Source organism: Phascolarctos cinereus, unplaced genomic scaffold (assembly GCF_003287225.1).
Source record: "Phascolarctos cinereus isolate Bilbo 61053 unplaced genomic scaffold, phaCin_HiC Scaffold_1;HRSCAF=81, whole genome shotgun sequence".
In the NCBI taxonomy this organism is placed as follows: Eukaryota; Metazoa; Chordata; class Mammalia; order Diprotodontia; family Phascolarctidae; genus Phascolarctos; species Phascolarctos cinereus.
Window position 1 is genome coordinate 101,806,940 of NW_027555514.1, and position 72,089 is coordinate 101,879,028.

Here is a 72,089-nt window from a genome sequence, read left to right on the forward strand (position 1 = left end):
AAAATATGTTTAATATGAATATATATATGTAGAGCTTATGTCAGATTTGTATGCCATCTTGGTGAAAAATGGCAGGAGAGTGGGGAAAAAATTTAAAACCCAAAATGTTACGGAAGTGAATGTTGAAAACTAAAATAAATATACGATTTTTTAAAAAAGATATTTATAGCAGCTCTTTTTGTAGTGACAAAGAATTGGAAAGCAATTTCCAATTGCTATGAGAAATGACAAACAGGATGGTTTCAGAAAAACCTGGGAAGATTTATATGAACTCATACAAGGTGAAAGAAAGCAGAACAAGAAGAACATTGTACATAGTAACAGCAACATTGTACAATAATCAACTACTCTGATCAAGACAATGATCCAAGACAATTCCAAAGGACCTGTAATGAAAAATGCTATCCACCTCCAGAGAAAAAACTGATGGAATATGAATGTAGATCAAAGCATGCTCTTCTTTATTCTCTTCAATTTTCTTGGAGTTTTTTGTCTCTTTTCTTTTGCAATATGGCTAATATGGAAATATGTTTTGCATGACTGTACATGTATGATCAATATCAAATTGCTTCTCTTCTCAAGGAGGGCGAGAAGAAAAAAGGAAGACATTTGGAAATCAAAAACTTTTGTGAATGCTAAAAAAATTTACACGTAATTTGGAAATATTTAGCGAAATAAATAAAAAGACACAAGAAAAAATATGCAGAGTGTGTATTTCCCAATTTCTCTAAACTTTAGAGGCAGGTAAGTGGAGCAGTGGATTAATAGAACATTGGGCTGAGATTAAGGAAGATATGAGTTCAGATATGACCTCTGATATTTCCTCGTGGTATGACCCTGAGCAAGTGACTTAACCTCCTTAAGCCTCAGTTTTCTCAGCTAAAATGGCATAATAATAGCACTTGCCTCCTAAGGTTCCTGTGAGAAAATACATGTTAAGTAGTACCAAGGTACAGGAAGCCTAGAGTGCTTGGACAAAGAGATCCCAAGAGAGTCAGTTACCTATGATATAACTTCTTTGAGAATTTTCACTGTGGATGTGAGGCTAGAAGCAGGCAGCATTCTGAACAGAAGATGAACTTGAAGGGCCAAAAATCTATAGCAACCTGACCTGAGACACTTTAGAGGGCTCTGAAGACAACAGCATTCTAAATACAAACAGTACTAGAAGCTTGAAATCTGCCAGCACTCTGAGCACAGACACACAAAGGAGGTAGAATCAGTGACAGGAGCCCTTGTAATGAAGGTCAGGATTAAAAAGGACCTGATGATCCCATCTAACATTGCAAGAAGATTCAGAATCTAGCTCTAGTACAAAGACCCAAATCAGGAACTGATGCGGGAAATATGAGTCAACTGAAGGGAAAGAAAAAAAAAACAAATAAATATTACAAGACAATAGATACTCAATAAATGCACCTAGAAAAAGAGAGAAACCACATAATGATTAGAAGGATGTGCTCAGAAAAAAATGTCTTGGCCACAAACACTAAAAGGGTACATGGAGGGAAAAAAGTAGGAGATTTATGAAAATGAAATTATAAATGAAATAAGATTTCTTGAAAAAATGAATAAAAAGGAGAATAAATACCCTACAACATAAGGCAAGATATCATATCCAAGTAACAGACTCCTTGAAAATTGGGATTGAGCAAATAGAACTCAATGACCCTATGAAATAAAAGGAAATATTAAAACAAATTTAAAAGGTTGAAAAAATAGAAGAAAAGGTAAGGCATTTATGATTTTTAAATGACCTAGAAAACAGGTCAAGGGGAGATACTTGAAATATAAACTATGTGGGTGCGGAGGAAGTAAGAGTTGTCTAAATATATAGGTGTGACTCACAGATGGCATGAATAGACATGATGTGATGCACCATCAGCATTCCATCTGAGGGGAGGGTCAAGAAGATCAAGACTGCCAAGGCTCAGCAATCTCTTCTCCATTCTCCATGCCTCAAATATCTCAGCTTTAGAAGTGTGATAGAGTCACAGCAAAATCCAGGATATCAACAATCATAGGAAAAAAGTGTTCTAAATCACTAATAATAAGAGAAATTCAATTTAAAACAACTCTGAGTTTTCATTTTACTCATATCAGATTGCCAAATTTAGCCAAAAACAGAAAAATGAGAGTTGCTGGCTGAATTGGGGGAGGACAATCATGCTAATACACTGTTAGTGGAGCTATGAATTGATCTGATCATGCTGAAAAGCAAGTCGGAACTATACTCAACGTCATTAAATTATATATAATCTTTATTTGCAAAATGCTTGGCAAACCTTAAAGCCTTCCATAGTCCTAGCTATCATTATTCTATATACACATAGGTATGTGTGTGTGTGTGTGTGTGTGTGTGTGTGTGTATTCATATGTGCATGTCTATGTGTATACTCAAAAAGATAAAAAGAGAGAAAGGCTCCAAAAGTATAGAAATATTCCTAGTAACAACTTTTTTGCAGCACAGAACTGGAAACTAAGGTTAAGCCTATCAGTTGGAAGATGCCTGACCTTATCATGGTATATGAATGTAGTAGAATATTATTGTGCCATAAGAAAGATGAAATATATGGATTCAGAGAAATTTGGAAAAACTTGTATGAGGCAATGCAGAGTGAAAAGAATAATTTTTACAACACTATGAAGACTTAAGAACTCTGACCAATGTAATGACCCCAGTGACTGCAATGAGGAAGCATGCTACCTACCTACTAGAGGTTATGGAATAGAGGAACATAACGAACCATACATTTTGGACATGGCCAGTGTGTGGATTTGTTTTTGTGGACTATTTATATCTGTTACAATAGAAGCTTTTGGTTATGCTTTCTTAAGTTGGAGAATAAGAGATCTAGGGACCAGAGGGGCCAGTGGAAATTCTGCCCAAAACAAGTGTTATTGAAGCATTTGTTTTAAACACAAGAAAGAGAACAGAAGGAAGTAGAGAGGAAGACAGAGAAGACAGCTTTGAAACTAACATGTTGAATTCATTTTATGGTTTTAAAAAATACAAATGCTTTGTTGTAATCAAATTTTCTGTTTCACATACAATCCTGTCTTTTGGTTCTCCTTTGTATGCGGACATGTTTGTTGGTGTTCATCAAGTACAGAATAATAAGGGGAAATATTTTCTGAAGAAAAAAAGCCCACAAGTTTACACACCGAGTTTGTCTTTACGCACTTAGGAGTAGAGAGGAATTCTCTTGTTCAGCCCCACATGTTATCCTAAGTAAAGTATGCCTCTGTTGGGAACCTTTATCTTGTTTGCTTCTCGATGGAAATATATCCCTAGAGGATTTCTAGAAATTGAGCTGACTTCACTTCTCTCAAAAAAAAAATCAGCCTTCTAAACCAAGTATTTTCAATTATTAGGGCAGAAACTATTGCTTACCAGTTGTCTTGAGATCTCAGTTGCCTAAGTCTACAATTATCCAGCTTTACTATATCCCATCCCCAGACTGCAAAGGGTCTTGGCTCATTCATTATCAATAGCAGACAAAGGCTCTGAGTGGCCTTCAACAGAAATAAACTTCATTATTGTAGGAAATCTGCAAAATTTGATCTGAGGATTCAACTGAGTTGTACCCCAACCTGGCCCTAATTTAGTGTATGAGGTGAAGCCTCAATATACAATGCAAAGGGTCAAAACGCACAGAGAGGAACCAGTGTCTAGAAGATGAAGGTATAAACAAGGTGCAACCAATAGGCACGACATAATCAAGTAGCTGTGAAATGGAAGGCTGGCGAGTAAGCATCAGTGTGCTCAGCTTAGGAAATTAAGCAAGGAAGCTGGCTTCTAGAAAGCAAAATGGTATATAATGAAGGTGGCTGAGAGAGATTTGGAGCTTATGGGGACATTCTGTAACTGATTCTATTTTGCTAGCCACATGATGAAGAGAACCTCCTTGACTGACTATGAAGCCAGGACTGTGATGCATTTTAAAAGGCACCAGACTTGGTGAGGGCTCTTTCCCAGACTTGCTAGCATGGCAGAAGGAGGACAATCCACTAAGTGCAGCTGGGTAGGGAAGGGGCACAAAGCTGAGAGCCCCTGGCTCAGCTATGGCTTCTGTCTCCGTTGTGTGCGTTCTTTCTTGCTTCCAAGTAAAAGAGCTTACTTTCTGAGTATTAAGGTTACCTTATAAGCTTCAAAAGGTGAGGAAATAGAGCAATCAAGACACACAGGAGTGGATTCCATGCAAGTTTTTATCTCCAGTCAGTCCAGTATCCAGGCCTTCAAAACCAATTCACTAAAATTGTTCATTGGTGAGTTAGTAGGGATACTGTACAAGGGAAGACTGACCTCAGGAGACTCTAAACAAAAAGAAAAAGAAAGAACACTGGCCAATCACACCAAGACTGCCTAACCTAGAACATGGATCAGAAACAGATTTTTCAAGTGAAGAAGGTTCTGGGTGTTTATTGTACTCCAACATCTATATCAAATAACAGAAGAGTACTAAACTCAAAGGCAATGCCTTTTATGACTACCATTTCTCAGAGCACAGCAGCACTGTTAACCAGCCTGAGATCGCCAACCTATTCAGGTCTAGGGAGGCAAAGCTATAACTCTGAGGAGGATTATGATGAGCCCACTTTCTCTACTAGCACAGAGGCAGATAAGCCAACACGTCGTAGGAGATCTAGGAGCATCCAATCAGTAACTACACTAACTTACATTTTTCCCAGGTGAAACCAGGAAAATGATTGGTTACAAATGTAGTCATAAAATAATGATAATGGTTCCCAAAGAGATGTGGGAAGTGAATATAATTCTGTGGGTCCATTGATGCATGTATTGTAGCTGCATTAATCTGTTGACTATGCATAGTTTTGCTGTTTGTTTCTTGAAGCTAATATTGGTATTTTGCCTATTGTGTTATTCGGTGAACCTACTGAAGTCACTAGTGCTTTAATTTTACTTGCTGTTGAGCATGTTTGCTGTGTTAAATGCATGCTCTGCTATGACATATGTGACATAGATCTTGCATGGCATTTAGATCTGTGAATCCTGAAACAACCAGTCATGTGATGCTTTTCATTATGCTATGTCTATTGTACGTATGGGTGATGGAACGCTAAAGTGATTCCTCGGAATGCTGGGTCACTGATCTTAGTTACTGCTGTTCAGCAGATTTTGTAAGGGACTTCAACATTTTGAATCCTCAGGATAAATATCACAGTCTGAGAAGGTTTGGGCTAGTTGTCAAGAAAGGGGGTCTAAGTTCCTAAAGACCCTGTGGTTTGTATTTTTGGCCAGTATAAGAGAGAAGGCTCTTAATGTGACATCAGGACCAATGATGGAATTGTCCAATATTGCTAGAATTTCTTTAAATCTCTCTGGAGAGAGAGAAATGAGTGAAGAGTGGGAATTAGAATGCAGTGGGAAGACAGCATCAGCAGGGGCAGCTGGGTGGCGCAGTGGATAGAGCACCAGACCTGGAGTCAGGAGGACCTGAGTTCAAATCCAACCTCAGACACGGCACTCACTAGCTGTGTGACCCTGGGCAAGTCACTTAACCCCATTGCCTAGCCAAAAAAAAAAGAAAAGGACAGCATCAGCAGTATAAGGTCAGTGGTAACAGCACCAGTTAGTTTTAGGACACTAACTATAAGCCTTAGAAGAGCTAGAGGCATTTCCTTTCCCTGGCTTGAATTACTGGAAAAAAAAAAAACACTAACAAAGAGTGAATGAATGCTGGCTTCCCAGAGAAGCCACTAGAATAATGGTGAATCTACTCCACTCTCTGCTTTTTCCCACTTTTATTACCATTACAGTGGGTTCAATTTAGCAGTTACTTAATTTAGCTGGCTAGGAGATGACCTTCCAGGCTTGCCTGAAAGCTTGGAGTATCTCATGAATTCCTCTTCAAATTGCTACTTTCAGCTTTACTTTTTAGCATTGCACAGAAAGTAACCACATGGAATCAGTACTTTTGCCCTAGACCGAAATCCTCAGGTACATATCTCGTTATCTCCAAGCAAACTAAAATGGGGGCAAAGGAGGTGGAGTTTTTGAGCCAACCACAGTGACCTCTTCTGGGAAACAGCAGCAAAATGAAGTCCGAGATGGGCTAGAGCTAAATCAGGGTCTGGGTGCTAATAGTCAACAGTGAGGAAGGATGCAAGATGAAAGACTAGAGGTGAAGGATTCCTGATCTCACCAGCCTTGACCAATACAGTTTCTTCTCTGTGATCAGCATAACCCACAGCCGTTCTGCTGAGCTGAAAGATTCACTTCCTAGTTCTGCCTGGCAATTAGGCTTCATGAGCCATAGCTGTTCTAATACAGTGAGGGGAATACACCAGAACACATACCACAAAGGAAAAGGAAAGGAAGTGAATGAAAACCACTCGTTGTGGAACCAAGTGCTGCCTACTGCATATAATAACACTGAACTCAAACTACCCTAATTAACCATTTTCTGAGTGCAATAAATACAGAATTCCTCTTTTCTTCCCAGGATGATTTGCATATTAACAATTCTGTCAATCTTCCTGGAAAAGCAAAATGCAAAGGCCAACCAGAAAACGGAGAAACAAGTAAAATGAGCCTTCCTCTCTTGACAAAGCCAGAGTTTATCACCCTTGAGTTCTTGGTAACTGAAAGGAAAATACAATTAATTCCTTCATAAATGGGCTTAAAAGAATGCCATGGTTTACCCAAATTGTAAACACCAGCTGAGCAAGGGCTCCTGAAGACTCAACTTTTTCTTGTCAAAAGAAAATCCATAAAAAAAAATTATCGCTTGTGGAAATGTGTTGGTCAAGATTCACCAAGAGATTCTGGAAAGTGCGTCAAGAAACCAGGGGAGCATAACTACTGAGAGTTTATCATGACGATCTATTTGGCTGTAGGTGGAACCTTACAAGTGATATTACTAAGAGTGTGATTGGTGTGGGAGGTGTATTGCGAAGGGAAGGAAGTGATGTTTGCCTTATATGGTTGAAGTAACATATATTGTAAGATCCCTGCACATAGGTAAGGCTAGTTTTTTCCTAAATAGTAATGAAACTGTCCTCAAGACTGGGTTGGCCCACACAAAAAGCATGGAATTAGCCTTTGGTATACCAGAAAGTACAATCCACCGGAGAGGTGTGTGAAAATGAAACAGAGAATAGATAGTTCAATAGATAGGTATACACACACACACACACACACACACACACACACACACACACACACACACACACACACATATATGCACACATGCACACATGCACACACATGCATTTTTTTTAGTGGTTTAGGGAGAGTCACTCTTCAAAATAGCCCTTCCATCCAGTCCCTTCATGCTTCACCCCTCCCTTCTCTGTGTGATACTAAATCCTGTAACTATTTGCATCTTAGTGAAGGTCTTTCAACCACTATTGGTTGGGATTTTATCCATGAAATGATGTTTATTACCCAAGTAATTGAGAAAACTCCAAGCCTGGGGTCTGAACTAGAGAATGACGGCAGACTAAATTGGAAGGAGCAATTATAAGACTGACCCTCATGAATTTCTGAGCACTCTGGACAGATACAGGAGCACAAGCAAGTCAGAGAAGGACAAAAGGTATTACTGACAAGGTGAAAAAGCAGGTGCTTACTTACCTCAGATCAGAAAAGCTGTAGAACAGCAGAAAGGCTGGAGATAACAGAGACATTACCAAGGGAGGAAATCCATCCACAGACATGCTGACCTCACTCCAAATCTTTTTTTTGTTCATGGCCTTCAGTCAGTTCGTTCTGGGGATTTTGGGGAATGGCTTTCTTGGGCTCATCAATTGCATCCACTGGATCAAGAGGAGCAAGATTTCCTTACCTGACTTCATCATTATGAATCTAGCCTTCTCCAGGATCTTCCTGCAATGTGTGGTCATTTTTGATGCCACTGTTTTGGTGCTCTATCCTGATTTCTATTATGGAATGACAATAAGTCAAATTCGTGAAACTGGCTGGACTCTTAGTAATTATTTTAGCATCTGGCTGTCCACTTGCCTCAGTGTCTTCTACTGCCTGAAGATTGCCATTTTCTCACATCATGCTTTCCTCCGGCTTAAGAGGAGGATTTCCCAGGTGGTTGCCTGCATTCTGCTGACCTGTGGGCTCTTCTTTTTCTTTAATATAGTGTTACACGTCAGAAAATTCGATATATATTCTGGCCTCCTAAAAATGAGACTCATTACAAACTACACTGAAAATGTCAGAAGAAAGGAAAGAGAATTGTATGTCTTCTACCTTCTCAGTCTCCTGTTGTTACTGATACCTTTCATTATATTCCTGTTCTCCTGTCTCTTACTCATTCTCTCCTTGAGGAGGCATACCAGGATGATGCAGCACCATGTCACTGCTCCCAGAGATGTGAGCACTAAGGCCCATGTGAGAGCCACCATTATAATGTTTTCTTTCCTTTTACTCTTTGTCTTTCATTCTGTAATTCTCTTGATTGGGACAGCAATCACTTTCCTGCAAGATGCCAAGCTGATAATGATTATAGAGTTGGCTATCCCTGTCTATCCCTCTGTGCACACATTTATCCTCATTCTGCAAAACAAAAACCTGAAGCAGGCATTCCTGAGGCTGCTGTGGTTGAAGAAGGGCTGCATGAAAGGTGGGGTCAGAGGATGCTTTACTCACTAGTGCAGGGGGGGAGAAGGCGGGCAGATAGGCTTCCTAAGTCTTTTAAAATTTCACTATTCTAAGTAGTTAGGTGGCAAAGAAGGTAGAGCATTGGACCTAGAGTTAGAGGTCAAATTCTGCCTCAGACACTTACTAGCTGCATAATCCTGGGCAAGTCATTTAACCTCTGTCTGCCTCATTCTCTTCATCTGTAAAATGTAAATGATAATATTTGCACCTAATTCATAGGGTTGTTGTGAGAATAAAATGAGAAAATATGATTAAAGCTCTTTGCAAACTTTAAAGTACTACATAAATGCTGACAACTACTTTTATTATTGTCATTATTTAACATTATATATCAATGCATATATATAATAATATCCATAAGTTTTTCTTTACATAAAGTAACTTTTTAAATGTTTTGAGACATTTAATGAAATCTGAATTTTATTTCAAAACATTGTGCTTGGTATCCAATCATTCAAATGTGTTAAATAATATGTGTGTGTAACATATAGAGACACAGATTAGACATATAGATAAAAGACAAGGGTTTTCCCTTTAAAAGCAGAGTTTATTATGGAGTTCTTATATTTGGACAACACTAGTGAGAGAATAATGTCTTTGCCATAGGCAGATGTCAGTTGTAATCAGTTCTCATATGTCAGATATTTCAAAAGCTGCAGAGGCATAGAGGGAGGTTTGAAGAGTAAGTGGTGTATAGAAAGGGGCAGAGAGCAGGAGAGGGGGGAAAAATAATAATGATTATACTATCTCTTATTTATAAAGTGGCTTTCTCAGATCAATATGCTGGGAGGTAGATAGTACAAGTATGTTTATCCCAAGGTAATAACAGGTGACCAGGAAAGCTGGGGCTAATATAGAACAGATACGATCTTGGAGGCTGACCCCAATAGGATCATTGTTTTTCTCTTTGACTTGTTGCTTCCACATGAAGTGGGAAGAAATTCTCTTTGGCATACTCACCACATAGTGGTTTCTAAATTTCTCCAAAAGTAGTCCCCAGCTTCTGTATAGGTACTCAAGGCAGCAATGCCTTGAACCTTTATTTCACCCCACAGAAAATGCAGAAGATATAAAGCACTCATAGGAGTTCAGAAACAGATTCAAACAGACCTCTCCAAATGCACACAAAAAGCCCTCAAATAACCCATAAGCTCTCTCCAGAGGGGAACTGAACAGGTGGTGACTACTGGGGCAATGCTTTGGAGTTCCAGCCAGACTTTTTCCTTCCACAGTGCTACATAGTAACCCCTCTCCCATAAAAACTTAAAGTACTGCCTGGTAATTTTGCATCCTCCTAGAAAAACACATAGATATGTGTTTGAATATATATATATATATATATACATATATATATATATATATATATACATATATATATGTATACACACACACACACACACACATACATATAGATATAGATTAAATATATAGATAGAAGACAGGCGTTTTCCCTTCGGGAGCAGACACACACATATATACATATACACACGCACACACAGCTACTAAAACTAACAATCTCTTTCCCACTGGACCTGTAATATCTCAATAATTTATTTACTGCTCTCCAAGCAAGATGCTATGCAAAACATTTAGATAATACTCTTCTTTCTCCAAGAGCCGTGCTGTATCAGGAGATCCTCTTCTCCTCAAAAGGTCTGATCTCAGGGACTTCTGGGTCATGTGAACAATAAAATAGAGGACTAGACATTTTCTACAATCCATACTAACTCTCAGGAAGAAAAAAAATTGTGTCAGAGGTACAGCAATTACAGCTGAATTCATGGAAGAAATAAAGCAAGAGGCCCAACAAGGTAACAGACTTCTGAACAACCCTCTGTGGAATACATGGATGTTGCTTCTGCATATCACTCAATCACAGGTTAGGTCCCTGCATGACAGCTTTGGAGTCAGTTTAAATGGGGAAAGAATATAAAAAATAGTTGGGGGGGGTGTTTATTTCCACAAAAGTCAAGTGGAAAGGAATGCAGTCTGGGGGCTAGGTGAAGTTGAACAAAAGGACTTATATCAGAATAAGAAAACACTCTTGGTGGTAAATAGACTAACAGGAGGAAAACCAGTTCTGAGGTTAAGTATAGATTGACATGAAAAGGGGTGTTCCCAAGTAAGGGTCTTGGTCACTGAATTGTGGGAAGTGGGAGATGTAATTAGGGCCAGAGACTCATGTGGGGAATTAGGCGCTTCAGATAGGCTGTAACCTCTATAGTGCCCAGCGAATGGGGAAACAGGGGAAGGAAATTGAAATAGGGAATAGGAAATGAAAAGGTGTGCATCTGTCGACACATGACCTCTCACACATGCAGGACATCTGGCCTTCCCAGGTCGTTAATAAAGCTTCTTCCTGATTCAACAATGGTTTCATTGAATTTGTGATGTTGATATAGATAATACCTCCACCACCAGTCTTCAGTCTATTGTAGGGTGAATAATCCATATCAGCACAAACTGTCCCATGGCTTATGCTTTGCATTCCCCTCTTGCTACAGAGTCTACAGGAACATTTGTGTTCATTCCCTCATTCTTCTCTAAATGTCAATTTTAACTCTCTAGACTTCTTTTTCTACCATAACCCTATAGTCTTCTTACCGTGAAAGATCACTCTTCACCAGACTAGTCATGTTCACTCCATTCTTATATGGAATTCCTCTCTTGACTCTCTAGAATTCTTCTTCCATCATGCCCCAACTTTCCTTCCAACCCCTTGTTTAGCTTTATGTATTGCCTTCCCCCACAAGAATGAAGCTCTTTGAAAGCAATTGCTTGTATCTATATTCTTGGCACTTATCACAGTTCCTGGCATATAGCCAGTACTTAATAAAGGCTTGTTGACCTAACACTGTGTTTCCTCCACTATACTACTGCAATAAGCAGTAGACTTTGACTCTGCCTAACTGTGTGAAGTGAAGAAGGAATAGGAAAAGACAGAGATGAGCTTCCTTCTACCTGGGGCAGATAATAGGTAAAAAAAAAAAACATAAGGCTACAAAAACCACCTCACTCTCCCCTAATCATACAAAAAGCTGAAGATAATCATTAAGGACAATCAGAGAACTAAAGAATGGAAAGAACTGGGGCAAAGAGCCAGATAAATGTCTATGCTAGGCCTGAAGGAAAAGGAACTAGAATTCAGCTGAGAACAGTGTTGACTTCCCAGAAACTTGGAGCACAGTCAGAGGTTGATGAAAAGGGAAGGAGTCAGAAACAGAGTGAGAAAATAATATAAGAAAAAAAAACTAAAAAAAAACTAAAACCACCCAAAAGCTCAAGAAAGAAAATTCAATTAAAAGCCTAGAATAAAAGAAGGGCTTGACCAATAGGAAGTAAGTGGATTGTTCCAAGAAGACACCAAAATCAAGATAGGGGTCGAGCCAGCTCAGACCAGTTAGGGTCAACCTGAGGACACCTGAAAAGCATTGGTGCACCTGACACACCCCGCATAAAATTAGAGCCTCATTAACGAGTCATGGGACATATGACCAAGGGAGGGGGAACATACTTGAGCATATCAAGGGGAAACATGTAAGGAAAGGTGTAATCTGGGAAGGGTTGGACCAATCCCGGCCTGGGAGGTTTCCCGCCCCCTTTTCAACTGCATAAAAGCACACTTTCCCTTGCACTCAGGGACCACCCCTCCTGAAAGGGGTGGAGCCCGCTTCTGGCCAGAAACGTCTAAATCCTCTGGACTTTCTTTATAATAAATTTTCTTGATACTAAATTTTTGGTGTCAAGCCTATTTCTAACACAGACAAATCAAGAGAGAGAATATTAAAATTAAAAGCATGAATACTAAAACATCTGATGGGCTTCGGATCTAGACCCCAGAAAGGAAAAACCCTGGACTTTCCCACATGGCCAAATCTCTGGCGTTTGCCTGAGGCTATAAATCTCAACAATGGCCTTTCACTGTGGCTACACCCAATCTTCCCTCCATTGTCTTACCTCCCTATGGTCCCTGGCCATTTCCCACCTTTAATCCTAGCTAGGCTCCATTATCCCTTGGCCACAAGGTCCAGGTCCCAGGAGTTCTGCTCACCCCAGTTTACTGGCCACTGCTAGGTCCCTCCCACAGTCTTTCTGTATATAAGGTCCACTTTGTCTCCCTTAAGATGCTCAGATTCCTAAAATCTAGCCACTGCTTACCAATGTTCAGACTCTTTAAGAGTCTGCCCAATATGGCAGATATTCTAATCAACCTTGTCTTTGGCTGAAAGGAGGGTTGGGTCAAATTCTTTTGGGCAGGACCCACGTATTATGATTTTGGGGTCCCAGGACCCCTGAACTCCTAAACCGCATCACATCTAAAAGATTACAATGTCCTCTAAATGAATAATACTAGAAAAGAAAAGTGAGCCAATGTTCAATGAAACACAGAATCCTACAGAATGCTAAAAGAGTGCAGAGCAAAAGTAAAAGATTCCAGAATAGTTCAAAAAAGAAATTAAAAGATTAATAGAAGTTAGAAGGGAACATTTGTCAGAATGTATGGCCTGCACAGCAAAAATACTTAGCAGAATAAAACAACTTAAGCACCAATGAGAGTGAAAGAGAAAAACAGATTCGGCATTTGTCTTTCACTGTCAAAGAGGACCTTGACATCAGGAAGGTTATACCATGACTTGCAAGTCCATTGGATTTAAGTGAGGAAATGAAGGACTCTGAAGTGAAGGTCCATTCAGAAGAAAAGGTGCAAAAGGAAATAATGCTAATAGAATTCATGCTCTCTATTATAAATAAAAGTCATTAACCTCAAAGACAGGATGCATAAAGACAATTTAAAGATCATATGTCTCCAAGAAAAACATGGCAACGGAAAACCAGGATACCTTATTGCCAAAAATAGTCCAATAAAACTAATCAGAACTTCTGTACACAGAAAACAAAAGAGTCCACACATTACTTCTAAAAATGATCTTATTCTTCAAACTCTGAGACACATAGTAATTAATTTTGATAATTCAAATAACAAAAAATAAATTTTTCAGGTGGCGAAGGAAAAGATCTTCAAATATAAAGGAAAGGAAACTTAAATATCACGTAACTATTCTGTTCCCACTAGAAACTGAAGAAGGGAAAGTAATAATAAATTCCTAAAAGTAAAGGAGCTCAAGATGCAAACCAAAATGAAATATCCCACACACCTAAGCCCAATTATTAATGAAAAAAGATATATATTCAATAAAAGAAAGGCATTTGTAGAATTCCTGGGGGAAAAAATATGGTCTGATCCCCAAATTCTGAAACTTGAGCTAAGTAAACATACACATCTTCTGCCATGTGCTTCTGGAGGAAATCTCTTATTTCCCTGACTGCTGCCATCTCTCGAGCTGGGAAAGCCTGTTCCCAGGAATTTGGGTTTATGATCTGTGCTCACAAGCTCCGGGCAAAAACAAGTGACCAGGGGCAGCTAGGTGGAGCAGTGGATAAAGCACTGGCCTCAGACCAAACAATTGACACTTACTAGCTGTGTGACCCTGGGCAAGTCACTTACCCCCAATTGCCCAAAAAAACAAAACAAAAATGAAAACAAAAACAAAAACAAAACAAGTGACAACCATCTATGCCTAGTCCCAAAGCAGCTACTGTACATAAGCACAGGTCTCTCTTTCCTCCCACCACATACACCCATCCTGAACTTATGTCCATTCTGCTACCTGATGATCTCTTCTTTTACAGACCAAGAGAGCAAGCTTTCTGTCTGTCCACTGTTATTGCCCGCAGAGTAGACTAGCAACTCTGACAAGTATCCATCCTCCTGAGTCTTGCCCAGCAATATAAGAGTACCCTGTGTCTCAGAAGGCACCATTGACCGTACCTACACTCCAAGGAGAGGTGTTAGTCAAGTGTTTGCAAACAAAAGCTGACATCCTGTAAGATTGTGTCAGGATGACTGGGGAATTCATCGGATTGATTAGGGACTCTCTGATCAGCAACACATATTGAATGGCTAATAATAATATGCTGAAGACATTTGAATGTGAGCAGCTGAGCAGCATTATTCAGATGACTTAGAAGGGCTTCCTAAAACACCTAGGGAGAAGAGGAGGGAGAGTGCCCTACACACCATCTAGCACTGTGATGGACCAGTGAAGAATAGACATATAGCTCCTATCGCACTTTTTAATTTATATTATACTTATTAGTGTATATCTTATAATTCGTCCTCCTCCTACCAAAAAGAAAAAATAAATTGTTTGACTGTGTCATCAGATGGTAACAGTCAGCCACCTGTCCAGATAAAGGCTCAAATCAAGGACCTGGGCAGAAGACAGAATATTTATTCCAGGAAAAAGTAATAATAATAATAATAACAACAACCTCTCCCTGCTGGATTTTGCTAGTTTATAAATATTAATTATGCTAATTCTTAAAAAGAAAAGAAAAGAAATTGCCATAAAGGTAATAAATTTGGAACCAATGCTTTTTCATGATGGAAATATGTACATGTACCTAAAATCTTTTGGCGTGAATAGGTCAGAGCAGTGAGAGGTAGGGAAAGAGTGTGAAGGAAACTAAGAAGCTGGAGGCATAATGGTATTTCAAAAAGAGCTCTGTTTGAGAAATCAGAACACCTGCCTTCATGTCCTGGCTCTCCTACAACTAGTTGTATAACTTTGGTTTGGGATTTTTGTTTTGCTTTTTAAAAAAATCTTTACCAAGTCAGATCAGGAAGGAAGGAAGCATTTGTTAAACTATTATCTCAATTTATCTTCACAATAACACTGTGCTATTATTATTCCTATTTTACAGTTGAGAAAACTGAGGCCTACAGAGGTAAAGTGACTTAGCCAAGATCACTAGGTATTAAGTGACTGGGGCTGAATTTGAACACATGTTTATCTGACTCCAAATCCAACACACACTGAGAACTTAAGTATTTGCTCAGGGTCACACAGTTATCATGTGTCAGAGGCAGGACTTGGACCCAGCTCTTCCTGACTCTGAGGCCAGCTCAGGGTGACCCAGAGTATGTGGTTTACATGGAACCTCACCTTCATCATCAGTTAAATGAAGGAGTTGGACTGCAAGGCTTATGGGGATTTTCTTGTTTTTCAGCTCTTAAAAACCCTTCAGGAGGAAGAGGCTCAAGTCCTAAGGGACGCTCCTGCCGGGGTGTCTTAGAAGACTGGAGTTGGTGCAGAAGAGTCAGATCTGAACTTTTTTTTTTGAGTTACATGGTCTGAAGAATGGCATGTTATGTCTTTAGAATCCAGAGCATTTTTAATGGATTTTAGGTGATGCAAAACTGTATTACCTGTTCGTAATTCTCTCTTCCTAAAGTCTGGCCCTGCTTTGATCCATCTTACACTCAGCTTCTGGCTTCTAGCTTCAAGAGTAGATGGGTTGAGAGGAAGGTTTAAACAATGCTCACCTCTCTCCCTTCTTTCTCTCTACTGTATTTGGTTTTTTTGCCTTTTCATGTGATATAATTTATCTTTGTCTGCCTCCTCCTTTCTTCTTCTCCTAGTACAATCTCTTTTCACCACTTAAATTTTTTACCATCACATCCAATTCAACTTAAACCCATGCCCTCTGTTTAAGTATATCCCCTTTTAAATGTCATTATTACATTACAATTCTTAAGAGTTACAAGTGTCATCTTCCCTTGTATGGATATAAACAGTCTGCCCTTATTAATAATATGTTGTCGTTGTTTTTCTATCCTACTTATCTTTTTATGCCTTGAGTCTTGTGTTTGAAGGTCAGACTTTCTGTTGAAGAAGGTTTTGGAAGTCCCCTATTTCACTGAATGCCCATCTCCTCCCCTGAAAGATTACTACTATTTGATAAATCCAAAGATTCCAGCTTCTGGGATAAGAAATCACTATTTAGCAAAAATTGCTGGGAAAACTGGAAAAATATATGGCAGAAACTGGGCATAGGTCAACATTACACACCATGCCAAGATAAAGTCAAAATGGGTACATGATTTAGATATAAAGACTGATACTATAAGCAAACTAGAAGAACAAGAAATAGTTTACCTTTCAGATCTATGGAGAAGTGAAGAACTTATGACCAAATGAGAGATAGAGAACATTATGAAATGCAAAATGGACAATTTTGATTACGTTAAATTGAAAATTTTTTGTACAAATAAAGCCAATGCATCCAAGATTAGGAGGGAAGCAGAAAAATGGGAAAGGATTTTTACAACTAGTATCTCTGATAAAGGCCTCATTTCTTTCTTTTTAATGATTTTTGTGGTTGTTGTCGTCTCTAGGCAACAGGGGTAAGTAACTTGCCCAGTCACACAGGGAGTAAGTGTCAAGTGCCTGAGGCCAGATTTGAACTCAGGTCCTCCTGACTCCAGGGCAGCTGCTCCATCCACTAAGCCACCTAGCTGCCCCATCATTTTTAAAATATATAGCTGAGTCAAATTTATAACAATACAAGTCATTCCCCAAGTGATAAATTGTCAAAGGATATGAACAGGCAATTTTCAGAGGAAGAAACTAAAGCTATCTATAGTCATACGAAAAAATATTCTAAATCACTATTGATTGGAGAAATGTAAATCAAAATGACTCTGAGGTACCACATCACACCTACCAGATTAGCTAACAAGATAAAACAGGAAAATGATAAATGTTGGAAGAGATGTGGGAAAATTGGAACACTAATACGCTGTTGATGGAGTTATGAAATGATACAATCATTTTGGAGAGCCATCTAGAACCATGCCCAAAGGGCTATAAAATTGTGCATATCCTTTGACTCAGCAATACCACTTCTAGGTCTATATCCCAAAGAGATTATAAAAATGGGAAAAGGACCCACATGTACAAAAATATTTGTAGTGGTTCTTTTTGTGGTGGCAAAGAATTGGAAATTGAGGGGATGCCCATCAATTGGGGAATGGCTGAACAAATTGTGGTATATGAATGCAATGGAATACTCCTGTGCTATAAAAAATGATGAGCAGGCAGACTTCAAGAAAACCTGGAAAGACTTATATGGTCTGATGCAGAGTGAAATGAGCAGAACCAGGAGAACATTGTACATAGTAACAGCCACATTATGGGATGACTGACTTTGATAGACTTGGCTCTTCACAGCAATGCAAGAATGTAAGACAACTCCAAAAGACTCATGATGGAAAATGCTATCCACACCCAGAGAAAGAAATATGGAGTCTAAATACAGATGGAAGCATAGTATTGGCTCTCTTTTTTCTTTGTTGTTTTGTTTTATCGCTTCATTCTTGTGATTCCTCCCATTAATTCTAATTATTCTTTACATCATGATTAGTGGGAAAATATGCTTAACATGAATGTATATGTAAAGCCTATATCAGATTGTACACCATTTTGGGGATGGGGATTAATGGGAGGGGGAGAAAATTTAAAACTCAAAATCTTATGGAAGTGAATGTTGAAAACTAAAAATAAATTAATCGATTATAAAAATTAATTACATAGAAAGGAACAGAAGTTCAGAGTGAAGTTGAAATAATCAGGGAAGTTTTGAAATAATGTGTGGAAATTATTATATACTTTTTAAAAAAGCAAATGGCATGAAATGGACATTCACAGATTTTATACAATCCAATTTTTGTGCTCTCTTCTGTAAAAAAATATATTATGAGATATTTGTTAAATGAATTGATTAAAAAAAGGAGTTAAACTATATCTACAACTTTCCACTCCCTGCTAGTCTAACAACACTGGCAACAAAAAAATTAAGTTAGTCTTACTTGACTTGTTCGTAGTAAAGGCATGCTGACTCTTTGTGATATCTGCTTTTTTTTAGACGTTTACATTCCATCCTTGTAATAATATCTTCTAGATTCTTTCCAGAAATCAAAGACAAACTTATTGTTTCATCATTGGTAGATTTCACACTCTTCCCTTTGTCAGTTTCAGATAAGAATGAAATGTATTTGATGAATTTATGTGGAACTAGATGCTCCTTTGTTTTGGCTGAAAAAAAATTTTTTCCATGTGACTTTGATCTCTCCCTTCTCAATGTGAAGTTGAATCTATTTGCATCTTACCAGAGAGCTACTCAGTTTTTTCATTTGTAATGGAAAGGGCCAACCCAGATTACTGAGAAGAGGAGAGATTTGAAGGTTAGCCCATTGAACACTTACCGATCTGCTGGGAAAGAGCAAGGAAGGTCTCCAAAATGACAACTCCAAGCCTGGCCACAGTCTCATCAAATATGGAAACCCAACCAACACAAAGAAGAAAAAATTATCATGAGAGTGGAACTTCAGGTATCTCTATCTGCTAGATCTAAGCCAAAGAAACCTAAATAAAAGAAGGTAGTGACAGATTAATAGAAAATTCAAAAATCAAGACTGACTATCTTTTTCCAATCACTTTGAATTTAGCCAATGGTATGTGCTTGGTGGTCTTCATCATTGAGTTAATTCTGGGTTTTTGCTACAATAGTTTCATAGAGCTGCTAAATTGCATCAACTGGGTCAAGAGCAAGAGGATGAGTTTGTCTGATTTCATTATTACCAGTCTAGCCCTGTACAGAATATGCATGCTTTGGGCACTTATATTTGATATTTTAATACTGTTCTATCCCAATTTTTATAGGAAATGACAGTATATCAAATTATTGATATTGTCTGGATATTTACTAACCATTTAAGCATTTGTTTGACCACCTGCCTCTGCGTCTACTATTGCTTGAAGATCGACAATTTCTCCCATTCTGCCTTCCTCTGGCTCAAGTGGAGGATTTCCTATGTGGTTATCTGAATTCTGGCGGGCTCTGTGCTTTTCTCTTTTTTCTCCACAGCATCACCAATCAAAGAATTCATTGTTTATTTTAGCAGCAGACAAATGAAACTCATAACAAACAGCACTGAAAACATTATAAAGAAAAGTAGTTATTCACTCAGATTAATTTTTAGTGCTTCCTGGATGGTCATTCCCCTTGTTGTAATTCTATGCTCATCTCTCCTGCACATTCTTTCCCTGAGGAGACATACGGAGCAGATGAAGAACAATATCTTTGACTTCAGAGACCCAAGCACTGAGACACATTTAAGAGCCACCAGAATCATTCTCTTTCCTCTTTCTCTTCATAGTATATTTTGTTGCCTTTTTATACTTATGTTAAGTGACCTCCTACCAGATGTCAATTTGGCATGGATGATTGGGGAGATGATCACAGCTTTCTATCCTTCTGTACACTCTCTCATCCTCATTTTGGGTAATAACAAGCTGAAACTGCCATTCCTGAGGATGCTCCAGATAGTGTCTAAAAGATGGGACTAGGTGACCCTTCACTCCACAGCTAAGTATGGAAAGTGATAATGGAACTGGCTGTCCTGAATCTGACTCAGTCTGGAACCTGCTCCTCCTTAACCATCAGTTTCCACTTAAAACCATTAAAGACAGACACTGACTCATCTATTGTCCAGCACCAGGATCATTAACAGAGGATTTTCAAAAGTTGAATGAACAACATAATGAATAAAATTAAACTCTTATTGTGTGCCAGACAATTTGTACATAAAGGTTTCCCATCAATGGGAATGACTGACTGTGTGATTTGTTAGTATTATTGTGCCATAAAAGAGAAATTCCAAGGAAGCTGTGGAATGTTTGTATGAACTGTTACAGAGAAAAATAACTAGAACCTAAACAGTACGCTCAATTACTGTAATAATGCAAATGAAAATAAAGAACAATAAAAGGAAGCCAGCCCTTAGTAACTATGAAAACCAACCTTGGTTAAGGAGAAAAAATAATGAAACATACTCTCATCTTCAAAAGAGAAAAGGCAGAATTTAACATACATCAAAAGACACAATTCTTTTATCAGTTGCTTTTGATTAAATGTTTATCTTTGTTACAAGACAGGGGTCAATTCTAGGTGGTGGCTATATTCAGACATATCTATGATGCAAAAACAAATGGCATATAATCAATAAAACATTTTTTAAAATAGAATTTTACCTATAGGGAAATCTTCACTTGCCACTGCCTCTGCACAATACTTCAGAAAAGAAACATTCTCTGGAAAAAAAATCATTGTTGTTAGCTCTCTGCCCCCTGCCTTTCTTTGTCCATTTAGAGGGAGAATCACCATTTAATCAATACTGCTATGACTCCTAATACAGTATGAATAATACCACACATTCATTATGCCCTGGAAAGGACACTGAAATGGAAGTCAGAAAACCTGGGTTCCTGTACCAGCTTCGCTCTGAATTAGCTATGGGATTTATTACTTGTGAGAACTGTTTGAGGACCCACAACACTTGAAAAGGGTCAAAACCTGGACTGACCAATCAGAAAAGGACATTTTGGCTCAGCCTGCGTTGGCGTAACAATATTGCTTTGCATGCTCTCTGAGTGAACCTGAAACTGTCCTGATGGATTTAGCTGACTTGGGAGCATTCTTTGGGCAAAGACCAGTCACTCTGAGCCAGACATTTCCCATATCTTATTATTTTATGGTCGTCCCTTAAAGACACTATCTTGACATCCTTTGTTTATGGCTGGGAGAAAAACCAAACATCCTGGGACCACCCTTCTGGCCTTATGGAAACTATATTTTTTGGCTGACACAGGCATCCTGAGTGGGAGGAGGGGGGAAGGAGAGGGCAATTCCTTACTCTATGGGTATATAATTTCTTCCAACTGGCCCTTCTGGGAACTCAGATTATTCTGACTCCCATACACATGTTTTCACTAGCTTAAAGGAAATAAACAGTATGTATTAACCTAATTTTATTTGTTTCTTTTTTGAGAAAACTCTGGAGGTTGACCTAAATCCATTGTCTCTTTTAGAGAAAACTCTGAAGGTTGACCTAATTTTGTTGTCTCTTTTTAGACCAAACTCTGGAGGCTGACACTGGTCACTTAAATTCTCTATCCTTCCCTCAGTTTCCTCATCTGTAAAATTAGGGGTTCAGATTAGATAACAATGGGCATTTATATAGCACTTAAACATTTACTTTAGATGACTTTCAAGTTTCTTTCCAGACTTAAATTTTTACCATTCAATGTCCCTGTTCATTTAGTATTAGAAATATTTAACAGAAATGTTTTCCACTTGGTGATACATTTATCTATAGCAACTTTTTTTGAATACTTGTATGATGTCATATATTCTTAATAAAACTTGGATTTTTGGATCAAAATTTGAATCAAATCATTGTGTTAGTAATATGGTAGGCTTCATGTATGTGTGTATATATATATATACATATATACACACACACACACACACACACACACACACACACACACACATATTATAGGTTTTCTTAAGGAACCAAAAGGCAACTCACTCTGATAGAGTTCCCATATTTGGTAAGCACCTGGGATTGTACTTTGTACCTTGAAACAAGAACAGGAAATCTAATTTTCATGAAGTGATAATTCCTAGCTATCCGCTATGTTGTTTGGTCCACAGTTCTCTACTTTTGACATCTAAGAGACAAGATGACAGATTTTAAAGGAATTGGGAGGGACATTGGATTATTCATGGATAAGGAAAGGCAGGACCAGGCAGCTGCTGATGAACTTGGAGGTAACTTAGAGCCTCGCCCCAGTTCTGTGTTCTGGAGTGGCAGTTGTCAAAGGAGGAAAAATAGATATCTCCTTCCTTGATCCCCACCTTACTGTCACTGAACTGAGCATTTCTGCTCTGCCAGCAATGTTTATATCACTCATGAGTCCACTGAGCATTCCTTCAATCAACATCAAGGAAGGCTAAAGGACCAAAGAAAACAAGGGCTCAAAATACATCAAGAGCATTTTATTAGTGGTCATGCTGTAATTACTAAGAGATCATGCAGTCTAATTGAGAAATGGGCAAGAGATTCAGTAAAGTGGATAAATCGGAGATTAGGCAAATCCATCTCGTGGTTTACAAAGCAACTTAATCCCCTAAGTATTGTGTTACACTTGCATTTGACCTTGTTGAGGTATTTATTTAAATTTTTTATGTATTTACAAATCTGAAGTTATTTAGTCCTTCATGCTATTTTAAAATTTAGCATACCTTTTACAAATTGTTCCTAGAAATAATTTGCATCTATTTTCCATCATCATTTTAAGACTACAAGCTAGCTGACATTTGTATGAGGCTAAGGACCACACCTATGATTTCATTGGGATAAAGAGCTCAAACTACGGAAATTCCCTCTACTAATGCAAATTGAGGGGTTTTCTACAATTTATAATCTTAGAGAGTTGCCTTGGGCACCAAGAGCTTGTCTGTCAATCAATAAACATGTATGTGCCAGATACTGTGCTAAATTCTAGGGATACAGAAAACAAAAGACAGTCTCTTTAGTGACAGTCTAATAGGGAAGACAAGCGAACAAATATGTACAAACAAGCTATATACAGGATAAATAAGAAGTAATTAGAAAAGGGGAGGCTTTAGAATTAGGAGGGGTTGGGAAAGGCTTCTTGTAGAAGATGGAATTTTGGTTGGGACTTAAAGGAAGCCAGGGAAGCTAGTAGGTGGAGATGAGGAAGGATAGCTCCAGGCCTGGGAGACAGAGAAAATGCCTGGAGCCAAGAGATGGAATGTCTTGTTTGTGGAACAACCAAGACACCAGGGTCAGTGGATCTAAGAGAATATATTGGAAAGTAAGGTGGTGTTTTTTGTCCCTCATTTTTGAAGGGGACCAATGACATTATGGGTGGTGTTTTGACTTGGGCATGAATTGTATTTAAGGGAGGCAGAGTTGCACCAAGTTATCAGCCTCACTCTCTCCCAGAGTCGTGGAAGTCCAGTGGCAAAGAAAGTCCAGTGGCCCAGGATGCAGTAAATTACCTTGATGTCTTTGAGGTCTCACCAAGCTCTAAGCACTCCACGGTCTCTGCTTCAGCTGCCTTCATGGCTGGCTGTTAGAACTTATTGTTCTCATCTACCCATTTCACTGGGTGGTCTTCACACGCTTGGGGAAGACACCCCTCTAACTCACCAACAGCTCCATGGGTTACCCTCAATCTGGCTTGCCTCGTCTGCCCAGATGGTTTGCCAGGGAGTGATCATTGCACATGCCACAGCTTCTTGGAGCCAAAGTGAAAGCTGAGTGCTAGGGAGAAATCAAAGCCCTTCTCAGGGCTACTCACCTTTCATGCTTCAAGGTGTATATTCAAGGAAGATGAGCACTTCTGGTGTGAAGGCTTACCAAGCCCTTAAGGAAATGGCTAGGTTATGAAAGGCACTGAATACCAAGAAAGGATTTTTTTATTTGATTCTGGAAGTGATAGAGAGCCACCAGAGTTTATTGAGTAGAGGGGTGACATGATCAGACCTGCATGTTAGGATAAATAACTTTGGTGACTGGATGGAGGATGGATTGGAATACATAGAGACCTGAGGAAGGCAAACCCACCAGCAGGCAGCTATTGCAATAGTCCAGGCATGAAGTGATGAGGGCCTGCACCTGAATGGCAGTAGTGTCTGAGGAGAGAATGGAGTGTATTCAAGAAATGTTGCAAAGATAAAATCAATGGGCCTTGTCAACAGATTGGATATGATGGGGGAGAGGGGAAAGGGAGAGATGATCGTGAGGAGTCAGGGTGATAGATGTTGAGGTCTAGAGAATGGCACCTAGGTTGAGAGCCTGAGGGAACTAAGAGGATGGTGTTGCTCTCAACAATAATAAGGAAGTTAGGAAGTGGGGAGACATTAGAGGGAAACATAATGAGTTCGATTCTGAACATGCAGAGTTTAAGATGTTTACTGGCCAGCCAGTTCAAGATGTCTGACTCCTGACTCGTTTTCTTTTCTTTTTTTTTTTAGTCAGTTGAGGTTAAGTGACTTGCCCAGGGTCACACAGCTAATAAGGATCTGAGGTCATATTTGTACTCAGGGCCACCTGACGCCTGGGCTGGTGCTCTACCTGATCCACCTAGCTGCCCCCAGTTTAAGACATCTGAAAGGCAATTGGAGATTCAAGACAGGTGGTCTGCAGAGAGATTAAGGCAAGATAAGTAGATTTAAGAATCATTAGCTACTTTGTGTCTTGAGCTCGGGGCTTCCTGATCTGAGACTAAACTATCTACTATACCATGACACTTTTGCTAGGTGCATGTAGCACTTTACAAAGCATTTTCCTTACACCAACCCAGTGAGGTAGAGAGTACAAGTATTAATATTTCCATTTTGTACTTGAAGAAACTGATGCTCAGAAAGTTTAAAAATTTCCCCAGGACTCCAGCTCAGATCTTCTAATCTAAAGTCCAAATCTCATTCTACCTCTCACTCTACCACATTGTCTCTCCTTCCTTAACTTACTTGATTTGTTCCCACATATAAGAGGGTAATCTGAAGAATCCCAAATCAATTTGAAGAATTCCCTCAATCAATCTGATATTGTAGGGCATGGGTCTTTGTTTCGATGCAACTGAAGGGAAACTCCTCATGGAATGTGTCTGTATTCCCAAGAGCCCAAGCTGATTGGGTTTCAAAGCCTAGTATTGTTTGGTCATTTTTTCAGTCCTATCTGACTCTTTGTTATTCCATTTGGAGTTTTCTTGGCAGAGCTACTGGAGTGGTTTGCCATATCCTTTTCAAGTTCATTTTACAGATGAGGAAACTGAGACATAACAGAGTTAAGTGACTTGTCCAGGGTCACACAGCTACTAAGTGTCTGAGGCTAGATTTTAACTCAGGAAGGTAAGGACTTCCTGACTCCAGGCTCAGTGTTCTATCCATAGCACCACCTAGCTTCCCTAAGAGCCTAAGTCTTCTTCCTAACGATTGGCTGCATACAAAAGCAGTTGCCTCTCCTTGTGACCAATACAAGTGAACTCAGTGGTCTCTCTGACTCTCTGTAGGACTTTTCAAATTTTCCCCTAGTATTTCTTCAGTGGATCCCATCTTGTAACAAAAGTACAGGACAGTGCTACACTTGGGTTTGCATGTGGCCTTGAAGGAGAGATGCTGGGCATAAGCTCATCCAGATTAACAGATAATTTCAGTTGAGGCATTGAGAGGTTTCCCACAGAAGCATATGGGACAAGCTGACACATGCCTGCCCTGTAATGCTGAGAAAAAATTCCTAGCCTTGGGAATTGTTTGTGGTGTTAAGGAATGTTAAGGGTCCCCTGAACTTGTCTTTTTGAGTTGCCATATTTTCCAGAAAAACTGGACCTGGAATATGCAGAAGGCCCTGAATGTATCAAGGACAAAGCCCCATTCCCTGAGCTGATATAATTTGATATTTGCATCCCAAGCTGGACTTCTTGTGTGTCCTTGGGAGTCAAGACAGGCACCAGTGAGTCTACACCAGACTGAGAAACAGTTTGCGCAGCTGCGACCCTTGTAGATAAGCAGATCATCATATCTTCATAGTCTAACAGTTCTTAAGTGTAAGGTCTGGAATTCCCCCACCTAGGGAACTCTGTACCTCCTTTCCAAAACAAATTTGATCCCAAAAGAAGAAGTCAAATAGCTCCAGATTGATTATAGGTAGTAGTTAAATCAATTGGATACTTACATTGAGACAGTATGATGGATCCCTGCCAAGAGTTTATAGTCATCAGTCTGGGGAGGCAGCTGGAAGACCCCAGGAAAGCCCAGTTGTAATTACAGAAATCAGGCAAAGGGGGGTGGAGCTATAAAGCATATTGCTACTGATTAATGGATATTTTGGATTTCTTCTTAGTAATGAGCTCATTTCCAAGCTTGGGCATTAAGCCAGTGTTAATGGGTAAATACTCAAACACAAGATTGTGTACCGGTTATGTACTGGACATGAACTGGTCATTTTGTCCATGTTATGGCTTTCATTGGTCACAGTATCTAAGTTATGACTCAGTGTCTAAATCATGATTTTTAACAGATCACCATGTCCAGGCTTCCACATTTCACAGAGTTTAAGTTAATGGATTTTCACTTTTACTGTGTATTATGGCTTTTCCCCAGTTGGGACCCCACAATCCACCTCCGAAAAGCTGCCCAGACATTCTTTCCAAATATCTTCCACAAGGTCCATGAGATGGCTCTGTATTAGTGTGCTTAGGGCCTTTTTGGGTACAGCCAGGATGGTCCCATTTGTAAGCATGAACCACAAAGGCAATACAAGCACAGGTAAGAAAACAACATGATCAGTGAGAAAATTACCACAATTGTTACAATTTTCTTCCATCCCACCCCTGGCGAAGTGAAGGAAGAACTAATGGTATTTGGTGATTAGTGGGAAAACTGAATTTCTGAACTTACCTTAGTACAAGCCAGTTAAGTTTCTGAACTAGGTTCAGAGACAAACAAACATGGCTTGAACAGTTTTACAACATATTGGGGGTGACAGAGAATAGAATCAGTTACAAAATGAGATCAGAAAAATTTGATTTTCTCAATTTCCCCCTTTTTGTCAATGAAAGACTGGTACAATGATCACCATCAACCCACCACCAATGTCCATTTAATTAACAAACTTAATCTTGGAATTCAAATGTCCCGTTTGTTGTCTGGTCTCTGAAACATCTTTTCTTGGGACAATCTGGAAAATGTCTTGTCCTCAGGAGCAACTCTTCAGTAGAATTGCTTTTCTGATTCCAACTTACTTGTAGAGACTTGTTAGATGTTCCAGCTAAAATCTTTTACAAAATAGATCTCAATACAAGTTAGCATAGCCTCTCAAATGTTACTTCTCCAATAACTACTTCATATTGTGAAAACCAGCTCAAACTTTATGGTTCTGATTTTAACAATAGAGCTATAAGTGGGGAACAACAAAGTAGGAACCCAGTTTGCCTGAAGTTTCAAAAAATTTAGTTTTTTACATGCCCCTTAGAATGATTTATATTTGACATACAGATTATCTGATCTTATTACTTTCTCAAATTTTTCCACTCTGATTCTAATTCCATTAGGAGGATCAGATGCTATTAAGGATTCAATCCAATATAATGTAAAAATATGTTTAATAGGAATGTATATGTATAGCTTATATCAGATTGCGTACCATCTTGGGGAGAGTGTAGGGAAGGAGGGGGAGAAAAATTTTAAACTCAAAAGCATATGTACGTGATTGCTGATAAAGCAAAATAAATTTTTTTTAAAAAAAGGATTCAATCCAATACATGAAAATATAAGTAATAACACCTTGCAAGTAGAAGCTTTCCACACCTGGATTCGATAGTTACACAAATGAATTTACTTATAAGAGCTGACGTTACTCCAATTATAATAAAAGACATGGGAGGATATTTAAATAAATAATTCCAAAACAGTACATATTAATAAATTGTTTGTAATAAACACGTTTGTATTCTAGGACATGTAGTACAAACAGATGTTATTTCCACATTAGTAATAAACTTAAAATTGACTTTTTCATCGATGTAACACGAAATATTCCATGAGTTACATCCTTGCAAGACAACTGATTGAACTAAAAATCTCTTCTGCAAACCAAACTGAAGATGTTTCTGATTTAGTTTTAGTAATTAATACAATAACAGCTGGGTCCTTCAATTAGTTGTACCAATACTCAATTATTCTTACATCATTTTGAAACGTTTAAGGACCTTACACAGATATAGATAGATAGATAGATAGATAGATAGATAGATAGATAGATATAGATAGATAGATAGATATAGTAACAGGCAGATGAGATAGATAGATATAGTAACAGGCAGATGACTAGACCAAATACTAATTTACTAAGTTGTGTGGTATATAGAAAGGACTATAAGTCTAGACTGAAATAGCTCAGATCTTATGCACCTGCCTTTTATTATAATAGCTCAAATGTATCATAAGCTTAGTCCATGGGATAATGATACAACACCATGTTTACATCTTTGTTTCACAAATTTATTTTATCTTTGTCTAATTATTCCCATATTATTCAGAAAGGATGAACTGTCTTAGGGTTTAATTTTACGCATGACTATGTAAACATTAGCAGGTTGATGACAGATGTGAGTACTAATTTACCTAGTTGTTTGGGATAGGGAATTACTATACCTTCAGGTTGAAAACAGCAAGATCTCACATACTTGCGTTGTGCTCATATCTTCTACTGACCACTTGCTCTGATTATAGAAATTGCTATAAAAGGAAAAACATGCCTGTGATTATACCAGCATCAAACTGGTCCTTCAGGCTTAAGCCCAAGGGAACTTACATGACAGCATAAAGCATCATTAGCTCTATTTGATTTCAGGTACAAGTCACAGTTTGGCAATCAACCATGCTGTAAAAATTCACCTCATAGCCAAACTCAGGAATAGTCAGATGGGAAACATTCCTGTTCAAAAAAACACAATGAGGAAACTGAGTCAGAATGATCCCACCTTAGGCTAATGCCAAGGTTGTCCTCTCAGCTTTTTCCCAGATGCAAATCTCCACCTGCTACAATTCAAAATCACATTCCCTCTGAGGAGCTTGTGTTATTTCTCTCAAATGGTGGATTATTGATTTAATGATCCATCAGACAACTATACCTGAATTCAAACTAAAAATAAAGTCAATTACAATCCCAAGAGCTTCTACCTCAAATGGCAAGTTTTGCTTGGGACTAGATCATAACTAGATATAGTTATTTTTACTCTTATGGAGTTGCAATAAGCAATAAAAATTTACCAGGATTCACATACATAAGAGATTTCACTTAGCATTTTTCACTTGGTTTTTCTTTTCTTCTCAAGTTTAAATTTACCCTGGTGTAAAGACCAATCATTAGAAATCATTTCTATATTATACATAAACTTGCAAATCCTCAGCAAGCAAAGTTCATGGTTTAGGAGCTCCACAACAAACTCTTTTCCAAAGGCTAATGATCTTGCTCACACAGATGATTTCCAGGAACCTGGCAAATTTACAAAATAAAGGGACTTGACAGCGGCCCCAGAAAATGGGTTGAGCCTGATGCCTCTGCCTGCCCATCCATCTATATTCTTCTTCTGGACCGATGTAAACCACCTACTCTCTGGGTGGCAAGTCCCCTATTTTCAGTCTTAATTTAGTTGTTTTGCCCTGACTGAATTTCCCCCATATCCTTCTATGGCTACCCACTTGCCAAGATGTCTTTCGGTATTGTACATTCTGCATCAGTATCTACCAAAAAGGGCACAGTTTGTTTCTTTTTAGGACCCCAGTATATGGTAACTGACATATGGGGCCTCTGGTCACCTCCTATAGCCCTACATCAGAGGCTACCTTGGCCATCTTCCTAAGGGAGGGGAGTCAGGAGTATCCACTCTATCTATTCTTAGAGGCGCTGTGTGCTGTGCTCTTTGACATCCCCCCACTTCGAGGTGGAATAGGCTAACCCTGCTGCACAAGATGGCCTGCTCTGAATGTACAGAACCAATATGAATGAGGCTTTCACCTCAACTCCTCCTTTCCACACAGAGAAATCAATTACCAATTTTAGGTTTTCACATTAAAACAATAACCCCAAATAACTTAGTTAACAATCTTACAACTTTCATAAGTGATAGCCAAATTGTTTTAGCTGTAACTTCCTTTTAACTACAAGCAAAGGTGAAAATACCCAGTTCCCTAAATGGCAATTACAAAACATTATAAAACAGGATTAGTAGGGCGGATAAAAGAACATAACTAGTTTTAAACAATTTTCCACCATCTTTTAGTTTCTTTCAGTTCATACTCTAATAACATCTAAATTATGAAAAGCTGCTTGACATAACTGACACAAAAATTTACCCATCTGAAATAATATTTTGGATTTGAAACTTGAAACAAATCCATTACTGATCAGGTAACTTCAACCCTGTTGAATGAGTTTCCAAACTACCTTACACAGAAAAATCAGGCATCTCATCACCATTGGCATTGTGTACTGATCACATCTAATTAAGTAACTAATAATAACAACAGTTAAGATTTATAGTGACTGCTTTGCCAGGCATTGTATTAGGCACTTTTCAATTACATGAAGTAATGTGAGGTAACTTGCTTAAGGTCACCCAGTTAACAAATTTCACATCTATTCATTTTTCCAAGTTGTTTTCATGCCAAATAGAATAATAAATTCTGACTTATCTTAAACATCAAATTAGGAGACACATATTTCACTTAAAATGTGACCAGAATGAATTCAATTACACCTGGATCTATGTTCCAAATGGTATCGCACAGAATCTAGGGTTATGATTTCAATACTGCAGTATCATATTTTACACAAATCCTGTTTATCCCAAACAGTTCATATTATGGAATCCACTATTTCTAGCTAGTCCACTGTCAAAGATGGTAAAAGCGGCAATCTGATATTACAATTTAATCTACCCCCAATTATCACACTTTAGAGCACATTTTAATTTAGTTCAAATCTTGGTTCCACAATCTCAAAAGGAGCCCATAGCTTATTAGTTTATTTATCACTCTCTATGATTTCTTCTTATGAATAGGAGCCTTCATATAATTTACAGCCAAGTTTCCAATTTTAACACACATACCAATTTTAAAAGTTATTTTAAAATTGACCAGTACTTAACTTTAATTTGTAAGACTCCCTAAATGCCAAACTAGATATTCCAATTAAATCTAGTTGCCTTTTAGTTGTTTCTTGATTCACACAAATCTTTTCTCTTTTGTGAGCTAGGAAAGGGTTAAGTGTGAGTTCTGTTCCAAGGCCTTATTGTTTTCTTTCCTCTTTTCACCTTGAAACTTTCACTGATACAACCCTCAAACCCATCTTTCTATAATCAGTGAAATGACCTTCTTCTCTTAATAAATCTGTCATTCTAGGGGGTGGGATGGGTGAGAAATGCTCTTAATTCCCTTAAAACAAATTCTAAAGAATATAAACTGAATTACTTGCTAGCATTTAGTTTGCTAACATTCATAAAAAAAATTCCAATCACTACATAGATGGGGGGGGATTATCCCTCCTCTTTTTTTTTCTTGCCTGTCCTTTTACACCCCAGAACCTGGCCATACTTCAGGAATGGCAAGGGAGAGATAATTTTTTAAAAAACTTTTAGGATTTTAATTAAACAAGACACAAAGATTTCTTTCAAATTCTTTCAAATTCTGATCCTACTCAAATAATCATTTCTCTCTCTCTCTCTCTCTCTCTCTCTCTCTCTCTCTCTCTCTCTCTCTCTCTCTCTCTCTCTCTCTCTCTCTCTCTTCTGTTTACCACCCAGGCTGCTACAGTCAGCAAGGGATGGAGGGAGAGAAGGAGAAAGAGATTGTCTCACAATTACATGCCTTACTGCTTTCCTGTCCACATGCTTAACTCCCCTCAACCCGTCTAACTGGCAAGCCAGTGTTTCTATATATTTCTCCTTCTAACTGGAATTCCTCCAATAACTTCGTATTCTCAGTCTCTGAGTCTAGGAACCTGATAGGGTTCTTTTTTCAATTCTGTGAGAAAGGGGCCATTTCACATCTACCACTACCTGTCACCCTCCCTTTCCCTACCTGATGGAACATAGCCCTACCAGAAGGAACTCTAGTTTTTTCAGCATTTTCAAGACATCCCCATACTTATGTGGTGCCCCAACACAGGCCACCCCTACACAAACATGGAAGCCATCCAGGGATTCTACCCCCAGCTATCCTCTATTCCCTTGACATTCCTTCAGGATCTTGCTGATTACGCCAGTTGTAAGGCCCAGAATTCCACCACCTAGAGAACTCTGTACTTCCTTCCCAAAACAATGGGACAAGTTTGATACCAAAGAAAGAGGCCAAAGAGCTCCAGATTGATTATAGGTAGTAGTTTAATCAATTGGATACTTACATTAAGGCAGTATGATGGACCCTTACCAAGAGTTTAATAGTCAGCAGTCTGGGGAGGCAGCAAGACTACGGGTTGCATCCCCACAAAGACCCCAGGAAAACCCAGGGGTAATTATAGAAATCAAACAAAGGGAGGTGGCGCTATAAAGCATATCAGTACTGATTGGTGGATATTTTGGATTCCTGCTTAGTAATGAGCTCATTTCCAAGCTTGGGCATTAAGCCAATGTTGATGAGTAAACGTCCAAATATAAGATTGTGTACTGGTCATGAACTGGTCACTTTGTCCATGTTATGGCTTTCATTGGTCACAGTATCTAAGTTATGATGCAGTGTCTAAATTAGGATTTTTAACAGGTCACCATGTCTAGGCTCCCACCTTTCACAGAATTTAAGTTAATGGCTTTTCACTTCTTACTATGTATTATGGCTTTTCCACAATTTGGACCCTACAGCAAGGGAAAAGAATGCTGTTTTGCCATCTTGGTTATTCATGACTTCTCCCCTGCCACTCCCATTTAGGTGGAGATTTCTGTTTCTCCTCCTCTCTTTGTCACAATTTCATAAATATGCAAGCTTCTGTTTGGGTTATGAACACTTTGCCCTGATTTAGGGTTCCATGCATGTGTTCATTTCTCTTGTAATAAACCTAGTTTTTATGTAAGTTTCATGAAATTGTGATTGCTTGTTGACAGTAGGTGACCCCAAGTTTAGAATTCCCAAGGTCAAGATAAAGAGCACTAGGTTTTCTGAGGAGACATGATTTCCTGATTCATTTGTTTCCCTGGAAAAAGAATCTATATAATTCCCTATACTGTGTCCTCTTTCCAAGTAAGTCATCAAGTTACTCTGACAGTTGCTGGCTAACAGATTAGAAAGTCTAAGTGATTCTTCCCTGAAAAACAACTAATTGTCCCAAACTCAAAGACTGATCTCTTGTGAATCCACATAACTAATTGTTTCCTGTACACTGTAAATACTTACATGAAGTGGTTTCTCTTCACAAGTCCACTTGCCTCCAGAGAAACACACTTTTCTGAGGTATTTTATGCTTTTCCCTGCCCTGTAATTTATATATAAAACACAGCCCTTTATTGACTTGTATTTTAAATCACAGGTAGCTCAGTTGACTCTGGATCTGGAGTCAGGAAAACCTGAGTTCAAAGCCAACCTCAGACATTTACTAGCTGTGTGACTCTGGACAATTTACTTAACCCTTTTTGCCTCAGTTTCCTCATCTGTGAAATGATCTGGAGAAAAAAAAATGCCAAACCACTCCAGTATCTTTGCCAAGAAAACCACAAATGGGGTTACAAAGAGTTGGACACAACTGAACAACCAACAAAAAGTCCGAAGTTGGTCTTCTTGTCACTACAAGAAAATTAATGTAGGGATATCAGTGTAGCATGCAAGCTCTCCATCTGTTATCTCTTGTTCTTGCTACATAACAGGCCCACTTTCTGCCATTTAGTCATTTGGTGGTAATATGTTATAGTCTATTTATATTTACCATGAGCCTCTCTATTATCTTTTAGGTAACCTCCAATTATTTCAATTTTGCAAATAAGGTTTTGTTGATATTCTTTGCTTTTTCATCATCTACACTTCATAATATGTTCCTACCCTCTCTTCTTCTGAGGGCAGCTAAGTGGTACAGTGAATAGAGGGCTGGGCCTGAAATCAGGAAACTCATCTTCCTGCATTCAAATCCAGCCTTGGACACTTACTAGCTATGTGACCCCGGGCAAGTCACTTAACCCTGTTTGCTTCAGTTTCCTCATCTGTAAAATGAGCTAGAGAAGAAAATGACAAACCACTCCAATATTTTTGCCAAGAAAACCCCAAATGGAGTCACAGAGAGTCAGATACAACTGAAAACAACTAAACAACAACAAATAGAGTGTATTGCTGCTGAAGTCCTTTTTAACTCTCAAATTCTACTGACCCCTCACTATGTGACAGAGGCCTTTCTTACATTGAAATATTGGCTAATCCCCATCTGCATGTGCTTTCATTCAGTATAATAATGGTCATGTTTCTGAGTGCTCCCATCTACCCTTCTACTCCTGCACCCAAGGCATCTTGCCGTCTCCCTGCTGCCACCATATCACTTCTCCTCACCTGATCCTTTTTTCCTTTGTACTTGATGTGGGAACCTATCCTCTATGTGGAACTGAATTCTCTTAGAGACACTAATAACTTTCTTCTACGTGACACTAAGCCTTCTAGCTGTGACATTAAATCCCATATCCATTTGCATCTTGTAAAGAGCTGCATGGTTTTTCATCCATCAAATAAATTTACAACCCAAATCACTGAGAGGAGGACAGCTTTGGATATTGAGGGGAAGAGTTAACAGTAGACCTGCTTTGAAGGAGCCAGGTCAATTTCCTGAGATCTGTCACAAGACTGGTCCTAAAAAGGGCTGGATACTTTTTGGACAGTTGTTCAGCCATTTCCAACTCTTCATGATCCCATTTAGGATCTTCTTGGCAAAGATATCACAGAGGTTTCCATTTCCTTCTCCAGCTCATTTTTACAGATGATGAATGAGGCAAATAGAATTAAGTGACTTGCCAGGTTACACAGCTAGTAAATGTGCGAACCCATGTTTGAACTCATGAAGATGAGTCTTCCTGATTCCAGACCCAATGCCCTATCCACTGTGCTGCCTCATTACCTGAATGGAGCAGCTGGAATCTTGGTGTTCTTGACTATGTTGTTGTTGTTCAGCCATTTCCAACTCTTCATGATCCCATTTAGGATTTTCTTGGGAGATACTGGAGTGGTTTGCCATTTCCTTCTCCAGCTCATTATGCAGATGAAGAAACTCGGGCAAATGAGGTTAAGTGACTTGCCCAGAGTCACACAGCTAGAAAGTGTCTGAGGCCATATTTGAACTCAGGAAGATGAATCTTTCTGACTCCAGGCCCAGTGTTCTATCCATTGTACCACCGCGTTGTCTATTCTTGACTAAGGTCAAGGAAATTAGAGAGTAGCAGAGAAGAGACAGAGGAATAAAGACGTCATAGATCAGCAGAGAGATCAGGAGGATTAGGGGTGGTTGTTCTTTTGCAACCATGCTGAGTGTAGCTCAAACGTTCTATGGGATATGGACAAGCATTGAGTTTATTCTGGGTCTTTGGTGAACGGCTCCATTGGCCTGTGGAATTGTGTCAGTTGGGTCAAGAGCAGGCAAGTTTCTTTGTCTGATTTCATCATCACAAACCTGGCTTTCTCCAGGATCTGCATGCAATGGACTGTCATAGTTGATAGGATTTTACTAGTATTCTATCCCAACTTACAGAATAAATTAATAATACTAGAAATTCTTCTTACTCTTTAGACAGTTATTAACCACTTAAGCATTTGCTTTGTGGCTTGCCTCAGTGTCCTCTACTGCCTGGAAATGGTCAGTTTCCCCCATCCAGCCTTCCTCTGGATCAAGTAGAAGGTTTCCCATCGGGTTGTCTGGATGCTGTTGGGCTCCACGTTGGGCTCTCCTCCTTCTTTGGCACAGTGTCATTGGTCTGTAAATTTAATATTTATTTTGCTGTCAGACAAATAATGCACAAAGCAAACTGCCCTGTATATATAAAAAAGGATAGAGAAGATCATGGCACCTTTTCCTCCATTTGGACCCTGATCCCTTTGGCTGTGTCCCTGATCTCCTCTCTCCTTCTCATCCTCTCCCTAGGGAGACACAACCAGGAAATGCAGCATCAGTCATGTCACTGGCTCTGTACTGAAACACTGAGGCCATGTGAGAACCATCAAAGTCATCCTCTCCTTCCTCTTCCCTTTTTTTATACTTTGTTACATCCTTAGAATATTGAGGCATTTCTTGCCAGACCCCATAATGATTCAGATGACAATGGAAATTATTTTACTTACCTAACCCTCTGTGAACTCATTCACCCTCATTCTAGGGAAGAAAAACCTACCTGGAACAGAAATCCTAAGGCTAAACAAGCTGAAGAAATATAGTTCACAAGGTTAAGCCAACTGACCTTTCACCTCATAGAGAAACATGGGGAAAATGGATGGGCTCAGAAAAAACTGAATTCCTCTGCTCTCCTACCTCCTCAAGTCACTCTCCCATATCATTAACTTCCACATACAAATGACTCCATGAGACCAGCCTATAATGAACCTTATATAGGATATAGATAGATAGATAGATAGATAGATAGATAGATAGATAGATAGATAGATAGATAGATAATGTCTGGGCTTCAGGAAAGTTTGTATTCTCTGGAAAATACTATCATTAGAAAATTCTTTATTTCCATATAAGAATTTAAATGATATAATAAATATCATTATAACATTTGATTCTACATAATGAGCCTATTTACAAATTGGAACTTCCCACTGCCATTGGTTTGTTGATATAAAGACTATTAATATCTGCACAAGAGATATGTCCATATGTCCACTTTAAGCAGATCACTTAACTTTTCTAAGGCCTCAGTTTTTTCCTCTGCAAAATGAGGTTGGATTTGTTCATTTCAGAAAATTGTTTCAGCTTTAAAATTCTATGATTCTAAATCTTTGTCTATTTAGCATTCATTCTTTTATTAATGAAATTGTCCTTTCGATAAAGATGAATATCTGGGGCTTTTTTATACAGTTCTATGATATCATCAGGGTAAAGAAGACTAGGTGTAGAAACTCCCTCTGCTAATGTAACTCATCTCATTCTGAGAGAATTGTATGGGGCCTTAAGAGTTTAAATGACTTGTCTAACATCACACGGTCACTGTGTGTCAGGGAGAGGATTGAACCTGAATCTTTCTAATTTCAAAACCAGCATGTTACTGTTCACTACAGAACGGAAGTATGTGGTACACTGGGTAGAGTGCTGAGTTTTCAGAATGAGAGTTATGCAAGAGAATCATGAAATAGGAGTCAACAGCTTGGTAAAGGAAGCACAAAAAATAGAAAAAGATGCACAAAAATTGACTGAAGAAAACAACTCCTTAAAAAGTAGAAATGGCCATATGGAAAAAGAGGTACAAAAGCTGAAGAAAATAATTTCTTAAAAATTAGAATTGGGCAAGTGGAAGCTAACGACTCTATGAGACATCAAGAATCAAACAAAACCAAAAGAATGAAAAAAGAGAAAAAAATGAAAAATACCTCAGTGGAAAAACAACTGACCTGGAAAATCAATCCAGGAAAGATCACTTAAAAACTATTGGACTACCTGAAAGCCATGATCAAAAAAACCAGACTGGACAGCAACTTTCAAGAAATTATCCAGGAAAACTGACCTGATATCCTAGAAAACAAGGGTTAAATAGTAATTGAAAGAATATACCATTCACCTCCTAAAAGACATCCCAAAATTAAAACTCCCAAGAACAATATAGCCAAATTCCAGAACTCTCAAGTCAAGGAGAAAATACTGCAAGCAGCAAGAGAGAAACAATTCAAATATCAAGGAGCCACAACCAGGATTACACAGGATTTACCAGCTTCTACATTAAAGGATTAGAAGGTTTGGAATATGGTATTTCAGAAGACAAAGGATCTAGGGCTAGAACCAAGAATTGCCTACCTAGCAAAACTGAGCATAATCTATTGGAGGGAAAAATAAACATTGAATTGACGCAGGGGACTTTCAAACATTCCTGATGAAAAGATCAGAGCTAAACAGAAAATTAGATTTTCACATATAAGACTCAGGAAAAACAAAAAAGTAAACAAGAAAGAAAATAACATAAATTATTTAATAAGAATAAACTGCTTATGCCTCTATATTATTTAATAAGAATAAATTCTTTACATCTCTATATAGAAAGATGATACTTGTAACTCTTAAGAACTGTATCTCTATTAGGGCGCTTAGAAGGAGTATTCATAGATAGAGGGTGCAAGTATAAGTTAGCTCTGATGGGATGATGTAAAAAAAATTAAGGGGTGAAAAGGAGCATTGCATTGGAAGAAGAGGAAAGGGAGAGGTAGAATGGAGCAAATTATATTACATGAAGAGGTGCAAAAGACCTATCACTGTGCAAGGAGAGAAGGGAGCAGGGTGAGCATGCCTTGCATCCTACTCTCATCAGATTTGGCTAAAAAAGGGAATAACCTGCACACTCAGTTGAGAAGTAGGGAAGTAGGAAGGGAGAGTGACAAAAGGGAGGCTGACAGAAGGGAGGGCAGATTGAAGGAGGTAGAGGTCAGAAGCAAAACACTGATGAGGAGGGACAGAGTGAAAGGAAAGAGAGGGGAAAGTATAAAGATGGAAAAAATAGGATGAAGGGAAATACACAATTAGTATTCATTTGAATGTGAATGAGATGAACTCATCCCTAAAATAGAAACATATTAAAAACCAGAATCCTACAATATATTGATTACAAGAAACACTTTTAAGGAAAGACAAACATACAGACTCAATGTAAAAGGTTGGAGCAGAACATATTATGCTTCAGCTGAAGTTAAAAAGAAAAAACAGGGGTAACAATCATGATCCCAGACAAAGAAAAAGCAAAAATAGATCTAATTTAAAGAGACAAGGAGGGAAACTACATCTTGCTAAAAGGTACCATAGAAGGGGTAGCTAGGTGGTGCAGTGGATAGAGGACCTGAGTTCAAATCCGACCTCAGATCAAACACAACACTTACTAGCTATGTGCCTAAAAATAAAATAAAATAAAAGGCACACAATGAAGTAATATCAATACTAAACATGTATGCACCAAATGCTATAGCATCCAATTTCTAAAGAAGTTAAATGAATTACACAAGGAAAAGGACAGTAAAACTATACTAGTGGGGGACCTCAACCTCAGAACTCATTAAATCTAATCACAACATAAACAAGAAGAATTAAGGAGGTAAATAGAATTTTAGAAAAGTTAGATATAAGAGAGCTCTCGAGAAAATTGAACGGGTATTGAAAGGAATATACCTTTTTTCTATGGTACATGGCATCTACACAAAAACTGACCACATATTAGGGCATTAAAAACCCCACAACCAAATACAGAAGGGCAGAAATATTAAATGTGTCCTTTTCAGATGATGATGCAATAACAATTGCATACAATAAAGGACCGTGGAAAGACAGATTAAAAATTAATTGAAAACTAAACAATTTAATCCTAAAGAATGAGTGGGTCAAATAACAAATCATAGAATTTATCAGTAATTTCATCAAAAAGAATGACAACAATGAGCCAACATACCAAAATTTATGGGATGCAGCCAAAGCAATACTTAGAGGAAAATTTTTATCTCTAAGTGCTTACGTCAATAAAATAGAGAAAGACCAGAGTGATGAATTGGGCATGCTACTACTAAAAAAGTTTAAAAAAAAATTAAAAATCCCAATCAAACACCAAATTGGAAATCTTGAAAATCAAAGGAGAGATTAATAAAAGTGAAAATAAGAAAACCATTGAACTAATAAATAAAACTAAGGGCTGGTTTTATGGGGGAAAAACACAAAATAGGTAAACCATTGGTTAATTTGAGTTAAAAAAAAGAAAACCAAATAACAATGATCAAAAAATGAAAAAGATGAATTCACCACCAATGAAGAAGAAATTAAAGCAATACGTAGGAGCCATTTTGCCCAATTGTATGCCAATAAATCTGACAATCTAAGACAAGTGGATAAATATTTACAAAAATATAAATTGCCCACAATAACCAAAGAAGATAAAGAATACTAAAATATTCTAATTTTTAGAAAATGAAATAGAACAAGCCATCGACAAACTCCATAAGAAAAAAATTTCCAGGACTGGATGAATTCACAAGTGAATGCTATCAAACATTTAAAGAACAATTAATTCCAATACTATATACACTATTTGGGAAAATAGGCAAATAAGGAGTCCTACCAAATTCCTCTTATGACACAAATATGGGGCAGATATCTAAAAAAGGAAGAGGCAAATCACAGGAAAGAAAACTATACCTCAATTACCCTAATGAATATTGATGCAAAAAAATTTAAGTAAAATACTAACAATAAAATTATAGCAATATATCACCAGGATCAATCACTATACCAGGAATGCAGGGTTGGTTTAATATTAGGAAAACTGTCAGCATAATTGACCATATCAATAACAAAATCAAAAGAAATCATATGATTATCTCAAGAGATATGGAAGAAGCCTTGGACACAGTCCAACACCCATTCTTAATAAAAACACACACACACACACACACATACATACGTACACAAAAGTGAGCATAAGAATAGATGGAGTTTTCCTTAAAATGATAAATAGTATCTGTCTATGTTTCTTTTCTTTTTTTTTTTGGTGAGGCAATCAGGGTTAAGTGACTTGCCCAGGGTCACACAGCTAGTAAGTGTCAAATGTCTAAAGCTGGATTTGAACTCAGGTCCTTCCTGACTCTAAGGCTGGAGCTCTATCCACTGCATCACCTAGCTACTCCAATAGTATCTGTCTAAAAACATCATCAGGGATTATCTGTAAGGGAGATAACCTAAAAACCTTCCCAGTAAGATCAGGGGTGAAGCAAGGATGTCCATTATCACCACTATTATTCAATATCGTACTAGAAATGTTAGCTATAATAATAAGAGAAGAAAAAGAAATTAAAGGAATTAGAAGAGGCAATGAGGAAGCAAAACTATCACTTGCAGATAATATGATGTATACTTAGGGAATCCTAGAGAATCAACTAAAAAAACTCCTTTAAATAATTAACTTTGAGGCAGCTAGGTGGCACAGTGGATAGAGCACCAGCCCTGGAGTCAGGAGGATGTGACTTCAAATCCGGCCTCAGACACGACACTTACTAGCTGTGTGACTCTGGGCAAGTCATTTAACCCCATTGCCTATCGAAAGAAAGGAAGAAGGAAGGAAGGAAGAAAAGAAAAAGAAAAAAGAAAATGAAATAATTAACTTTAACTTACATGAACTGATGCTGCATGAAATGAACAGAACCAGAACACATTGTACACAAAAACAGCCACATTGTGTGATGACTGACTTTGATGGACTTAGCTCTTCTCACCAACGCAAGGATCTAAGACATCTCCAAAAGTCTCATGATGGAAAATGCTATCCACATCCAGAGAAAGAACTATGGAGTCTGAATGCAGATGGAAGCATACTATTTGCTCTCCTTTTCTTTTGTTGTTTTGTCTTGTTTCTTCTTTTTCGTGGTTCCTTCTCATAAGTTCTAATGCTTCTTTACATCATGACTAATGTAAAAATATGTTTAATATGAATGTATAATTAGAGTCTATATCAGATTGCACGCAGTCTTCGAGGGGGAAGAGAAAGTAGGGGAGAAAATTCAAAAATCAGAATCTTATAGAAGTGAATGTTGAAATCTAAAAATAAATTAATTATTTCTTTAAAAAAAGAAATAACTTTGCAAAGTTGCAGGATGTAAAATAAATCCACATAATTCATCAGCATTTCTATATATTATCGACAAAGTCCGAGCAGCAAGAGATAGAGAAATTCATTTAAAATAACTGTAGACAATATAAAATACTTGGGAGTCTACCCGCCAAGACAAACCCAGGAATTATATGAACACAATTACAAAACACTTTTCACACACATAAAGACAGATCTAAATAATTGGAAAAATATTCATTGCTCATGGGTAGGCCCAGCCAATATAATGAAGATAACAACGCTACCTAAACTAATTTACGTATTCAGTGCTATGCCAATCAAACTACCAAAAAAGTTATTTTATAGAGCTAGAAATAATCATAACAAAATTCATCTGGGAGGACTATCAAGGCAAACAATGTGAAGGAAGGTGGCCTGGCCATACCAGATCTCAAACTGTATTTATATAGCAGTGATCATCAAAACTATTGTGTACTGACTAAGAAATGGAGCAGTAGCCCCCGCCTCCCCGCCCCGGCCTGCCGAGAGACGGAAGCACCTGGTAAACTGCTGCAGCCGCTTCAGTATTGTCTGCGGGGATTCTTTAGAAGCTCAGCGTATTGCGGCACGGCCAGGGCGAGAAATGGAGGGCAAAGGGGGAGGTGGAGCTCCCTCCCGCCTCCAGCAGCCGGGGGTCGGCAGCGGTCTGTACCAGGTGCCGGCCGTCGCCTCCTCACGCTATGCTGGCCCAGTGGCCACCCTCCCGGACTGCCTGGTTTCGGCTCGCCAGTCCCAAGAGTTGACAGAAAAGCCACAAAAAGGAGCCTGAATTGTGGAAGTAAAGTAGTTCGCACCCACTGAACATGCCTCTAAGGCATAAGTGCTGTCAGACTGACCACCACCCACACAGATTCCGTGAACCAGTGTATATTCTGGACCCTGGAAGATTCTCCTTTGTTACAGCAACCGGGGCAGACTTCCAAATCTGGCATTCAGCAGATTATTGAATGCTTTCAATCAGGAATTAAACAACTAGAACACATTTTATTAAGAAATGCCGACACAAATTTTTGAGTGTCAATTATGTTGCAGTCGCTGCAGAGGATTACCAAATTTAATCACTCATAAAAAATCCTACTGCCTCCAAGTCTCCAGATGGATGACAGCCTTCCTGATGTAAATGATAAAGTCAAGCCATAAACGATCTCCTAGAAGACATTTATCCAAGCGTGGACAAGAAAGAATGTATTATTAGGCTAGAACCCATAGAAACTAATCAGAATGAGGTGTTTCAGTATATTTCAAGGACTAACAATCCAGCTGAGGTCACTGAGTCAAGTAATTCTCCCGATCAAACTCAAGTTCAAATGCAAAGAATCTAACATTGAACAATACAAAACAACTCCAGTTCCCAGTGCAGAAGTAGAAATTGTAGAGCCCCCTCCTGCAGAAATAGTTGTGAAAGAAGTAACACCAACTTCTGATGAACAGCCTCAGAAATCACACAGACTTGGAAACTTCTGATAATTCTGATTTTGGCCACCAATTGATTTGTTGTCTTCGTAGAAAAGAATTCAACTCCAGATGCCATTAGAAAAGTACATCAAAAAAAAAAAGATGGAAGAACTAAAGAAGTATATTGAAACATGAAAGAATCCTAACCAATCCTCTACTAAATGATGCAATAAGAATGTTCTAGTAACATTGATTAGGAGTTGTCCAGTATGTCATAAATCATTTGCTACAAAAGCCAATGTAAGGAGTCATTTTGATGAAGTTCATAGAGGACTGAGGAGGGATTCAATTACTCCTGATAGAGCTACAAAGCCTGGACAGCCTTTATTCCTGGATACTGTTTCTCCTAAAAAATCTTTTAAGACTCGGAAACAAAAGTCTTCTTCAAAGGCTGAACACAATTTAACTGCATGCAAATACCTTATGCTTAAAAGACATGTGCAAATTGTCCACAAGATAACTCTTTCTGGAACAAATTCTAAAAGAAAGGCCCTAATAATACTGCCAATGACACAGAAATAAAGTAAAAGTAGAACCATCAGACTGTAGAATTTTCGCCCCCTTCTATTATCCATTCTTCACAGAATCAAACAAAGGGAACAAATCATTCAAATGAGAAAAAGAACACACCTGCAGCACAGAAAAAATAAAGTTAAGCAAGACTTGGACAGACCTAAATCAACAAGTCCTTCTGCTGCAGGTGGCCAGCAAAAATACCAGAAAACCAAAACTTTCAACTGGCTTTGACTTCAAGCCACTTTACTGTAAATTTTGTAAATGCCAATTCACTTCCAAACAGAACCTTACTAACACATTAAGTTGCACAAGATGGGAACAACATTTTATGTTTTTTTATGTGTCCACTTTGCACTTATAAAATGTGTCAGAAACGTGATGTGATAAAGCACAAAACTGTGGTTCACAAAAAATCATCATGTTATCCTGGGAAAATCAGCCAGTTCAGACATCAGAGCTAAAAAAAAAAGCCCATTGATTTTGTTCTAAATAAAGTAGCAAAAAGAGGCCTTCCAACGGATGAAGCAAAGCAAAAAAGATTCAAAACATGAGGGAACTTTAATTCTCTCAACAAAAAGTATGAAGTAGCTGATGCTGGCATTGAAGTAAAAGTCACAAAAAAACATTTCTCTTCACAGAAGCAATAAGTGCGGAAAGGCATTTGCAAAAAAGACTTGCCTTGAAAATCATAAGAAAGCTTATAAGGCAAATGCTTCTAAATACTTGAAGGAAATAAAACCAAAGGCCAAAGCACAAGATCTAAGGTTCTTGTCTAATAACTTCAAGTGATGTACAGAAAGGTTTGGAATTCATTTGTGTGGAAAGACTTTAAATTGATGTTAGAACCACTAACATCTTCAAATGGTACTATAAAGAAAAAAAAGAAAAATAGTTTCATAATATTCAACTGTTACTGCTGTTTTTTAACTAAATTAATAACCAACTGACTACATGTTTTTAAGGCCATTACTTCTTCCAACACTTTCAAGTAGCTATGAAGTTAGCCTTATTCTATCTATATCATAATTTGTCTTACCTTGCGCATTTGGTCTACAGGCTCATCCCACTGTGTTTTTTTTTTAATGTGAAATTTTTTTCCCTTAAAAACTGTAGGCAGTCAATAACTTGAAGGAATATCCCTGCTGGTATTGTTATTTGACAAAGAAGTTCTATCATAGTTTCATTTTATTTGGCAAGATTTTCATCTGGGTTGTGTGCATGATTTCAAAATTTTCTCCAGTGAATATATACTAAGAACAGTCAATTAAAACAGAGGAACTTAAGTCTGCTGAATATTAGTACTTGTACTCACATCAGTTCATCTCCAACTGATTTTCTAGTGTAATGAAAGTTCCATTGTACTAAAAATAGTATAAAGTTCCAGTTCATTTTCATGCATAGTTCATACTACACCTTTAATTTGTAAACATCTGACGTTTTTATAAAAATCAAACATTCCCCTATTTTTTCTTTAAATTTTATACATAAGCACTTTAATGATAGATGCAACTTAATTTTTCAGTTTCTTTTTTTTTTAAATGGGCAATACATTTACTAATGTTAATATGAGAGCTTTTTTTTTTTTTGGTGAGGCAATTGGGATTAAGTGACTTGCCCAGAATCACACAGCTAGTGAGTGTTATATGTCAGATTTGAACTCAGGTCCTCCTGACTCCAGGGCCAGTGCTCTATCCACCTAACTGCCCCGACTAATGTTAATATGAAGGTAGCAAATATCTTACTGATATTTTATATTTACAGACAATCCATGCACAACCATTTCTTACGATGTTAGTTTTATTTCTTTAAATATTGCTACATAGTGAGGAAGAAAAGAGAAACCAAGAAATTTTTTTTCTCTCAAGAAAATTTCAAGTGACACTTTAGATAACATTTGATTTTTGCTATAGGATTTGCAAAATGATGAATTCTTTTCCAATGAATTCTTTTCTGATTTAAAATAAATCAAGATTTTAGGGGGGGAAGGCAAACCTGTCATTACAAATTTCTCAGTAGGTTTCTGTATACCAACATTTTGTACTTTTTAGGAAAAATCATTTTGCTTTTTTTAGAAATTTGTGTCAAATTATCCTAATTTCAAAAGGCCAAGAGAAATATATACCATGATTTTATAATAGGCTCATATCTGTAATTAGGAGGGACCTTATTTCCATTTACTTTTTGCATAAAATCTAAAATGTTGAAGCTCACAACGTCATAAGAATAAAACGCTTCTATAGATAGAAAAACATTTAGTGTTCCTAGTGCTTTGCACTAAAACACTATGAAAGGAAATTAGAAAGATCATAACTATTGCTGGAAATGTTCTATACTGAATGTACATTCTTTTGTTTGGACAAATGTACTGTATGTGATGGAAATAAAACAGATTCGAAGTCATTTTAAAAAAAAAGAAAAGAAAGAAGGGCAGCTAGGTGGGGCAGTGGATAAAGCTCTGGCCTTGGAGTCAGGACCACCTGAGTTCAAATATGGCCCCAGACACTTGACACTCACTAGTGTGTGACCCTGGGCAGGTCACTTAACCCTGATTGCCTCACCAAAAACTAAAAGAAAAAGAAAAAAAGAAAAAAATACTGAAAAAGGAAAAAGAAGGAAAGAAATAGAGCAGTAGGTCAGTGGAATGCATTAAGTACACAAGACAGCAGGAAATGACCAGAGGGTGTGATAAACCCAAAAACCTGCCACTTTTGGAACAAAAACTCATTATTTGACAAAAACTGCTGGGAAAACTGGAAAACAGTTTGGCAGAAAGTAGGGATAGACCAACATTTTACACCCTATACCAAAGACAAATTATAAGATAAGATCAAAATAATTTTAAACATAAAGGTGATACTGTAAACAAATTAGAAGAGCAAGGAATAGTTTGCTTGTCAGATCTATGGAGAAGGGATGAATTTATAATCAAACAAGAGACGGAGAGCATCATGAGATGTAAAATGGACAATTTTTTATTATATTAAATCCAAAAAAAAAGTTTGCACAAACAATACCAATGCAACCAAGATTCAAGGAAAGCAGAAATCTGAGAAACAATTTTATAGCAAGTGCTCAGAAAAAGGCCTTATTTCTCAAATACAGAAATTATTCAAATTTATAGGAATTCAAGTCATTCCCCAAAGGAAATGAATGGGTAGTTTTCAGATGAAGAAATCAAAGCTATCTACAATCATATGAAAAAATGCTTTAAATCACCATTGATTAGAGAAATGCAAATTAAAATAACTCTGAGGCACCGCCTCACACCTGTCAGATTGGCTAATATGACATAAAAGGAAAAATAATAAATGTTGGGGGATGTGGAAAATTGGGACACTAATATGCTGTTGGTAGAATTGTGAACTGATACAATCATTCTGGAGAGCAATTTGGAACTATACCCAAAGGACTATAAAACTGTGCATACTCTTTGATCCAGTAAAAGAGACTAAAAAAAAAAGGTTGGAGCGGGAAGATCCTATTTGTACAAAAATAGTTATAGCAGCTCTGGTTGTGATGGCAAAGAATTGATGTCCATCAATCAGGGAATGGCTGAACAAGTTGTAGTATATGATTGTAATAGAATATATTACTGGCTATAAGAAATGATGAGCAGGATGGTTTCAGAAAAACCTGGATAGACTTACATGAACTGATGCAAAGTAAGTAAAACCTGGATACTGTACAATGATGAACTGTGAATGACTTAGCTATTCCCAGCAAACAATGATCCAAGACAATTCCAAAGGACTCATGATGAAAAATGTTCAACCTCCAGAGAAAGAATTGATGGTGTCTGAATGCAGATCAAAGCATACTATTTTTCACTTTCTGTATTTTTTGTGGATTGTTTTTCCTTTAGGTCTGTGTTTTCTTTAACAACATGACCAATAAAATAATAGGTTTTGAATGATTGAAAATGCATGACTATATCAAATTGCTTACTGTCTCAGGGAAGGGGGAAGGTAAGGGAGGGAGAGTGAAAATTGGGAACTCAAAAAATATTTAGATCAATGTTAAAAATTGTATTTACAAGTAAGTGGGGAAAATAAAATATTTATTTTTTAAAAAGTAAACTACTTCTAACAGTCCATTCTCTTTCATATTTCTATTGTAAGGAGAACCTTCTTTTAACTCACACCATTAAATCGTCTAGTAGTACAAAATGTGGCTATTGACAAAGGAGGGATTTGGAGGTTTATGCAGCATGCTTAAATGATTAAATCCCCTTGGGGAAGAGGCTAGGGAACATGACTCTGGAAAGGCATGATGACATGTCCTGGAAGAGCTCCTCTTCCCAGCTGCAAGCATGTGCTGACCTTCTGAAACTGGTTCCAGTCTGCTAAGTGTGTGATGAAGAGACAGACCATTGATTGTCTCTGGAGCCAGAACTGGCCAAAGCAGCAGTCTTTTCCTTTACTCTTTCCTAACTGGCCAATGCTTGGCCAAAGAGGATGAACAGCTGTAGGCCTCCAGGGCTGGCCTTCATGGCCCTATGGTGGTTTTGCCTCTATTGTCTCTGCACTATTCGTGATTTTACCTGAAAGAGTACTGATGAAGGCTATGGCATTATAAGCTTCAGAAAGTCAGGACAGTAAGCTACCCAAAGTCCAGAAGCAGCTATAAAATACCAAGATTCTGCAACAGCCAGATTGGGGATGGGGTGACAATATCCCTAGGGATCTGTGTAACTCAACACAGAATAAAGGCAGACAAGAGGGAATTGTATCAAGTGAGCTTGGTAAGGTGAATGCTACAAAGAAATTACCTTAACTTTGAACCCATTCTCCCCAGGGACCAAATTGCTACAGTAAATATCCCTTTTTATGTTAGTTGGTTAAATGAAACTAGTACACTAATTATTGGAAGAACACACCAATAAGAGTTCAAGGCAATGGCATTAGAGAAAGACACCTCCCCCAGTCTCTCAGGAGTACCTCTAGAACTCTGAGGAGATGGAGATGCTCTAAGACAGCAAATCTAGATGATCACTACATACACATTCCAACCTAAAATTTCATACTAACTCTACTTTGATGATTTGGAGACAATGAATTCTGCATGAATAAGAAAATCTATCCATACACACACATCATGGTTTCTTGGTATGAAGACTGAACTGGAAGTCAGAAAACCTGGGTTCTTAAAACAACCCTACTCTGAATTAGCTACATGTGTGATAGGACAAGTCATTTAATCCTTCTCCTCAGGTTTCCTGATGAAGTTCCATATTTTAAAAACAGGAGTGATAGAGTTCAATGCTGTGGGAATTACTCAAAACCATCAATGCTTTTGATGAGGTTTCTTTTTGTGATTGCAATGGTCATGTATGTAAGCTTCTAGTGACATTAGGCTGACTCAGAACATCTGGCCTTGAGCAGATAAAATCAGATTAGTTTAACACTTAGTTCTCCATCAACAGAGTGCTGGATTTTTATGCCATATGCATGGTTTCATCACTCTTGTTTGTCCCACTTTAAATTCTATGTCTTTTTATTACTCAAAGGAAATGTGCAAAAGTTATAGCTCTTAAAGAGCACAATTCTATGACTGTTAGAGACACTGCAGTGGCTGTTGGTGTGGGGAACTCAATCATTTCAAGCATCACTCCAGCCCACAATAAAACAGGATCAGTCTTACTGTAGTGCAAAGGAATGTGCAGGTGCAAATGAAAATCATCACCTGTCAGCAAGACTGGAAACCTGTTGCTGTGAAGTAGCTTAATTAACCTATCAGAAAACAAGCAAAAGCCTTGAAAAGGACCTGACATAGTCTTAGGTCAGATATAATGGGGAGGAAGGGGCAGAAATATAAAATCCCTCTTGCAGAGTGGGCAGGGAAAGAGTAAGCACCCAACCATGACCTTTTCCTCTGCTCCACTCAAGAAGGAAACTGCAAGCTCCCTTGAAAAGGAGTTGGGGAGCTTCCAGAGTCAACTATCCATGCTATCTCAGAGCCACATCTATATACTTCAACAAATCATAACCACATCACATTTCACATGTGCATACCTACCTTGTGTAACAATGATTCATATTTACATAATTGTTCAGGATCAGTAAATTAATTTCCTGGTGCTGTAAAGTACTTCATATGCGCAAGAATTATTATCCCTCTTTAATATATGGGAAAAAATTGAGATTTTGAAAAATTAAGTGACCTGATTGTGGCTCCATACATAATACTATCTGAGGCAAAAGTCAAACTCAAGGCTCTTTGCAGGAAAATATTCTTTCCATTACAATATGCTGCCTTGTTTCCTTTACCAATTAGTTGCTTAATTTCTAATGATTTTAATAAAGTATTTAATTTTATGAAAAAGCAGCATTATGGTCTAGTGGAAAGCATGATGAACTTAGAGTCACAGGCCCTGAGTTTGAACAATAGCTCCACCCCCTTACTGTCTGTGTGACCTTGGGCAAGTCACTTACCCACTCAGGCTCTCAATTACTTCATTTGTAGAATATGAGGGCTGAACCTGATGGGCCTTAAGGTCTCATGCCCCTCTAAATCTATGGTCCTATGTCCTAAACGACAGAATTGGCTTTGACTGAAAGAGGAACACATTCATGAGGATTACAAGGAAATAGTCACCACTACCATCCGGTAGAAGGAAAATAGAGATTAATAATACTGGTAATTTAGAGAGAATGGCTTTAGATAGTACTTAGGTGACTGTATTTCTTTAAACTTCATCCTAAGCTATACATCACATTATATGAAGATAAATATGAGATTAACCAGTATTAACGATATCCTAATATCATTAAGTATTTAATTAATTACCATTACTATTACTACTAGTATTTAATTACTAGTAGCACTTAATTAATACTAATAAAGTTCTTACTGGTTGCCTTTGAGTGACACTCAATCGTGATAGTGACACTGCTTCATGACGAGTAACCCCTTCTCTGAGTGACACTTACCCCCCTCACAATGCTCTGAGCACTCCTCCACTTTATCTGGGTGACACTAATCTCCACTCTCTGGAGAACAAAGGTCACTAGTGCTTCTCACAGAGCCCTAGGTTATTCTCTCTAAGAGGGATCTCAGATCATCTATTCCAACCTTCTCATTTTATAGATGAGGAAACTGTGGTTTAGAGATGTTAACTGGCTTAACTGAAGTCTCCCAGCCAATGAATGACAGAATTGGGACTCAAATCCCGCCCTTGTCATTCTAACTCCAGTTATCTGTACAACTGTAGGATTCTGACCTTTCCTTTCCTTGGTTGAAATGAGCAAGCCTACTGTTTATGTGGAATTGGATCCTCCCCTGTTTGGGGCACAAACCATTCTCCTTCATGTGACTCTCACCCCTCCTTTCTCAGTGTGACACAGAATCCTGCACCCATTTGCATCTTAGCAAAAAGCTGTTTGGTCTTTCATCCACTAATTTAAAGTTACAACCCAAGTTGCCGCCTGACTCAAAGCCTGGTCTACAATACACCAACAGATCTTCTTGGAAGGAAACTGTGAAGGTCTCCTGATGATAGCTCTTCAGCCTAGATATCCTCTGCCCTATCCTCCCAAGGCAGGAATATAACCATTGAAGAAAACACTTTACTACCAGAGAGGAGCAGCAAGTATCTCCTTCTTTTGGACCAAGGTCAGAGAAACTCTGGAAAGCAGGGAGGTGGCTAAGTAGAGATCCACAATCAGGCCTGACAATCCTTCTGCAAACACGATCAAGTTGGTCCAAAGAGTGTTTGTGATTATGACAACGAGTGAGTCAGTCCTGGGCATTTGCTGTAATGGCTTCATCTGGCTTGGTCAAGAGCAAGAAAATGTCTTTGTCTGGGTTTGTCATTACCAGCTTGGCCATCTCCAGGATTTGTTTGCTTTGCATGATCATAGCTGATGTTTTCACAGTCTTATATACCGATTTGCAAGAAACAAGCATAGCAATGCAAATAATTTTTATGCTATGGACTTTTGCTAACTTCTCAAGTATCTCCCTGGCAACCTGCCACAGTATCCTCTACTGCCTGAAGATGGCCAGTTTCTCCCACCATGCCTTCCTCTGGCTCAAGTGGAGGGTTTCCCATGTGGTTAGATGGATCCTGCTGGGCTCTGGGCTCCTCTCTTTCTTCAGTACACTGATATTGATCAAAGATTTTGATGTTACTATTAGTTACAGACAAATGAGACCCACAGCAAACAGCACTAGAGGCAGGAGGGGAAAGGAAAGTGCTTATTTTTTCAAGTATATCTTTGTTGCCTTCTGGATGGTCATCCCCTTTACTTTGTCCTTGATTTCCTATGCTCTGATCATCCTCTCCCTTAGGGGACACACCCAACAGATGCAGAACAATGCTACTGGATCCAGAGACCCAGGCACTGAGGCTCACGTGAGAGCAACCAAAGTCATCCTCTCCTTTTCCTCTTCATTGTGTACTTGGTTGCCTTTTTTCTTGTTGTACGGGGCTTTCTTCTGCCAGATGGTAATATCGTGTGGATGACTGGGGAGATGATTTTGTCTGTCCACCCTTCTGTACACTCAATCATCCTCATTTTTGGCAACAACAAGTTGAAACAGGCCGTCCTGGGGATGTTCCAGATAAAGAAGTAGGGCATGAAGGGTGGAACAAGATGATCCTTCACCTCAAGAAAAAAAGAAAAAAAACCAACCATTTATTAAGCATCTGCTATGTGTCAGCTGCTGTGTTAACTGCTCTGCAAATACTTCATTTGATCCCCATTTTACAGCTGAAGAAGCTGCAGCAGACAGACGTGAAGTGACTTGCCCACGGTCATCTAGCTGGTGAGAGTCTGAGGCTGAATTTGAACTCAGGTCTTCTTAACTGTAGGCCAAGAGCTTTATCCACTGTGCCAACCAAGCTTGAAGTACAGAGATGGGATTCAGAATCTTTCAATCTGGCTCAAATCTAGGTTCCTTTGCCTTCCCATCCTCTCCAGACTGCCCCTGTCCTACAAGTCTAGGACCCCAATTAAGAAAGAGATAGTAACTCATCTGTTCCACTGTACCAATATTATCAACAAGAGGCTCTGTCACAGTGAAATCTACATTTGTCATGTCTCTCTGCATTTGCTTTCAGGAGAGAAGTACATATTTTCTAGAAAAAGTCATTAAAGCTAGAAAACAATCTCTAGGAGGCAGAGCTGAGATGGTAGAGAAAAGGCAAGAAGTTGTCTGAGCTCTCCACAGTTCCCCTCAAAACCATCTTAAATCACGCCTCAGAATACATTCTGGAGTGATAATATCCACAAAATGACAGAGTAAAGAGTTTTCCTGCTCAAATAACCTAGATGGACTGCAGGAAAGGTCCGTCTTGCTTAGAAAAAAGGGGAGCTCAGGCCAGCACATTTCATACACAGGGCAAACCAATAAGAGGTCCGTAGCACCGGCACAGATCAGCAACAGAGGCCCCACAACTGGTTCAGCAGGAGAGAGGCACAGCAGTTCAGCAGTGAGGCCTCCAGCCCCTGCACATCAGGTGAGCTACCAGCCCCAGAGGACTCAGTACAGAAAGCCAGTGACCAGGCCCCAGTGCAAGAAGTTTGGGACAATGCTCACAAGTAACCAGGACCACAACTCAACTTTAAAAGTCATGAAATAGGCTGGTAAAGGAGCCAAAAAAAGAAAGAAAAAACCCTGATCATGAAAAGTTACCACGGTGACAGTGAAGATCAAAACACAAATTGAAAGAGGACAACAGTGTCAAAATGCCTACATGGGAAGCCTCAAAGATAAATATGAATGGGACCACGAGAATAGCTCACAGGGAAAATTAAAATCAAATAAGAGATGTAGAAAAAAATTGGGAAAAGAATGAGAATTATGGAAGAAAATCATGAAATAGGAGTCAACAGCTTGGTAAAGAAAGAAAAAAGTGGGAAAAGGTGCACAAAAATTCACTGAAGAAAATAATTCCTTAGTAAAGGAAGCACAAAAAATGGGGAAAAGCACAAAAGTTCACTGAAGAAAACAACTCCTTAAAAAGTAGAAATGGGGGCAGCTAGATGGCATAATGGATAGAGCACCGGCCCTGAAATCAGGAGTACCTGTGTTCAGATCCAGCCGCAGACCAAACACTTGACACTTACTAGCTGTGTGACCCTGGGCAAGCCACTTAACCCCAACTGCCTAAAAAAAAAAAAAAAGTAGAAATGGCCTAATGGGAAAGGAGGTTCAAAAGCTAACTGAAGAAAATAATTCCTTAAAAATTAGCACTGGGCAAGTAGAAGCTAATGACTCTATGCACCATCAAGAATCAATCAAATAAAATCAAAAGAATGAAAAAAGAGAAAAAAATTTAAATGACTCATTGGAAAAACAATAGATTCAGGAGAGATCACTGGACTATCTGAAAGCCATGATAAAAAAAAAAAACAGCCTGGACAGAAACTCTCAGGAATTTATCAAGGAAAAATGCCCTGATATCCTAGAAAAAAAGGTTAAATAGTAATTGAAAGAATCTACCAATCACCTGCTAAAAGATATCCCAAAATGAAAACTCCCAAGAACAATATAGCTAAATTCCATAACTCTCAGGTGAAGGAGAAAATACTGCAAGCAGCAAGAGAGAAACAATTCAAATAACAAGGAACCACAACCAGGATTACACAGGATTTACCAGCTTCTACATTAAAGGACTGGAGGGCTTGGAACATGATATTTCAGAAGGCAAAGGAACTAGGGCTACAACCAAGAATCACCTACCTAGCAAAACTGAGCATAATCTATTGGAGAGAAAAATGAACATTCAATGACATAGGAGATTTTCAAACATTCCTGACAAAAAGACCAGAGCTAAACAGAAAATTAGATTTTCACATACAAGATGCAAGAGAAGCACAAAAAGGTAACAGGAAAGGAAAAAAAAATAAGTTATTTAATAAGATTAAACTGTTTATATCCCTGCATAGAAATATGATACTTCTAACTCTTAAGAACTTTATTTCTATTAGGGCACTGAGAAGGAGTATTCATAGATAGAGGGTGCAGGTATAAGTTGGCTTTGATGATATGATATAAAAAAAATTAAGGGGTGAGAAGGAGAATTGCATTGGAAGAAGAGGGAAGGGATAGGTAGAATGTGGTAAATTATATCACATGAAGAGATACAAAAGACATATTACAGTGCAAAGAGAGAAGGGAGGGGGGTGAGCATGCCTTGAATCTTACTCTTATTACATTTGACTCAGAAAAGGAATAACATACACGTTCAGTTGGGAAGTAGAAAAGTGGGAAGGGAGGGAGACAAAAGGGGAGCTGATAGAAGAGAGGGCAGATTGAGGGAGGTGAAGGTCAGATGCAAAACACTGGTGTGGAGGGACAGGGTGAAAGGAAAAAGAGAGAAAAGTATAAAGAGGGAAAAAATAGGATGGAGGAAAATACATAATTAATAATCATAACTGAATGTGAATGGGATGAACTCACCCATAAAATGGAAGTAGATTAAAAATCAGAATCCTACAATACATTGTTTACAAGAAACATTTAAAGCAGAGACACACATATAGAATCAAGGTAAAAGGCTGGCACAGAATACATTATATTTCAGCTAAAGAAAAAAAAAGCGGGGTACCAATCATGATCTCAGAAACAGCAAAAGCAAAAACTGGATCTAATTCAAAGAGACAAGGAAGGAAACTACGTCTTGCTAAAAGATAACATAGACAATAAAGTAATATCAATACTAAACATGTATGCACCAAATAACGTAGCTTCCAGATTCATAAAGGAGAAGTTCAATGAATTACAGGAGTAAACAGACAAGAAATCTATACTAGTGGCAGACCTCAACCTCCCACTCTCAGAACCACATAAATCTAACCACAAAATGAACAAGAAAGAAATTAAGGAGGTGAATAGAATTTTAGAAAAGTTAGATATAATAGACCTCCAGAGAAAACTGAAAGGAATACTTTTTTCTCAGCAGTATACGGCCCCTACACAAAAACTGACCACATATGAAGGTATAAAAACCCACAATCAAATGCAGAAAGGCAGAAATATTAAATGCATCCTTTTCAGATGATGATTTAATAAAAATTACATGCAATAAAGGGTGAAGGAAAGACAGATTAAAAATTCATTGAAAACTAAATAATCTATTCTTAAAGAATGAGTGGGTCAAAGAATAAATCATAGAATCAATGAATAATTTCATCAAAAAGAAAAGCAACAATGATCCAATATACCAAAATTTATGGGATGCAGCCAAAGTGGTACTTTAGAGGAAAATTTATATCTCTAAATATTTACATCAATAAAACAGAGAAAGACTAGATTGATAAATTGAGTATGCTACTAAAAAAAAAAAGCTAGAAAAAGAACAAATTAAACATCCTCAATTAAACACCAAATTTGAATTCCTGAAAAATCAAGGGAGAGATTAATAAAAGTGAAAATAAGAAAACCATTTAAATATTAAATACAACTAAGAGGTGGTTTTATGAAAAAATATAAAAAAGATAAACCATTGGTTAATTTTATTTTTAAAAAAGAAAGAAGAAAACCAAATAACAAGGATCAAAAATGAAAACAGTGAATTTACCACCAAAGAAGAGGAAATTTAATCAATAAATAGGAGCTACTTTGCCTAATTATTTGCCAATAAATTTGACAATCTAAGGGAAGTGGATAAATATTTACAAAAATATAAATTGCCATAGTACCAGAAGAAGATATAGAATAAATATCCCATTTTTTAAAAAGAGAAATAGAATAAGCCATCAATGAAGTCCCTAAGAAAAAAATACCCAGGACCAGATGGATTCACAAGTGACTACCAAACTTAAAGAACAATTAATTCCAATACTATATAAACTATTTGGGAAACTAGGCAAAGAGGGAGTCCTGCCAAATCCCTCTTATGACACAAAGATGGTGCAGATGCCTAAACCAAGAAGAGCCAAATCAGAGGGGGGAAAACTACACCCCAATTACCCTAATGAATATTGATGAAAAAACTTTAAGTAAAATACTAGCAAGGAGATTTCAGGAATATGTCATGAGGATCATACACTATGATCACATGGAATGCAGGGCTGGTTCAGCGTTAGGAAAACTATGAGCATAACTGACCATATCAATATTAAAAAACAGCAGAAATCATATGATTATCTGAAGAGATGCAGGAAAAGCCTTTGACAAAGTACAACACTCAATCCAAATAAAAGCACTAGTGAGCAGAGGAACAGATGGAGCTTTCCTTAAAATGATAAATAGTATCTGTCCAAAAACATCAGCAAGGATTATCTGTAATGGAGATAAGCTAAAACTCTTCCCAGTAAGATCAGGGGTGAAACAAGGATGCTCAATATTGCCACTATTATTCAATAGTGTACTAGAAATGTCAGCTTTAGTAATATGAGAAGAAAAAGAAATTAAAGGAATAGGCAATGAGGAAATAAAACTATCCCTCTTTGCAGATGACATGAAGTATACTTAGAGAATCCTAGAGAATCAACTAAAAAACTCATTAAAAAAATTAAGAACTTTAGCAAAGTTGAAAAATATAAAATAAATCCACATAATTCATCAGCATTTCTATATATTAATTACAAAGTCCAAGCAGCAAGACATAGAAAAGAAATTCCATTTAAAATAACTGTAGACAATATAAAATACTTGGGAGTCTACCTGTCAAAACAAACTCAGGAATTATATAGACACAATGACAAAACACTTGTCACACACATAAAGAAAGACCTAAACAATAGGGAAAATATTAGTGGATAGATACAACCAATATCATAAAGATTACAATTCTACCTAAATTAATTTACATATTCAGTGTTATATCAAACTACCAAAAAATTATTTTATAGAGCTACCAAAAAATCATAACAAAGTTCTGCTGCATGAAAAAAAGGTCAAGAATAGGAAGAGAATTAATGAAAAAAAAACCCTTGAAGTTGGCCTAGCTGTACCAAATCTCAGACTGTATCATAAAACAGTAACCATCAAAACTATTGGGTACTGCCTAAGAAATAGAGCAGTAGATCAGTGGAATATATCAGGTACACAAGAATCAGTAGGAAAATGATCATGGTAATCTTGTGTTTGATAAACCCAAAGACCCCCACTTTTAGAACAAGAACATACTATTTGAAAAAAACTACTGAGAAAACTGGAAAACAATTTGGCAGAAACTGAGGATAGACCAACATCTTACAATGTATACCAAGATAAGATCAAAATGGATACGTGATTTAAACATACCATAAGCAAATTGGGATTGCAGGGAAAAGAGTATCCTTCATATTTATGTAGAAGGAAAGAAATTATGACAAAACAAGAGATAGGGGGTATTACAAGATGTAAAAAGGACAATTTTTTATTATATTGAATCAAAAAAAGTTTGCATAAACAAAATGAAAGATAAAGGATACAATTGGCCTTGACTGAGAGGGGAAGCTTTTTGTATACTAAACAAGTATACACTTGTACCAAGTAACCAGTAACAAGTAACCAGTACCACCTGGTAGAAAGTAAATAAAAATTAATACCCCTGGAAATTTAGTGAGAATGACATTAGATCATACTTAGGTGGTTTTATTTCATTAACCTTCATCTAAGCTATACAACACATTGTAAGAGGAGAAAATTGAGATTAACCAGTATTAATGATATCCTAATATCATTAAGTAATTAATTACCATTACTATTACTACTAGTACTTAATTACTAGTAGTAATTAATACTAATAAAGCTCTTACTGGTTGCCTTTGAGTGACACTCAATCGTGATAGTGACACTGCTTCATGACGAGTAACCCCTTCTCTGAGTGACACTTACCCCCCTCACAATGCTCTGAGCACTCCTCCACTTTATCTGGGTGACACTAATCTCCACTCTCTGGGGAACAAAGGTCACTAGTGCTTCTCACAGAGCCCTAGGTTATTCTCTCTAAGAGGGATCTCAGATCATCTATTCCAACCTTCTCATTTATAGATGAGGAAACTGTGGTTTAGAGATGTTAACTGGCTTAACTGAAGTCTCCCAGCCAATGAATGACAGAATTGGGACTCAAATCCCGCCCTTGTCATTCTAACTCCAGTTATCTGTACAACTGTAGGATTCTGACCTTTCCTTTCCTTGGTTGAAATGAGCAAGCCTACTGTTTATGTGGAATTGGATCCTCCCCTGTTTGGGGCACAAACCATTCTCCTTCATGTGACTCTCACCCCTCCTTTCTCAGTGTGACACAGAATCCTGCACCCATTTGCATCTTAGCAAAAAGCTGTTTGGTCTTTCATCCACTAATTTAAAGTTACAACCCAAGTTGCCGACTGACTCAAAGCCTGGTCTACAATACACCAACAGATCTTCTTGGAAGGAAACTGTGAAGGTCTCCTGATGATAGCTCTTCAGCCTAGATATCCTCTGCCCTATCCTCCCAAGGCAGGAATATAACCATTGAAGAAAACACTTTACTACCAGAGAGGAGCAGCAAGTATCTCCTTCTTTTGGACCAAGGTCAGAGAAACTCTGGAAAAGCAGGGAGGTGGCTAAGTAGAGATCCACAATCAGGCCTGACAATCCTTCTGCAAACACGATCAAGTTGGTCCAAAGAGTGTTTGTGATTATGACAACGAGTGAGTCAATCCTGGGCATTTGCTGTAATGGCTTCATCTGGCTTGGTCAAGAGCAAGAAAATGTCTTTGTCTGGGTTTGTCATTACCAGCTTGGCCATCTCCAGGATTTGTTTGCTTTGCATGATCATAGCTGATGTTTTCACAGTCTTATATACCGATTTGCAAGAAACAAGCATAGCAATGCAAATAATTTTTATGCTATGGACTTTTGCTAACTTCTTAAGCATCTGCCCTGCCACCTGCCTCAGTATCCTCTACTGCCTGAAGATGGCCAGTTTCTCCCACCATGCCTTCCTCTGGCTCAAGTGGAGGGTTTCCCATGTGGTTAGATGGATCCTGCTGGGCTCTGTGCTCCTCTCTTTCTTCAGTACTTTGAGACTGATAGAAGAATTTGGTGGTACTTTTAGTTACAGGAAAATGACACCCATAGCAAACTGCAGTGAAGGCATTAGGGAAAAGAAAAATGATTATTTTTTCAAGTATATCTTTGCTGCCTTCTGGATGGTCATTCCCTTTACCTTGTCCTTCATCTCCTATGCTCTGATCATCCTCTCCCTTAGGGACACACCCAACAGATTCAGAACAATGCTACTGGATCCAGAGACCCAGGCACTGAGGCTCACGTGAGAGCAACCAAAGTCATCCTCTCCTTTTCCTCTTCATTGTGTACTTGGTTGCCTTTTTGATCATTCTATTGGGCCAGACCCTCATTTGACATGGATGACTAGGGAGATGATTTTAGCTGCCCACCCTTCTGTACACTCAATCATCCTCATTTTTGGCAACAACTAGTTGAAACAGGCATCCTGGGGATGTTCCAGATAAAGAAGTAGGGCATGAAGGCTGGAACCAGGTGACCCTGCACCCAAAGAAAGAAACAAGCATTCAGTAAGCATCTGCTATGTGTCAGGCAGTGTTAAGTGCTTTACAAATACTTTGTTTGATTCCTATTTTACAGCTGAGGAAACTGTGGGCAGACATAGGTTAAGTTACCTGCCCACGGTCATCCAGCTGGTAAGAGTCTGAGGCTATATTTCAACTCAGGTCTTCTTAACTCCATACCAGGATCTCTATTCACTGTGCCAACTAAACTTGAAGAAAAGAGATGGGATCTAGAACCCTTCGATCTGGTTCAAATCTAGGTTCCTTTGCCTTCCCATCCTCTCCAAACTACCCCCATCCTAAAATTCTAGGTTCCATTAGCCCCAATTAAGAAAAAGATAGTAACTCATCTGTTCCATTTTACCAATATTATCAACAAGAGGCTCTGTCTATGGTGAAATCTACATTTGTCAGTGTTTCTCTGCATTTGCTTTCAGGAAAGAAGTTCATATTTTCTGGAAAAAGTCATTAAAGCCACAAAACAATTTCTAGAAGGCAGAGCCAAGATGGTGAAGAAAAGACAAGAATTACCTGAACTTCCCCAAGTCCCATCAAAACCACTTTAAATCATACCTCAAAACAAATTCTGGAGTAAAGAACCCACAAAATGATGGGATGAAACAATTTTACAGCCCGAAAAAAGCTTTAATAAACATCTATCTCACTTACAAAAAGGTGAAAGCACAGCTCAGCACTGTGAGGAGCAGGCAAGCCAGTGGGAGGCCCCTAGACTCAGCATAGTTCAGCAACCAAAGCCCCTTAGCCACTTCATCAGGTCAGTGGCACAGCAGTCTAGCTATGAGCCCTTCACACCTTATGTATCAGGAGAGTTGCCAACCCCAGAAGCCTTGGTGCAGCAAGCCAGTGGCCAGGCACCAGTGCAAAAAGCTTGTGACAGTGTCCCCCAAAACCCAACAGCAGAGCTCAACTTTAAAAGCCATGAAATAGGCCTAGAAATGACCAAAAAAAAAAGCCCTGACCATAAAAGGCTACTATGTCAACAGTGAAGATCAAAACACAAACTCAGAAAAGGACAACAATGTCGAAATGCCTACATGCAACAGTGAAGACTGAAAAACAAGCTCAGAAGAGGATAACAATGTCAAAATGCCTACTTGCAAAGCTTCAAAGACAAATATAAATTGGTCTCAGGCCCAAAAAGACCTAATGGAAGAGTTCAAAGGGGAATTTAAAATCAAATAAGAGTAGAAGAAAAATTGGGAAAAGAATGAGAGTTGTGCAAGAAAATCATGAAATAGGAGTCAACAGCTTGGTAAAGGAATCACAAAAAATGGAAAAAGATGCACAAAAATTGACTGAAGAAAACAACTCCTTAAAAAGTAGAAATGGCCTAATGGAAAAGGACGTACAAAAGCTAACTGAAGAAAAGAATTTCTTAAAATTTAGAATTGGGTAAATGGAAGCTGATGACTCTATGAGTCAACAAGAATCAATCAAACAAAATCAAAAGAATGAAAAAAGAGAAGAAAATGAAAAAATACCTCATTGGAAAAACAACTGTCCTGGAAAATCAATCCAGGAGAGATCATTTAAGAACTATTTGAATCCCTGAAAGCCAAAAAAAAAAAAAACAGCCTGGACACCACTTTCAAAAAATTGTCAAGGAAAACTGTCATGATAACCTAGAAAAAGAGGATTAAATAGTAATTGAAAGAATTCATCAATCACTTCCTAAAAGAAATCACAAAATGAAAACTCCCAGGAACATTATAGGCAAAATTCCAGAAATCTGAGGTGGAGGAGAAAATACTGGAAGCAGCAAGAGAGAAACAATTCAAATATCAAGGGCCACAGTCAGGATTACACAGGTTTTAGCAGTTTCTACATTAAAGGATTAGAGGGCTTGGGATATGATACTTCAGAAGGCAAAAGAGCTAGGACTAAAATCAGGAATCACCTACCTAGGGGCAGTTAGGTACTGCAGTGGATAGAGTTCTGGCCTTGGAGTCAGGAGGGCCTGAGTTCAAATCCAGCCTCAGATATTTGACACCTACTAGCTGTGTGACCCTGGGCAAGTCACTTAACCCCGATTGCCTAAGCAAAAAAAAAAGGAAGTACCTACCTAGCAAAACTAAGTATAATCAATCGGAGAGGGGAAATGAACATTCAGTGAAATAGGGGACTTGCAAAGATTCCTGACAAAAAGACCAGAGCTAAACAGAAAATTAGATTTTCACATGCAAGACTCAAGAGAAGCACAAAAAGGTAAACAGGAAAGAAAAAAACATGTTATTTAATAAGATTAAACTGTTTATATTGCTGTACAGAAAGATGATACTTCTAACTCTTAAGAACTATACCTCTATTAGGGCACTTAGAAGGAGTACTCAAAGATAGAGGGTGCAGGTATAAGTTGGCTTTGATGGGATGATGTAAAAAAAAATTAAGGGTTGAGAAGGAAAATTGCATTGGAAGAAGAGGGAATGGAGAGGTAGAATGGGGTAAATTATATCACATGAAGAGGTATAAAAGACCTATTGTAGTGCAAGGAAAGAAGGGAGAGGGGTGAGCATGCCTTGAATCTTACTCTCATCACATTCTGGCTTAGAAAGGGAATAACATGCTCAACTAGGAAGTAGGAAAGTAGGAGAGGGGGACAAAAAGAAAGGCTGATAGAAGGGAAAGCAGATTGAAGGAAGTGGAGGTCAGAAGCAAAACACTGGTGTGGAGGGACAGGGTGAAAGGAAAAAGAGAGAGAAGTATAAAGAGGGGGAAAAAAGGATGGAGGGAAATACACAATTACTAATCATAACTGTGAATATGAATGGGATGAACTCACCCATAAAACAGAAGTAGAATAAAAGCCAGAATCCTACAATATGTTGTTTACAAGAAATACATTTGAAGTAGAGACACATACAGAATCAAGTCTAGAGAAGAATATATTATGCTTCATCTGAAGTTGAAAAAGGAGCGAGGGTTAACAATCATGATCTCAGACAAAGTAAAAGCAAAAACAGATCTAATTTAAAGAGACAAGGCAGGAAACTACATCTTGTTAAAAGGTACCATAGGCAATGAAGCAATATCAGTACTAAACTTATATGCACCAAATGCTATACATCTAGATTTCTAAAGAGGTTAAATGAATTATAGTAATAAATGGACAGTAAAACTATCCTACTGGGGGGGGGGGAACCACAACCTCCCACTCTCAGAACTATGTAGATCTAACCACAGAATAAACATGAAAAAAATTAAGGAGATGAATAGAATTTTAGAAAAGTTAGATATGACAGACCTCCAGAGAAAATTGAATGGGGATGGAAGGAATATACCTTTTCTCAGCAGTACATGGCACCTACACAAAAACTAACCACATATAAGGGCATGAAAACCCACAATCAAATGCAGAAAGGCAGAAATATTACATGCATCCTTTTCAGATGATGATGCCATAAAAATCATATGCAATAAAGGGTGAAGGAAAGACATTAAAAATTAATTGAAAACTAAATACTCTGTTCTTAAAGAATGAGTGGGTCAAAGAACAAATCATAGAATCAATCAATTTCATCAGAAAAAATGGCAACAATGAGCCAATATACCAAAATTTATAAGATGCAGTCAAAGCAGTACTTTAGAGGAAAATTTATATCTCTAAATGCTTACATCAATAAAATAGAGAAAGACCAGATTGATGAATTGGGTATGCTACTAAACAAGTTTAAAAAAAGAACAAATTAAAAATCCTCAATTAAACACCAAATTAGAAATCCTGAAAATTAAAGGAGAGATTTAGTGAAAGTAAGAAAACCATTGAAATAATAAATAAAACTAAGAGTTAGTTTTATAGGGAAAATAACTATAAAATAGTCATTAGTTAATTTAGTTAATTTGATTTAAAAAAGAAAGAAAGAAGAAAACCAAATAACAAGGATCAAAAATGAAAACAGTGAATTTACCACCAAAGAAGAGGAAATTTAACCAATAATTAGGAGCTATTTTGCCCAATTGTATGCCAATAAATCTGACAAAGTGAAATAGATAAATATTTACAAAAATATAAATTGCCACAATAAGAGAAAAAGAAATAGAATAAGCCATCAATGAAGTCCCTAAGAAAAAATTCCCAGGACCAGATGGATTCACAAGTGCCTACCAAACTTAAAGAACAATTAATTCCAATACTATATAAACTATTTGGGAAACTGGGCAAAGAAGGAATCCTGCCAAATCCCTCTTATGACACAAAGATGGTGCAGATGCCTAAACCAAGAAGAGCCAAATCAGAGGGGGAAAAACTACACCCCAATTACCCTAATGAATATTGATGAAAAAACTCTAAGTAAAATACTAGCAAGGAGATCTCAGGAATATGTCATGAGGATCATACACTATGATCACATGGGATTTATACCAGGAATGCAGGGCTGGTTCAGCATTAGGAAAACTATGAGCATAACTGACCATATCTATATCAAAAAACAGCAGAAATCATATGATTATCTGAAGAGATGCAGGAAAAGCCTTTGACAAAGTACAACACTCAATCCAAATAAAAACACGAGTGAGCAGAGGAACAGATGGAGCTTTCCTTAAAATGATAAATAGTATCTGTCCAAAAACATCAGCAAGGATTATCCTGTAATGGAGATAAGCTAAAACTCTTCCCAGTAAGATCAGGGGTGAAACAAGGATGCTCAATATTGCCACTATTATTCAATAGTGTACTAGAAATGTCAGCTTTAGTAATATGAGAAGAAAAAGAAATTAAAGGAATAGGCAATGAGGAAATAAAACTATCCCTCTTTGCAGATGACATGAAGTATACTTAGAGAATCCTAGAGAATCAACTAAAAAACTCATTAAAAAAATTAAGAACTTTAGCAAAGTTGAAAAATATAAAATAAATCCACATAATTCATCAGCATTTCTATATATTAATTACAAAGTCCAAGGAACAAGACATAGAAAAGAAAGTACATTTAAAATAAAATTGTAGACAACCTAAAATACTTGGGAGTCTACCTGCCAAGACAAACCCAGAAACTATACAAACACAATTACAAAATGCTTTTCACACACATAAAGTCAGAACTAAATAATTGGGGAAATATTCATTGCTCATGGTAGGCCCAGCCAATATAATAAAGATGACAATTCTACCTAAATTAATTTATATATTCAGTGTCATACCAATCAAACTTCCAAAAAATTATTTTATAGAGCAAAAAAAAATATCATAACAAAAAATCATCTGGGAGAACAAAGGGTTCAAGGGAACCAATTTAAAAAAATGTAAAGGAACGTAGCCCTAACTATACCAGACCTCAAATTATTATTATAAAACAATAAACACCAAAACTATTGGGTACTGCCTAAGAAATAGAGTGGTAGATCAGGGGAATACATTAGGTACACAAGAATCAGTAGGAAATGACAATATTAATCTATTTGATAAACCCAAAGACCCCCACTTTTGAAACAAGAACTCACTATTTGACAAAAACTGCTGGGAAAATTAGAAAACAATTTGGCAGAAACTAGGGATAAACCAACATCTTACCCTGTACACCAAGATAGTATTAAAATGAGTACATAATTTAAACATAAAGGGTGATACCATTAGTAAATTAGGACAGCAAGGAAGATCTATGGAGATCTGTCAAATCTCCATATGGAGAAGGGAAGAATTTATGACCAAACGAGATAGAGAGCATTACAAGATGTAAAATGGACATTTTTTTTATTATATTAAATCAAAAAGTTAGTACAAACAAAACCAATGCATCCAAGAGAAGAAAGAAAGCAGAAACTGAGAAACAATTTTTACAGCAAGATAAAGGGCTCATTTCTCAGAGATTTAAAAAAAAAAACCAAGGTCAGGGTGGGAAGAACCTATCAGTACAAATTATTTATACCAGCTCTTTTTGTGACAGTAGAGAATTGGAAACTGAGGGAATGCCCATCAATTGGGGAATGGCTAAACAAGTTGTGGTATATGATTGCAATGCAATATTACTATGCTATAAGAAATGATGAGCAGGATGATTTCAGAAAAACCTGGATAGACTTACATGAACTGATGTAAAGTGAGCAGAACCACGAGAACCTTGTACACAGTAATAGCAAAGTAATAGTACAATGGTCAACTGTGAATGACTTAGCTGTCCCCAGCAATACAATGATACAAGGCAATTCCAAACAACCCAAGATGAAAAATGCTACCAACCTCCAGAGAAAGAAATGATGGAGTCTGAATGCAGATCAAAGGATACAATTTTTCACTTTCTATAATTTTTTCATGTTTTTTCCTTTTGTGTTTCTGTCTTGTGTCTTCTTTTACAACATGAGTAATACAGTTACAGGTTTTGCATGATTGAAAATGTATAACCTATATAAAATTGCTTTCTGTCTTGGGATGGGGAGGGGAGAGAGGGAGAGAGAAAACTGGGAACTCAAAAAAATTTAGATGAATGTTAAAAATTGTCTTTATATGTAACTGGGGGAAATAAAACATTTTTTCACATATTTATTTTTTTAATTTTAAACTTAAATAGTAAAACAAATACAGAATAAGAAAAGAAAAATAAATATATTATAAACTCAAGTACTGAAACTTAAATGCAAAATAAGAAAAGAAAAACAAAAGCATTGTCATGTCACAGCAGAACCTAAGAGAAGATTTAAAATATACAGCAATATATTTCCATTTCAAGAAAACCTATATAATAAATCCTACTCATTGTGTTCCGAGTGGTCCATCCTTTCTTTGCTTCCTTGCAAGTTTTCTTTTGTTCTCTGCTGTGCATTTTTACTTTGTTCTTTTTTCCCCCTTCTTCCCCCACCCCAAGAAGACTACAATTAAGTATGGATATATTCTCATATACATATATACATAAATACACATATACATATATATACATATACATACATACATACACATATACACACAAAGGTATGTATACATACATATACACCTATATACATATACCTACATTCTCATAGATTTACTACATATCTATAATCATACTCATATACAGTCATATACATTCAAATGCATCTATGTAACACTGTACTACACTTATTTGTCCTTTTTCTCCATGAAGGTGGATAACCTCTTCCTTCATAAGTTTGAGTCTTAATATATTTTTCCAAGTCCACCAACTCGTCATTTCCTACACCACAGCAATATTCCAACCTTATCCTGTCTTGCTATTTTAGATAGTGCAAAATAATATTGAAGAATATGGCTGACACCTAGAGCAGTTTCCCTATTTTTCTCTTTTGATTAAATCTATTTTAGCCTTTACTTTCTATGAGATCACAATTACCACCCTTGCTCTTTTTTCCCTAATAAATTTTACTCCTGTTCTTTATTATGTATTGTGTGTATCTCTTATTTCCTATCCCTCCTGACCCCTCTACTTCGCTTCTACTGGCTACTTGCCCTCCTATCACTTAACCTACCTCCCCCAAGGATCCCTCCCTTGTTTTCCCATTCCCATTAATCTAAACACCCTTCTATAGCCTCCATTATCCTTTTCCCTCACCCTCCCCTCTAAAAATCTTTCCCTTATCCTCTCCCCCTCCCTCTCCCCTTAGCCTTTTATTTCTTGCTGAATTTAGAAGACTTTTATGCCCTTCTACAGATATATATTGATAGATAGATAGATATATATACACACACGTATATACATATATATACGTATATACATATATACACGTATGTATATATACATATATATAAATAACCCTCTTAAAACACATTCCCAATGAAAGTAGGGTTTTTCTAAAGTCCATCTGCTCATCATTTCTTATAGCACAATAGTATTCCATTACATTCATATACCACAATTTGTTCGGAAATTCCTCAATTGATGGACATCCCCTCAGTTTCCAACTTTTTGCCACCACAAAAAGAGCTGCCATAAATATTTTTGTACATGTGGTTCGTTTTCCCATTTTTCTGATCTCTTTGGGATACAGACCTAGAAGTGCTATTGCTGGGTCAAAGGGCATGCACAATTTTATAGCCTTTTGGGCATAGTTCCAAATTGCTCTCCAGAATGGTTGGATCAGTTCACAACTCAACCGACAATGCATTAGAGTTCCAATTTTCCCACATCTTCTTTAACATTTATCATTTTCCCGTTTTGTCATGTTGGCCAATCTAGCAGGTGTGATGTAGTACCTCAGAGTCATTTTGATTTGCATTTCTCTTAATAGTGATTTAGAGCATTTTTTCATATGACTATAGATAGCTTTCATTTTTTCCTCTGAAAACTGCCTATTCATATCCTTTAACCATTTATCAACTGGAGAATGACATATTCTTACAGATTCAACTCGGTTCCTTATATATATTTAGAAATGAGGCCTTTATCACAGACACTGTCTGTAAAAGTTTCCCAGCTTTCTGCTTCCCTTCTAATCTTGGTTGCATTGGCTTTGTTTGTGCAAAAACTTTTCAATTTAATGTAAATCAAAATCATCTATTTTGCATTTCAAAAGGTTCCCTAGCTCTTATTTGGTCATAAATTCTTCCCTTCTCATAGAGCACCATCCCTGGATTCAGGAGGACCTGAGTTCAAATTTAGCCTCAGACACATAACTCTTACTAGCTGTGTGACCCTGGGCAAGTCACTTAACCCCATTGACTAGACAAAAAAAAAACCATAAATTCTTCCCTTCTTCATAGATCTGATAGGTAAACTATTCCATGCTCTCCTGGTTTGCTTATAGTATCAGTCTTTATAACTAAATCAAGTACCCATTTTGACTTTATCTTGGTATATGGTGTAAGATGTTGGTCTATGCCTAGTTTCTGCCATACTATTTTCCCATTTTCCCAGCAGTTTTTATTAAATAGTGAGTTCTTATTCCAGAAGCTGGAGTCTTTGGATTTATCAAGTAGTAGATTACTATAGTCATTGACTGTTGTGTCTTATGTACCTAACCTATTCCACTGATCTACCACTCTATTTCTTAGCCAGTACCAAGTAGTTTTGATGATTGCTGCTTTATAATACAATTTAAGATCTGGTACAGCTAGGCCACCTTCCCTTGTATTTCTTTTCGTTAATTCCCTTGATATTCTGGACCTTTCGTCCTTCCAGATAAATTTTGTTATTGTTTTTTCTAGCTCTATAAAATAATCTTTGCTAGTTTGATTGGCATGGCACTGAATAAGTAATTTAATTTAGATAGAATTGTCATTTTTATTATATTACCTTGGCCTACCCACGAGTAACTGATATTTTTCCAGTTATTTAGAGCTGACTTAATTTGTGTGAAGTATTTTTGTAATTGTGCTCATATAGTTCCTGGGTTTGTTTTGGCAGGTAGATTCCCACATATTTTATAATGTCTACAATAACTTTAAATGGAATTTTTCTTTCTATCTCTTATTGGTGGGCTTTGTTAGTTATATATAGAAATGCCAATGATTTGTGTGGGTTTATTTCATATTCTGCAACTTTGCTAAAGTTATTTCAAGTAGTTTTTTACTTGATTCTCTGGAAAGAGTGATAGCTTTGTTGCTTCTCTGCTTATTCTGATTCCTTCAATTTCTTTTTCTTCCATTGCTAAATCTAACATTTCTAGCACAATATTAAATAACAGTAGTGATAATGGACATCCTTGTTTCACCCCAGATCTTACTGGAAACGCATCTAGCTTATCCGTTACATATAATGCTAGCTGATGGTTTTAGATAGATATTACCTGTCATTTTAAGGAAGACTCCATTTGTACCTATGGTTTCTAGTGTTTTTAATAGGAATGAGTGTTGTATTTTGTCAAACGCTTTTTCTGCATCTATTGAGATAATCATATGATTTCTGTTAGTTTTGTGGGTACAGTCAAATATGCTGATAGTTTTCCTAATATTGAACCAGCCCTACATTCCTGGTACAAATCCTACCAGGTCATAGTGTATTATCCTCAAGATTAGTTACTGTGAATATCTTTGCTAATATTTTATTTAAAATGTTTGCATTTCTTTTCATTAGGGAAATTGGTCTATAATTTTCTTCCTCTATTTTGGCTCTTCCTGATTTAGGTATCAGCACCATATTTGTATCATAAAAAGAATTTGGTAGGACTCCTTCTTTGCCTATTTTCTCAAATAGTTTATATAGTATAGTAATTAGTTGTTCTTTAAATATTTGACAGAATTCACTTGTAAATCCATCTGGCTCTGGAGATTTTTTCTTATGGAGTTCATTAATGGCTCATTCAATGTCTTTTTCTGAAATGGGGTTATTCTGGGTAATTTATATTTTCGTAAATATTCATCCATTTCACTAAGATTGTCAGATTTACTGGCACACAATTGGGCAAAATAGCTCCTAATTATTGTTTTGATTTCCTCTTCATTGGTGGTGAATTCACCCTTTTCATTTTTGATGCTGGTAATTTGGTTTTCTTCTTCCTTTTTTCAATCAAATTAACCAAAGGTTAATCTATTTTATTAGTTTTTTCATAAAACCAGCTCTTAGGAGCAGCTAGGGCGCAGTGGACAGAGCACCAGCTCTGGAGTCAGGAAGACCTGAGTTCAAATCCAGCCTCAGACACTTGATCATTTGATACTTACTCTGTGCAACTCTGGCCAAGTCACTTAACCCAAACTGCCTCACAAAAAACAAAAAACAAAACAAAAAAAAACAGCTCTTAATATTATCAATTGGTTGAAGAGTATTTTTTTTTAATTTCAGCTTTGTTAATCTCCTTTGGTTTTCAGAATTTCTAATTTGGTATTTAATTGGGGATTTTTAATTTGTTTTTTTTCTATCTTTTTTAGGTGCATACGCAATTCATTGATCTCTTCTTTCTCTATTTTATTCATGTAAGCATTTACAGATATAAAACTTCCTCTAAGAACTACTTTTGCTGAATCCCCTAAGTTTTGGTATGTTGTCTCATTATTGTCATTCTCTTGGATGAAGTTATTGATCGTTTCTATAAGTTGTTGTTTGACCCATTCATTCTTTAGGATTAGGTTATTTAGATTCCAATTAATTTTTAGTCTATTTTTCCATGGCCCTTTGTTACATGTAATTTTTATTGCATCACAATCTGAAAAGGATGCATTTAATATTTCTGCCTTTCTGTATTGGATTGTGAGGTTTTTATGCCCTAATACGTGGGCAATTTTTGTACAGGTGTCATGTACCACCAAGAAAAAGGTATATTCTCTTCTATCCCTATTCATTTTTCTCCAGAGGTAAAATATATCCAACTTTTCTAAAATTCTATTCATCTCCTTCTTTCTTCTTTATTTTGTGGTTAGATTTATCTAGTTCTTAGAAGGGGAGGTTGAGGTACCCCACTAGAATAGTTTTGCTGTCTATTTCTTCCTGTAATTCCCCGAACTTCTCTAAAACTTTGAATGCTACACCATTTGGTACACATATGTTTAGTCATGATATTACTTCATTATCTATGGTACCTTTTAGTAGGATGTAGTTTCCTTCCTTATCTCTTTTAATTAGATCTACGTTTGCTTTTGGTTTGTCTGAGTTCAGGATTGCTATCCCTGCTTTTTTTTACTTCAACTGAAGCATAATATATTCTGCTCCAGCCTTTTACCTTTATTGTGTGTATCCCTCTGCTTCAAATGTGTTTCCTGTAAACAACATATTGTAGGATTATGGTTCTAAATCCACTCTGCTATCAGCTTCTGTTGTATGGGAGAGTTTTTCCCATTCACATTCATAGTTATTATTACTATCTGTGTCTTTCTCTTCATCCTTTTTCCCATTTGTTTTTCTCTCTTTTCTCCCTTTCCCCACTAGAGTTTTGCTTTCGACCACCACCTCCCTCAGCCTGCCCTCCCTTCTATCCAGCCTGTCCCTTTTCTTTCCCCTTCCCCGTCCTACTTCCTGTAAGTTAAGTTAGATTTCTATACCTAACTGATTATGTTATTCCCTCTTTGAGCCAAATCTGATGAGAATAAGGTTCAAACAATGCTCATCT

General features: G+C 37.5%; 1 protein-coding gene and 2 pseudogenes across 1 annotated transcript; all 3 read left to right on the forward strand.

The window, feature by feature from the left end:
- Positions 1-7,681: 7,681 nt before the first annotated feature.
- LOC110216156 (taste receptor type 2 member 7-like) lies at positions 7,682-8,629 on the forward strand. Its single transcript, XM_020997970.1, has one exon. The coding sequence runs from the start codon at positions 7,682-7,684 to the stop codon at positions 8,627-8,629; it is 948 nt and encodes a 315-aa protein (XP_020853629.1).
- Positions 8,630-18,854: 10,225 nt separating this feature from the next.
- LOC110216155 (taste receptor type 2 member 3-like) lies at positions 18,855-19,890 on the forward strand (annotated as a pseudogene).
- A 22,634-nt stretch (positions 19,891-42,524) lies between these two features.
- On the forward strand, positions 42,525-44,481 carry LOC110216144 (zinc finger protein 800-like; annotated as a pseudogene).
- Positions 44,482-72,089: the final 27,608 nt, after the last annotated feature.

Bases quoted from the DNA above. Each gene is read 5' to 3' on its own strand.
- LOC110216156 (XM_020997970.1), top strand. From the start codon at position 7,682: ATGCTGACCTCACTCCAAATCTTTTTTTTGTTCATGGCCTTCAGTCAG.